Source organism: Erpetoichthys calabaricus, chromosome 3 (assembly GCF_900747795.2).
Source record: "Erpetoichthys calabaricus chromosome 3, fErpCal1.3, whole genome shotgun sequence".
NCBI lineage: Eukaryota > Metazoa > Chordata > Cladistia > Polypteriformes > Polypteridae > Erpetoichthys > Erpetoichthys calabaricus.
Genome location: NC_041396.2, coordinates 205,355,995 through 205,428,083, shown reverse-complemented (window position 1 = coordinate 205,428,083; position 72,089 = coordinate 205,355,995). Strand labels below are relative to the sequence as shown.

General features: G+C 38.7%; 1 protein-coding gene across 1 annotated transcript; it reads right to left on the bottom strand.

Moving 5' to 3' along the window:
• Positions 1-19,852: 19,852 nt before the first annotated feature.
• myct1a (myc target 1a) lies at positions 19,853-51,707 on the bottom strand. The gene is made up of 2 exons (XM_028797707.2): positions 51,188-51,707; positions 19,853-23,230 (listed from the first exon to the last, which is right to left on the bottom strand). The coding sequence occupies exons 1-2, from the start codon at positions 51,243-51,245 to the stop codon at positions 22,701-22,703; spliced, it is 588 nt and encodes a 195-aa protein (XP_028653540.1). The 5' UTR covers positions 51,246-51,707; the 3' UTR covers positions 19,853-22,700.
• Positions 51,708-72,089: the final 20,382 nt, after the last annotated feature.

The following is a 72,089-nucleotide window of genomic DNA, read 5'->3' as shown; positions in this document are numbered from 1 at the left end:
TCCTAAAAACAGTTCAGACAGTGTTATTGGTACTATTAACGTTATAAGACCTAATTCATACAAGGGTCTACAAAGACCAGAGCCATCATGGCAGCTGAGGACACAGAGCAGGAAACAGCCCTGGTAAAACAATCGATGAATCACACTCATTATTGCTCTACTGACATCACTGATGTACATATCCACACTGAGACGATTTTAGAAATACCAGTTAATCTAATCTGCACATCTTTAGGAATTTGGGAAGAAACTCTAGACACCATGAGAATGTGCCTATGCCACACAGACGATCAACCTCAACAGCACTTCACCCCCTGTCGATCTGGCGTAGAGGCTCATACAATACATTTACCCAAGTCAAAAGTTGAATTTCTCTTTCCACCTCTCACTTGACCATGATCTCATCCATCCACTGATTTACTTTCACCTGAAAGTAAATCCTGACTCTAAATTCCAAATGAGGCAAGTTCAAACCTCAAGATGGATTGGTCACACCCCATTATCACTTTCGAGGTTGGGTAGCTCTACTTTTGTGGAGAATTTTACACCTCTCAGCTATCTTTCCCTTAACAGAGCGATGTTCACACATGGAAATATATGCCCTCTAGTGCACACTGTTAGACCATTGGGTAACACTTTAGTTTATGTACTGCAAAAATGCATCTATTACTCATTTACTATTATGTAACAAGACCTTAAAATACACTTCTATGTGTCTTGTGGGAGTTAAATGTGCCCTGTTGGTGTCCCAGCCCATAGCAGTCTTTTGTCAGCCAGGCATCTTCTCACAAAATCCAATGGTCAGTATTTTGAACATTGTAATTAGAGTGGTAATTAGAAGTGTACATTTCTGAAAAAGCATTTTAAAAGCCTAATCCTATAATGTGAAGTTACACATGTTTAAAATGACAACAGAGCCAGTGTTTTTTACGTAGTTTATTTTTCTTTTGTAAATTATCAGATGGCATAATTTTGAACCTAGGTAAGCTTGAACACATTCTAAATACCCAGTGTAATTTGACTGTTTTAAAATCTTAAGGCAGCAATGAAAATTCAACACCCATTTCTAGTTCAATCCATCCATTTATTTTTGAACCAGCTTTCAGTAGTGTAAAGATGTACTAAATGAAACACTTCCAGGTCAGGAGGCCAATTTAAAGTCATCAATTCACTTAATCTGTATGTTTTAAACATGTATGGTAAAATTGGAATAGTCAAAAACACAAAGTGGGGCTCATGCTGCAAGGTTGTGAGCCAACAGCATTAACCACTGAGCCACCTGTTTTACACAGATTTCTCTTAACTGCACCACCTTTACAAGCATGGATAAGGTTATGACTGGATTAAAATGATTTGATCTTTCATTTTAAATAGAGGAAAGCTAGTCTCATTTAGTAGAGTAAAAGCATTTATTCCCTAAATTCTGCAAGCATTACTATCAAGCACTATCTGCCTGAAGGTTATCGAAAAATTAATATCAGCTTTTCTTCCTAAAAATTCAGACATTCATCATGAAGATGAAGGAGTAATAGGCAGCAAATTGGTATCAGTATATGTAATATTCTGGAGTCTTCTACTTTGCTTTTATAAAACACAGAAAAGTGAAGATCAGAATTTAAATTTTTAGGTATAACTCTTGATGCTATAAATTAATTTCACTTGCGCAAGAATAACATGCAGACAAAAGAGTCCATTGACAAATGCACACTGGAAAAAATACATTTAGAAACAAATGTGTGCAGTTAGTAATTTTCCTTGCAATTAGTTTTATTTACTGGAAAGATATCTTTAATAAATCAATATCAATGAAATGTGTATGAAGCATAACAAAACATATAGTGTTTGTGGGCATGTGTCTGTGTGTGTGTATTTATTTATTTATTTACTAGCCGACCCACGCCGTATAATTATTTATTGATGGGTGAACACTTCCTGAAAGACACAGTTGTCCAAATGGGGTGGGTTTGAGGATACGACTGTGAGTGAATGTAAAGATGGAACTCTGGAGAGAGCAACATACAATTGTCCGTGACTGAAAACTGGTTTTGGCAGATACAGGCATATCTTTTTGAAAGTTTGGCCCTGTGTCTTATTAATTGTCATTGCAAAGGCTAATCTAACAGGAAATTGTCTGCGTGTAAAAGTAAAAGGCAAATTTGAATCTGATGGGGTCTGGGAAATCTGGTGCATAAGGACAGTTTGTGAGGTAGCAGCTGCGATAGTTTTACACTTCAGTACATTGTGGTGAATGCTGGTAACAGTCAGTCTAGTGCCATTACAGAGATTTCTTGCTGGTATGAGGTTTCTGAGAAGCATGACGACTGAACCAATTTTAATTTTGAGTTTATGCGGCGGCATGCCAGTGGGAGCAAGACTGCTAAGAAATTCTTCGGGGAATGAAGGACGTGAATGGTGATAGTAGCTGGAAGTATTTGGGACATCGCCACAATTTCTGCCTCGCCACCATAAACTCTGGAAGTATTCATGTAGTCAGCGTATTGTTGAGCAGACTGTATGACTATGCTTCCGTGACTCAGAACAACGGACAGCACGTCGCCGAAGTTATCGCAATGTTGGCAAACAAAGGTTACAGCCATGTTGCGAAGTTCGAAAGCAACAGTTTCGTCGATAACATTTTTCCAGAAATATCCGACTGATAGAAAGAAACAGTTACCTGATGCAGGAATTTGTATAACCTTGAAAGAAGAGTTGTTTCCATGAAATACATGTGAAGCGGTGGCCATGTTAGGAAAATGAACAGTCAACGTGGCTCAGAGGTGCATGTGGACTGTAGCACAGAGCAAAGCGACTCAGGATGTGTTTCGTGAGGAGTTGGGGGCGGGCACATAAGCAGGCAGTGTGCATGATCGAGAGCGATGGTGGACGCGGGAGGAGGGTTACAGTTGGCTGGCAGGGCCCTGTCGTGCGTATCCCATGATGCGGGAGGAGGGTTAGAGTTGGTGGGCTTTTATATATATAGATTTACCCATTTATGTACTTATTTATTTAAAAAACTCCTCCCGGGAACAAATAATGTCCTATCTATCTATCTATCTATCTATCTATCTATCTATCTATCTATCTATCTATCTATCTATCTATCTATCTATCTATGATGAAGTGCCTTTCATTTGGACATAGGAGTGGACGGTATGGTTAAAAATTCATACCAGGTTATATATTAGATACTGGTGTAATGTATTTATATATACTTTATTATATGAAATAACACATATATTAATATATAGTGCATCTGGAAAGTATTCACAGCGCATCACCTTTTCCACATTTTGTTATGTTACAGCCTTATTCCAAAATGGATTAAATTCATTTTTTCCTCAGAATTCTACACACAACACCCCATGATGACAACGTGAAAAAAGTTTACTTGAGGTTTTTGCAAATTTATTAAAAATAAAAAAACTGAGAAATCACATGTACATAAGTATTCACAACCTTTGCTCAATACTTTGTCGATGCACCTTTGGCAGCAATTACAGCCACAAGTCTTTTTGAATATAATGCCACAAGATTGGCACACATATCCTTGGCCAGTTTCGCCCATTCCTCTTTGCAGCACCTCTCAAGTTCCATCAGGTTGGATGGGAAGCGTCGGTGCACAGCCATTTTAAGATCTCTCCAGAGATGTTCAATCAGATTCAAGTCTGGGCTCTGGCTGGGCCACTCAAGGACATTAACAGAGTTGTCCTGAAGCCACTCCTTTGATATCTTGGCTGTGTGCTTAGGGTCGTTGTCCTGCTGAAAGATGAAACCGTCGCCCCAGTCTGAGGTCAAGAGCGCTCTGGAGCAGGTTTTCATCCAGGATGTCTCTGTACATTGCTGTAGTCATCTTTCCCTTTATCCTGACTTGTCTCCCAGTCCCTGCCGCGGAAAAACATCCCCACAGCATGATGCTGCCACCACCATGCTTCACTGTAGGGATGGTATTGGCCTGGTGATGAGCGGTGCCTGGTTTCCTCCAAACGTGACGCCTGGCATTCACACCAAAGAGTTCAATCTTTGCCTCATCAGACCAGAGAATTTTCTTTCTCATGGTCTGAGAGTCCTTCAGGTGGCTTGTGCCACCACCATCTACCCAAAGCACCATGATGTTCCAACAATGATGGATGGATTAAAAGCCAGAAGTCTGTATAACCATCAGCATCAAGTGACTCCGTGAGAACCCTAACTACAAAGAGGACTATTTCATTTATGTTAGGTAGAATGCCCAAAGGGGACTGGGCGGTCTCGTGGCCTGGAACCCCTACAGATTTTATTTTTTTCTCCAGCTTTCTGGAGTTTTTTTTTGTTTTTTCTGTCCACCCTGGCCATCGGACCTTACTTCTTATTATGTTAACTAAGGTTGTCTTATTTTAATTTCTTTTTTGTCTTTTATTCTTTTTTTTTTTTTCTTCATTATGTAAAGCACTTTGAGCTACTTTTTGTATGAAAATGTGCTATATAAATAAATGTTGTTGTTGTTGTTGTTTTGGCAAACTCCTGGCGGGCTGCCATGTGCCTTTTACTAAGGAGTGGCTTCCGTCTGGCCACTCTACCATACAGGCCTGATTGGTGGATTGCTGCAGAGATGGTTGCCCTTCTGGAAGGTTCTCCTCTCTCCACAGAGGACCTCTGGAGCTCTGACAGAGTGACCATCGAGTTCTTGGTCACCTCCCTGACTAAGGCCCTTCTCTCCCGATCACTCAGTTTAGATGGCCGGCCAGCTCTAGGAAGTGTCCTGGTGGTTTTGAACTTCTTCCACTTACGGATGATGGAGGCCACTGTGCTCATTGGGTACCTTCAAAGCAGCAGATATTTTTCTGTAACCTTCCCCAGATTTGTGCCTCGAGACAATTCCTTTGACTTCATGCTTGGTTTGTGCTCTGACATGAACTGACAACTGTGGGACCTTATATAGACAGGTGTGTGCCTTTCCAAATCATGTCCAATCAACTGAATTTACCACAGGTGGACTCCAATTAAGCTGCAGAAACATCTCAAGGATGATCAGGGGAAACAGGATGCACCTGAGCTCAATTTTGAGCTTCATGGCAAAGGCTGTGAATACTTATGTACATGTGCTTTCTCAATTTTTTTATTTTTAATAAATTTGCAAAAATCTCAAGTAAACTTTTTTCACGTTGTCATTATGGGGTGTTGTGTGTAGAATTCTGAGGAAAAAAATGAATTGAATCCATTTTGGAATAAGGCTGTAACATAACAAAATGTGGAAAAAGTTATGCGCTGTGAATACTTTCCGGATGCACTGTATATGTATATGATTAATATCCATTAATACTTTGTTACTCAAATTAATTCAGTATCAGGTATTTTTCTGATTTATCTTCCTGCTTTGCAATGCAGAATGGTGGGATCCAAAGCCACACAGAACACAAAGTAATATGCATTAACTTAGCAACATAAACTCACAATTCCCTGTTAATTTTTTGATATAATGCTTTATTTTTAAAAGTATTTACAGCAACAGTAAACTTTAAAAACAACAGTTATGTTATCACAATACATAAAACTTAGAGAAAATAACATTTTGACAAGCATAGTATTGTCCTTTTTTAAAAGAGCAGCCTTTAAATAAATTCAGTTGGATGTTTATCTGGACATTGTTAACATGTTAGATGAATGATCAAACTTTACACAAGATAAATATTTGGGTTATGCAAGGTGCATATTATCCATTGGCATTAGATGAAATTCCCTCCAGATCATTTTAGAGCAGGACATGGAAAGGATTGCAAAAATAAAGTATGCTGTGAAGAAGGGAAACATTGCATAACAAATTAGTGTTAATATGAACGTATGATGTTGCCAGAAGTTCTTTTTTTCTCTGCAAACATAGTTGCTTTTTATGTGATATACTGTTGTCAAAGGTTTTTTACTGCACCATTTTCTTTGCCTGACTGTTTACCCCTCAGAAAAACACATACCTCACAGAAGAATCTCACAAACATTTTGTATCCGTTTTGCATGAACAGCAATGAGTTTATGCTCCTTCCATTCTTTTCCCAATGCTGGCTATGAGCTGGTAAATCAGACTGTGCTCACAGTAACAGCCTGTTCCTCTGTGATACTAACATGGTGTACACTTATTCAGCTGGTCAACAGCCTTTAAAAATACTGAAACATACTGTACTGTGGTGAGAAAGACAAAGTAGTGGAATTAGCACCGTGACAGGACCATTGGTTCCTGTCTTTTTCTTCTGCTGCTCTTCAATACCACTCTGATCTTCTGCATCTCCATGTGCTCCTGCTGCCTCATCTTGTGCTTACATACAGAAACATATTAAAAAAAGATACCCTAATGAATATCTTGGGTGGCGTGGGCCTTTTCCAATGGACCAAAAAGCCAGTGACTAAGACTGACTTAAAGGTTTGCATGAATTTCACCCAAAAAATCCTGACAGCGTTTTCAATGTCTCGTATGCATTGCACATATGAAATAAAAATGTTGCTTTCAATGAAAATTCTGGGGCCAACTGGAAGCTAAATGAAGCAGCGCACCTGATTCACAGAAAACATGAAAAGGTTTACAAATGTTAATGCAAACTAAAGGCTAATGAAGCCATGTCCATGTTTTGTTGTCTAGGAAGAGCATAATGCATTCTACACCCACGCAACAACAAACTCTCCTGTGCAATTGTTTGCAGCTTTATATTATTCATCTTTTTATCTTTCTGTGGGTTGATGTTGGGAGTATCTAAATGAGTCCACTGGAGTATTTTGAGAGAAATTTCAGGATGTGTTTTGAAAATTTTTACTGACCAGTTAGCTGGCTTTTTCACAGACAATTGTAATTCTTCACTGACTCAATCTCTTTTTCCAGACTTCTTTAAAATTACAAATATTATCCCTTTGCCAAAGAAAATATAAAAAGTCTGTTTCAGTGACTATAGACCAGTGGCACTTCCTTCCATTGTGATGAAATACTTTCAGAGACCATACTTTCATATTGTATGGTGGTCTATTCTATTCATTGCATGTGATGGTATTGTACTGCTGCTACTAGCCTCTGGGAGTCATGCAAGTAAGAACTTCAATGTACTATATACATTCTGGTGGACAGCCGGCTGCTCAATCCGGCCGGGACGCCCAAAGAAGAGAAGGGTGGGGGAAGGCAGCTACAATGGGACTCTGCCTCCCCCAAGACGCTAGATGGCGAGTTCCCTGCAGCATAGCGGTGCCCCAGATTCCCACAGGGCATCATGGAATCTGTAGTTCAGCATCACAGCCCTGCTGGGTACCATGGGTGCTGCCAGAAGACGCTGCAGGAAGATCTGGGGATTTGTATTCCCAAGTACTCTCAAGTCACAGGGTTGGAAGCCCCAAAGTACTTCCGGGCTGAAGAAAAACCTCAAGTCCTCCATCTGACCCGGAAGTGCTGGCAAGTCACAGGGACAAAAGAACAGATGCACTTCCGGGTCAAGGACTATATAAAGGACTGATGGAGACCCAGCAAGCGAGCCAGAGTTGGGAGGTAGTGGACAAAGCTTGCTGAGAGGAGTAGAGGAGAGATATGTATTCATTATGGTTGTTTATTTACTTGTTTATGGTGGCGGTAGTACTTAAAAGGCACTTTGAAGAAGGAGAAATAATTAAAAGAGCTTCTTCGGTGCTTTTATCCTGTGTCTGCGTATCTGTCAGTTGGGTTTAACAGGGTGACACCGACCCCTGGTGTTCACAACATATGACAATAAAATCTGAATCATGACTTGAAATTTGTGATAAAAGTTGGCAGTTTAAAGTAGATTTTATTTTACAAGTAAGTTTATGAAAATATAACTATTGAAAATTGCAAATTTAAATAATAATTGACAACCTGACAAAATTTACAAATAGCATTTTCATGTGAGCTCATGACTTATTTGACGGGCTCACCATATTTCACACAATGGGATTATAAGTTACATACTTATGATGTCATTACAAGTGCATTATATGACATGACAGACTGACCTCATTACATAGCATACGTAAGTATGCAGCCTTATTTATAAAATGGAAGAACTACATTTATATCTTAAGAGGAACTAGCACCATCTCAATTACTGTCCACATTTAAAACAGAATGAATCATCCGGCTTGGACATTCTTCATTTAATCAGACATTCATAATTACTCTGCAAGGAGAGATTCTTATTGCAAATATTCAAGAAAATCAGTGACACCTTTCTACTTAAATAAGTATGGAATAACATTGATAAGGTTATTTTCATCTGGACAACCTGATTCTCTGTGAGACTTGCTTTTGATTTACCAGTGGAAGATAAAATTCTAATATTTGATTCTTTTGCATTGCACACTTATTTTTCCTGAATTACCAGGATTGGCAATATGAGGATTTATTAGTTTTTATATAGATGGATTGAAAGTGGTTTTAAATAACAGAGCATTTGCAGTGCTGTACGTTATGGAATTTAAAAAAAGCAGCTTCCAAAGGATTATTCAGTAGATTGTCTTTTCAGCTGAACTAATGGTACTTGTTTAATTCCTGGAGTGGGTATCTGAGATATCCTGCAAAATTAAAATCTGAAAATACACCTTCTAAACTAGAGTTAAATATGGAAATAAAACACATGGTATCTGGCTTGATAATGCATAATAACGGTGACTTTCCACAAAGGAATTATGGAGAAAGACATTGCAGACAAAATGGCAAAGTAGGCTTTACTTTAAGTGCCAGCTGGATATTGAAGGGCCTTGAGCTAGGAGTGAAATGAGAAGTGTACTGTAATTAAAAATAAGATTTTAAAAGCAGCCTGTATAAAAGGATTAAAGGCAGACATCTGTATCAAATAATTGGTTCATAATGTGCGTACAGAATTAATAATCGCTGTTCAAGAAGAGTTGAAGTAATTATAGGTAGACTCAGATTAGGTCACTGTGGTATAAACCAATGCTTGAATGAAAGTGGGAGATGTATAATAATTTAATGTCAATATGGTGCTTGTAATAAACCAGTAGAGCACTTTATTATGTATTGTTTAAAATTTGAAGTTCAAACTGAAAGTGGTTTTGAAATTTAGAAAAATAAATTCTCCCTTAAATATGTTACTCTATTTCAAAATTACAGTGGATAACAGTATTTTTCTATTTGAAATATATTTATTCAGTCATCTTTATCAAACCTTCCTAATTTAGTTCAAGGCTGTGTTGTCTGTACATAAGCAGAACAGAACTGGATGAAAGTTTGAGGTCTGGCTCACCCTGTTTAATTGTGGCAATAATGTCAATTCAAGAACCGAAAATATACAGTACAGAATGCAAAATGCTGAGCCCTTTAACAAAAAAGATTTTTTCCTATGAATGCTACTGTGGCTGTAATGGCACTGGCAATTAGAGGATTGACATTGATTGTTCTCTTCTGGTCAAAGTGCGGTTTATATACTGAGATGGCTGGAAGAAGCAGGGCTTCTCTGCCACTACTGAAGTGGTGTCAGGGTGAGTTTCTCATCTGCTCCTCCACTTGGGGACTGCAATAGAGGAAGAGGCTAGTATGTGTACAACGGCTGTCACAAGTGTGCGCATGGCAGGCAGCGGGATGGGGGGGTCTATCTAATGCTGAAACACAGGTACAGGGGGTAATTTAGGTGTGCTAATGCCTCTTCCCCCATTCTTACAGGAGCAGTAAGACCTAGTCCCTTTCCTCTTCTGGCTTCTGACCACACCCACAGATGACCTCAGTTTCCCTCCAGATGACCCACCTCTTTCTTTCCCTCAGCCATAAAAGCCTACCACCTTTGCTTTGCAGTCAGTCCTTGTTTGTGACTCATTCTCACAATATATGGGGTGAATCCCCCAAACGTTTTTCTTTGTATTTGTCTCTCCCACCAGTCTTTATCCTGCTGAGATAAGTATTGTTCCTGCTACTGCAAACTGAATAAACAGGGAAAATACAGAAGATTTGTTTTATGTTATTGTGGAAGACATTTTTTCTACTTTTATCATTTTCATATTTTTCTGAACTTGTGTTCCTTTTTAATGTATTCTACTTCTGTGCAACATGGTGGAGCAGTGGTAGTGCTGCTGCCTCGCAGTAAGGAGACCTGGGTTCGCTTCCCGGGTCCTCCCTGCGTGGAGTTTACATGTTTCCCCTGTGTCTGCGTGGGTTTCCTCTGGGTGCTCCGGTTTCCTCCCACAGTCCCAAAGACATACAGGTTAGGTGCATTGGCGATCCTAAATTGTCCCCGTGTGTGTGTGTGTGTGTGTGTGCCCTGCGGTGGGCTGGCACCCTGCCCAGGGTTTATTCCTGCCTTGCGCCCTGTGCTAGCTGGGACTGGCTCCAGCAGACCCCCGTGACCCTGTGTTAGGAAGTAACGGGTTGGACAATGACTGACTGACTGTGTCTGGAGACCCACTTCCTCATTTTCCTTTCAAGTAGAAAGGTATCTTTAGACAACATATTTCTGTACTACCTACAAAATATTATACAGTACATTACATTCCCAAATGTTTAATCCAATTCAGGGTCTTTGGGGACGCAGGAAACAGGAAACAGCCCTGCATAGGGTGCCAGTCTATCAGAGGACTCACTCAGCCATACACCCGCACAAGACAAATTCAGATTTGTCAACTTAAATCACAAATGACTGAATCATGTTGTGAAACATATTAACATCGCTCATGATCTGACTGTTTAGCAACAGTAGATGAGATTCTTAGATAACTTACCAGGAGCCCAGTGAAAAAAACACCCTTACAGCAAAAGGCTGGCATAAGACTAGGCAAGGAACAAGAAGAGCAGAGTCACTCTTTCAGCTTGTGGTGAAAATCGAAATATCTCATAGCCAACCAGGCGAACTTCTCAGCAATACTGGGAACACAATCAAATGATGAACTTAACATTAAACATAAGTTCCATCTGCTCACAACAAAAAACATTTATTTCTATAGCACATTTTCACACACAGGGTATGGCTTAAAATGCTTTATAAAATGTTGTGGACACTAGGGGGGCACCCAAGAGCCCCAAACACAAGACACAACTCAGACACAAATTCATTTGAAATAAAGAGATATTTATTACAGAAGTGTCTCTTGAGCAAGATCGATGCAGTACAGTACCATATATACAACTACTAAATGAATAAATAAGCAAATAAGCATCTGTCTCTTTTTTGTTCCTCTTCCCTCCCAAGCGTTATCCACTACCTCCTGACTCTGACCTCCTGCTGAACAGAGATATTCCCTTCGACAGGTCTACCCTTCCATACTACAAGTCCCAACCCTGTGAGCTGGGGTCCCATCAGTGAAATATTGCTACCTGCCATGTTTTGTGACCAGTTATTCCTGAAATCTGTCAGTCCCCCATCCATCCATTATTCAGTCATCCCACTGGGGCAGAATTCAAGGGCCATCCCTGCTCTGCATCATTTAGGGCCTCCCGTTAGGGTAGGAAGTTATCCTTAACCTCAGTTGGAATCCCAGTCCATCCAATTTGACACTACAATGTCGATGAAATAGAGGCAAGGAAACATTTGTTTCTAGTGTTGATTTTGCCACCCACTCTGGTGGTCATATATTGGATCTGATCTGCACTTCTGGACTATCTGTTGCCAACATTTATAGCACTGATTTGGGACTCTCTGACCATAAAGCAGTATTTTTCACTGTCTCACTGCCTTTCCCTCCTCTTACCTGTAAACGACAAATTTCTACAGAAACCTTAAAAATATCTGTCCCTCTGTCCTTTCTGGATCCATTTCTGATCTTTTACTGTCTTCACCTATTCCGTCAACACTGGATAGTCTTGTTGACCACTATAACTCAGCCCTTCATTCAGCATTAGATAAAACAGCTCCTTTAAAACATAAGGAGATTTCCTTTAAACGTTCAGCTGCTTGAGAGAATGTCACGTAAGACTGGCCTCACCGTGCATATCCAGGCTTTCTCTGACCACCAAAGAGCTTACAGAGAAGCACTAACTTCTGCCAAGAACACCCATTATGGCAGAATAATAGAAAATGGCCACGATAACCCAAGGGTTTTGTTGTCTGTAGTTAATAAACTACTCGAACCCGCATCTGGCCCAACTACCTCTTCTACTGAAGTCTGTGAGGAATTCCTCCCCTTTTTCTGTAACAAAATTAAAGATCTAAATAATTCAACTAACATAAATACATCATCTGTTTATATCTCTCCCTGTTTTCCTATTCCATCCAGCTCCTTCTCTAAGTTCTCACCAGTCACATCTGCGTTTGTTAATAACCTGTTTTGTAAGATGAGGCCGACTACTTGTGTACTGGACCCCATCCCCAGCACACTACTTAAATCCTGCCTTCATGCCATAATCCCGACTGTTACGACAATAATAAACTCATCCCTTCACACTGGCTCTGTGCCGATCACTTTTAAAATTGCTTCTGTAACCCCAATGTTAAAAAAGTCTGGTCTTGATGCTGACAATCTTAACAATTTCCGGCCTGTTTCCCACCTTTCCTGTCAAAAGTTCTCGAGCGTGTTGTAGCTTCCCAACTCACCAATTACTTAACCTCTAATAACTTGATGGAACCCTTTCAGTCTGGTTTCAGGGCGCAGCACAGCTGTGAAACTGCTCTGCTACGGGTAACCAATGATTTGCTTTATGGCAGCAGACTCTGGACAAACTAGCATATTAATTCTGTTAGACCTCAGTGCAGCATTTGACACTGTCAGACATGACATTCTACTGTCCAGAATGGAGAAGATGCTGGGTATCTCTGGCACTGCCCTCCAGTGGTTCAAGTCCTATCTGACCGATAGGCAAGAGTTTGTTAGTCTTGGCAACAGCAGATCTAGGTTAGCGCCAGTCACACAAGGAGTCCCTCAGGGCTCTGTCATCGGCCCTCTTCTCTTCTGTATTTATATGCTTCCCCTTGGCCATATTATCCGTAGCTATGGACTGGGTTATCATTTTTATGCAGGTGATACTCAACTCTACTTCAATGTTAATGTTGTTTCTCAGCTCACAACCTGCCTTAGTGAAATTAAAACCTGGATGGAGCAGAACTCTTTAAAATTAAATTGCAACAAAACTGAACTCCTGCAAATTGGGACTAAAATGCAACTTAATAAAATGAGCTCCTTCCCAGTCCATCTTGGCGGTGATCTCATCAGACCTGCCTCTACTGTAAAGAATCTTGGTGTCATTTTTGATTCCTCCCTCTCTTATTCCGCCCACATAAATCACGTTAAGAAACTTTCTTACTTTCACCTCCATAACATATCCTGTGTTTCTCTCCTTTTCTAATGCTGAGAAACTTGTCCATGCTTTTATCACATCCCGCATCGATTATTGTAATTCCCTACTGGCAGGTGCCCCTTCTAATCTTATATCACAGCTCCAGCTTATTCAAAACTCAGCTGCAAGAGTCCTTACTCGAACCAGCAGCAGCGAATACATAACACCCATCCTGCTCCGTCTTCACTGGCTCCCTGTGTCTTACAGAATCGAATATAAAATCCTACTAATAACCTACAAAGCCTTAAATAACCTTGCACCAAACTACATCAGTGACCTTCTCCATCACTATGTGCCTGCCCGCCCACTAAGGTCCTATGATTCTGGCAACCTTGTTGTGCCCCTCACTAATCTACACTCCATGGGTGACAGGGCCTTCAGCTGTATAGCGCCCAGACTCTGGAATGACCTACCAAAATTAATCAGGTCAGCTGACTCCATGAATTCTTTTAAAAAACAACTCAAAACTCATCTGTTCAGGAAGGCTTTTAGCTCTACTTGACTTTATTACCCTTCTCTCAGTTTACTTCTCTGTCAAGATGCTCATGTAACCTGTATGTGTTTGTGCAAGACCATCAATTATGTTGTCTGTTAGGCTTTTTTTTTTCTCTGAATTCACTGTCATAATCTTCTTTATTTATTTATCTGGTTTGTACAATGCTATATACTGTATACCCTGCCGTTCTTTCTTATATTCTAGAAGTGCCTTGAGCATGGCAAAGGCGCTACATAAATAAAATGTATTATTATTATTTATTATTATTAGTGTGTCCTGCAATATATATGGCTTAGGTATTCCTCCTTACAGTATAGATAGAGTAAGTGGAAAAAATACACGCTTTGCAGGTCTGCATTAAGAATCTGGTATTAATTAGGCAAACCAAAATTTGTGATTTTTTTGAGACAATTCACCCATTTCTTATCCAGTGTCAATGTTTCTTCAGAGTCCACTGTGGTCAGTGCATGGCTAAAACCAGCAGCACCAATTCAGCCAATTCACTGTTGATAACAGTGAGACAGTGGTCCGAGCAGTCAATATGTAGTCCCTTGTCACCTACGTCAACAATTTGGACCACATTTCTCTTGAGGCTGACATTTACAATGTACACATAATTGGCAATTCATTAGTCTCGAATGTTAGAATTCCAAACTACGCAAACCCACCAGTTAAAGTAACATGCCTCCCAGGTTCCAAGATTTTTAACATTGAGAATAGTTTGGACTTTCTTACCAAAAATGAAACATCCATCTTTGCTGCACATTGGCACAACAATAACATTTTGCAGCAATCCAAGGTATTAAACAGGAACTTCATTTCTTTTTGTACCAAAGATGCAAGGAAAGGTTGGAACTTATTTGTGTCTCTGTTATGATCTGGTCTTGTTTAAATTTTTTTAATGTCTTTTGTATTTTGCAGGGGCAATGCGGCTCCTATTTGGGGTTTTTAGCTATGTGGAAAAAAGTAGTAACATTTGTTTTAACTTTATACGTATACTTAAACATGTTGGGAATCATTTCTGTGATTTTGCAACGCCTTTATTATTTACTATGTGCACTTTGTGTATATTTTGTATTTTTGCATTTTGTGTACATTAAATCAACCTAGTGGGGCGTTCCTAGTAATCTGAGATTACAGATAGACTCTCAGAAATTTATTGTGTGTTTTTATTTAGTGATCCCTATTGGAAAAAAAAGCTTTAAGGCTTTGTAATTCTTACAATGAGTCCTAATTTCTGATTTTGGATTTAATGACAGATCAGTGTGACTTTTCGGTTTTGATCTTGACAAGGTTTTTCAGGTTATATATCATCCTATTGTCTCTTATTCTTTAAAATCTGCCTCTTTCTATCATAGTAGAATGATCAGATTAACAAAGATTATATTGAGATGTGATATGTAGCAGATTTTGCTCCCACCAGAGACACCTGTATCAGTAACTTAATTAAAATAAAATGGAAAGTATAAAACTGTCCCAAAAACTCTTTCACAGTTTAAAATGGAAATAAAGATACTTTAGTAAACAGCATTATACACAGTAAAAAAGTCTGGTTCTTCTTAGTGAAATTTGGTATAGGAAATCTGACGTTATGTCTTTAGTTGATGCAGCACCAAAAGGGTTTTACATTACATTTTACATTCAAAGGCCTTGGTATAATTCTGTGTGATTAACTGAATACCTCTTAAAACTTTTGGTGAATTTACATATTTTGTGGCATTCATATCAATATTAAAAGATAATCCAGCTCAACTGTAGTACTAATTTACAGACCAGGCAGCTGAGTTTAATTTCTATGTGCAGAGTTTATACACTCTCCCTGTGATTTCACTGAATTTTTCTCGGGATTATGGTTTTCTTCGATATCCTAAAACTACAAAAAATATGTTGTTTGCTCATTTTAACTTGCCCTGGCTGTGGAAGTGTGCCCAAGCCTCCCACTAATAATTGGTTCCTAGAAGGCACATGATGATTACAGGATAGACCCTGTCAATTCTGTTACAGGTTTAGGAAATAGATTGATTATGTCCATAAACTCAAATGCTGAGATTATTTATCCATTTATCATTAGTCAGATGACAAACATTGAGTTTATTAACTCTAGTTGCTTATATTATTGTCATCAGAGAATACACTGAGCCAGTTCAGCAGTATATTTGTCATGAGATTTAATATGTTGGTTGAATACTGTACTCAAACAGCTGTCTGACATGACATTCCCAAGGCTCATAAGGAAAGGGAAGGGAGGAAACACAGATGACCGCTACCTTGACTGCACCATTTTTGACTGTAATTGTGTGTTAGTAAGAGGAGACAGGAAGAATGCAAGGCAGCAGATGTACTGTGTTTGGTCTCATAGCCCTGTCATCAGGAACTAGGCTGTTAGAAACAGGAAAGCGCATGGTAATGGCACATACAACATTAAATCGGTTATTGCATTTGAACAATAACTAAGGCTATGCATTTTCCTGGAACTGTCAGAGTGGAAAGAATGCAATAATGAAGCTATTTCTCAAGCATGTTGGAAAGTGAACATCTCATTGATCACCACTGAGTCTTGGGCCACCCTTATGTCTCAGAATAGTGAACTACCTGAAAAGTATTTACAAATAAATTAAGAAATGTGACAAATTATGAAATTCTTAGAATTTTATAATTGTTCACTGTAACAGATCTTTCAGTCATTGAAGAAGATGGTGACATAAATTCTGTGAGCAACAAGTCACTGTACCTTACTAAAGGGCGTCAGGATACAACTTCTTGCAGAAGAGATCACCAACTGAATCTGCTTAAAATAAACTCTTTGTTTATTTATTTGTGTTGATAGGGTCATTCAAAATTATTTTCCCTGTTTGATTTCTTCATTTTCATATTTTTCATAGTGACTGTTATTATGTTTTAACCAAAACCTAATGTAAGACACACATGATCCTCTTTGAATTAATAAAATAATATATTCACAGTTGTGTCATTTATTTTTTGTGAAACTGAAACACAGTACCCAGTGCTCAATCAGAAAAATTAATTATGACAAAGTAATTACCTGTACCTGGATATTTCTAGTAGTTACTGATACATTTCTTATTGCACTATGGAGGAATTATGGCTGACTTATCCTTGCAGTACTGATAAACATAAACAGTCAAATTTACACATTTCAAATAGTGACACAACAGACCTGAATTTTGACAGCTCACATTAGTTCTTTGTTCAGTCATTCTGATGCATAATGTCTTGTAGGCTTTGGATGATTGCTTTCAATCTATAACCCTCCTGTGCCTAAGTTTCGTCTCATGGATGGATGACGTGTGTCCTGTTGAAGAACCCTCTGATACAAAGCAGAGTTAATGTTTCTTTTTTATTATGTTAAGTCTTCTAGGTCATGATGCAGTGAAGCTTTCCCTAACCCTTCATATTAGATTGCTGGCATGATGTACATACTATGGAATACAGTATTAGCTTCTGTCCAAAAGTAACATGGCCAATATTAGCCAGAAAGTTTTACTTTTCACCTATCTTGGGATATATTTTGGAAAACAAGAGACAAGTCCTGATAACTTCATGATTTTTACTATTCTCTTGTGGATTCCATTTTTGCTCAACCACATTAAGACTGTGTGGTCAATAAGAATAAGAATAAATTACATTTATATAGAGCTTTTCAAAACTGCTAAACCTACTTTACATAGACAGTGGGGAACCACTTCAACCACCACCCATGTATAGCATCCACCTGGATGATGCGATCTTGCACCAGTATGCTCACCACACACTAGCTATTAGGTGAATAAGGGGTGAGAGAGGTAGTTAGCCAATAGGGAACTGGGTATTATTAGGGGCTAGAATAGATACGGCCATGATTGGCAATTTATCCAGGAAATTACCAGGGATTTGACACTGCCAACTTTTACAGTACAGTGTCCCATCACTGTACTGGGGAACTGGCATCCACATACAGCCCACATGAGCCCTGATGGCCTCATTAACACCTCTTCTAGCAGCAACCCAAGCTTTTCCTAGATGGTCTCCCATCCAAGTACTGGCTGGACTTCAGCATGCTCAGCTTCAGGTGGATTAACTATTCTGAGGGGCTGGTGGAATTGCAGCTCTCTACTTAGAGTAGTTGACCTTAGCCAAGGTGAGGAAAGAATGCAGATCTTAAGATGGTGTTTTAAAATTAATTGTGAATTAATGGAAAGTTGCTTTTGAAGAGATTTTGCTGGGACCATCATCCCTGAGAATATTGACGATACTCTCTGTATACTGACTTTGCAGGAGAAGCAGTATTTAAGTAATGACGATTAGGAGACATAGTAGTGGTCAAAAACCACAAAAGGCTTAGAGCTAAAAGTCAGGTCACCAAAACTGAAATGTAACCTAAACATTATAGCAACAATGTCAAGAACACCAAAGAGAATTGAAACAAAAATCGATTTTAGTTTTTTAAGACATATCTGCAAACTTTAATAAGATGTGAATGCCAGTGGCAATGTTTTAAAGGAATACTTCACCCAAAAATGATATTTTTGTTATATATTACATGTTGTTTGTAGGCGTGGCCAAGAAACAATTTTAATCTCATGTATTTGTGGAGAATATATATAGAAGATTGAAACTCAATGTGAGCCTGTAGTGACCAATTCTGGACAATGGAAAATGATGTAAAAAAGTCCATGGAAAAAAGGAAAACAAAAATCGCATGTAACTTGTGCTGCATAATCCACATGTCCATTATATATTCATATGGTAAAAACATACAAAATACATGTAGTTTTTGCAAAGATATTATTAAAAGTTACTTTGTGAAAACTCAGCTTTGAAGATCAACAGGAAAGATGTAATTCCCAGAATACTGTGCATAGTTGGAAACTTGTTAAGGGTAAATTTCGCACAAACATTAGGAAGTTTTTCTTTACACAAAGAACGATAGACACTTGGAATAAGCTCCCAAGTAGTGTGGTAGACAGTAAGACGTTGGGGACTTTCAAAACTCAACTTGATGTTTTTTTGGAAGAAATAAGTGGATAGGACTGGCGAGCTTTGTTGGGCTGAGTGGCTTGTTCTTGTCTAGAGTGTACTAATGTACTAATGTTTTGAATAACTGACAACATTCTTGACCAATTAATGAGGGGGAGAAGTGGATCTTCCAATTAAATGCACAATATTTTTGGAATTACACCTTTCTTGCTGATCTTCAATGTTTTCTGAAAGAAACTGATGTGTGGATTATGCAACACGAGTTATGTGAGAAATTTTTTCTCTTTTTTCCATAAATGTTTTCCATATCATTTACTGTTTTCCAGAATTGGACCAATTGAGTTTGAATCTTCATATCTAAATTCTCAACAAGAACATGACTTTAAAAATATTTCTATGGCCATCACTACAAACTACAGGGGGCAAGTGACATATAAAAAAATATTATTTTTGGGTGGAGTGTTATTTAAAGCCATCGTGTTAATGATGTTGGACAATCTGACTCACGTGACCTCACCCCATCGCCGATACACAAAACAAATTGCCAATGCAAACTGTGTAAAATATTTTCTGCAAATGTTTATAATACTGTAGTTCACAAATATTACATAGATGTTTGGAATCTCCATGTTCAAAAACACCTAATTAGATCGAAACTTATTTTGTTATTTTGCTAAGAAAAATTAAAAACTAAGCCATATCTAACACTTTACTTGAACACTATGACTGTTGTTCTGTGGAGAATTAAAAGCAGGTTCGGATCCTCTTCCAGACTGGCAGACATGTAGATTTTCTAGAACTTAAATGATTGTGTAATGGAGTGCCTCTAGAACCCGTATGTGGCAACTACACTCTGATGATATAAATTAATATTGGACAGACCCTGCCTAAAGTCAGACCTGCTTATTAATCAAAGTGTTTATAACAGCTGAGTCTAAGTATTGTTTAATGGGGATTGGGCAATAGCTTTTTCAAACCATATGATTGCATCTTTGATTATCCTGACAAATAATCAAATGAAAAATCATTAGATCTTGGTGTCGTAACTTTTGTCAGCCTTCTACTACAACCTATAAAAACATCTGACCAAATTCATAGTGGATAAACAAATATTAATATTGAAAACCACACAGGGATAAGTACAATTTCATGGCATTGAGTGTATGTATTTATTATTTTACATAGCACCATTCATACAGATTAACTGCAGCTCAAAGGGTTTTAATGAATAAAAAAACATTGTCAATAATGAAAATAATAATTAAAAAATAAAAGCAGTAAACAAGATTAAAGAAACACATAATAAAAAAATAGATTACAGAAAAAAAACAGGAGAAACAAATTGGACTGGATTGTATGCCAGTTTATCACAGCATGTACAGAAATGCAGACTCAGATCTTAATCCACAGGGCAAAGTAATTGACCTAATGCTAAGTCTTTGGATGTATAGGTGCTGCTCAGAGTAAAATGTTTTTTAACTCAAAAATTACTTGCTGTTCAGATGCTCTTTTGCAACAAAATCTAGAAGACATCATACCTAATCAGACTGTAATAAAATATTTGAATTTTGATTATCCTCTACTTGACTGGATCTTTTGTTCACATTACTTGTATTCAATTTTAGTGAAGGTTTATGGATTTATTTATTACTCTTAACTAAACAGATCTATATGCTGATGTATGACATTGTTGTGTGGTTATATAGTTCTGTGTGTTTATATCTCATCCCCTCTTAACTCATTGTCTTATCTGCTTTTCCTGGCTAGGGTCACGGTGGCAGTAGGCCAAGGAAGTCAACTCAGACTTCTCAGTCCCCATCTACAGATTCCAGCTCTTTCTGGGGAATTTGCCAAGCCAGATGGGAGATATAATCCCTCCAGTGTGTCCTGGTCTCTGCCCAGTGGGACATGCACAGAGCAGCTCTAGACTCTTAAAAATAAAGGTGCCATAGTGGCTCTTCAGAACGATGCCATAGGTGAAACATTTTTGGATCCCAAAAGAACCATCCACATGAAGGTTCCAGAAAGAACCTTTATTTATTTAGATCCATAACAAGCCCTATACAGTAAATAACCATGAGCAGATGGTAACAGATTTGTGAGATACCAAAGGGTCATGATTTTAAAAGAACTCTTGCTGCATACAATAACACAGACTAAGTTCAGATTTTCTTAACCTGTTAAGTGTTCTGCTAGGTAGCATAACATACATGAAAGATTTCAGTGTTTTCCCACACATTAGGAAGTCTATCAAAGCACAAGGAACCAACTTCACATGTAAAGAACACTTCTCAGAATGAAAGGGTGCTTTGTCAAGCAATAGTTCTACAAGGAACCACACAACCCAGTAAAGAATTATAAAGTGCTATTAAAGAACCATATTTTTTAAGAGTTTGTGGGGGGTGGGTTGTTTGTGGGGCCCAACCCAAACCACTTCACCACCTCAAATGGCTCTTCTCACGCTGTAATAGCAGCGACTCTACTCTGAGGCTCTCCAAAATCTCTGAGGTTCCTACCCTATCATGGAGTGTCAGCTCAGCCACCCTGCAAAGAAACCTCATTTCTATCACTTGTATTCACGATCTCATTCTTTTGGTCAATACCTACAGTGCATGACTATAAGTGAGGACAAGGATATGGAATAATTGGTAAACCGAGAGCTTTGTCTTTAGGCTCAGCTCCTGCTTTACCACCCCACACTGGAACAGCACCTGCAGAATAGCAGGTGTCGCTCCAATCCACTTGCCAATCTCAAAAATTAACAAGATTCCAAGATACTTGAACTCCTCCAGTGAATGCAGTTGTCCCCTGACACCTGGAGAGAACAATCTACTCTCTTCTGAAAGACAGCCGTAACCTCTACAGCCCAGCTGTTTTACACTCTGCAGCAAATCGCTCAAGTGCGTGCTGAAGGTCACAGTCAGATGAGGCAAAGAGGACAACATCAACTGCATGAAGCAATGATGATACGCCTAACCTCCCCAGCTCGACACTGCACATTGATATCCTGCCCATGAAAACATCAAATACGAGTGGTGACAAGACACAACCTTGACAGAGTCTGACAACCACAGTGAACAAATTCGACTTAATAGAAATTTTAATTAATGTATGGCATAAGAGCCTATTTCCAGTAAAATGTAAGAATAAACTAAAATGAATTGTATTGATTTAGGATACGTAAAGTAGACCATGGTTGAAGAGCCCCTTTAGCATATTTAGATTTTTTTGAAATACATGATTACAGGAATCTTTGCAAATCAGTTAATTTAAAAAAAAGTATGATCATACTTGCTTTATTTAGATGAACTACACAGGGGTATGGAGATCATTGCAATAAATGATACTTTTGAAAAGGCCCTTGACTTGGCCATAACCCAAAACAGTTATTTTTTAATAAAAAGTTTTACCTTAATTAGATGAGTATCAGCCTTTACAATATATGTATATCAAACATAAAAGCTTAAAATAAAAAGCACCCACAGCAGAGATGAAAAACAGCTGCCTAAACTCCTCAGAACAAGCAGAAAAAATTACCTTTATATGCAACTTTACAAAATGTAAGATACTGTATGAGTCACCTTTTGATTATTTTATTAAATTTAGCTGTTAAGACAATTGTTGTTATAAAGGCTTTCAGCCCACTATTTCGACAAACTAAAAACTGAGTGAGCAGTCTCTGTGCAGCAAAATCACAAGGTTTCCAAAATCGCTAACAGCTGATCAGTAGATAAGTTATAAAGATGCCTTAAAAAATCCCATAAACACAAGGCCTCTTCTGACAATCTTTGGAGGTTGATGTTCACCACATTTGCTTCACTATCATGTATTCTTCTTCTGCCTTTGAGGTTACCACTGGATCAGTAGATATCTCAGTCCTTAAGCTGTGTAGCCCTGCTACCTTACATTCCAAATTTATTAGAATATTTGGTTAAATAAAACATAAATTTCATTTTATTTACTCTCCCACACTTTATTTTGTCTCCAGTACACTCAGTTGCACGTTTCTTGAAATGCTCGTATAACAGTTTCATATGCAGGAGGAGGTGTGTGTGTGGCATGAAAACCCCGAAGACTGCTGTTCGACCAGAAGGACTCCGGACGGGCCATATTGCTGGTATTTATTGACGAGCCTGTGTTACTTCTGGGAAGTGCTGATTGATTGCTTTCTTCTGCTTCCCGGGCAATCTGACTGCACTGCAGCAAAGGGTGAAATGTGGAGGCTCTGAAGCTAGGCTTCCTGGCAAATGGGTCTGGCTGCTCCAGAGAAGCTTGTCGCTGGAATGTGAGAGCAGCGGCACTTGCCAGACTGTTGTTACTTCGCCGGTCATAACTGCTGTTGCGGTACATACCCGACCGACAGTGTATTAAGTTGTGGGAGGAAGGTCGGGCTTGACGAGTGTTTCGCCCAGAGATGCGAGCTGAGGCCTTACGTCGAGATAGCCATGTCAAGAAGAGCCATATCAAGGCACCAATGATCAGGCCTACCAGCATAGATAGGCTGAAAGAAAGTATAAGGTTCTCTGTGGAGAGATAAAAAATGCAAAAGTTTTGTTATTTACAACAGTAAATACTAGATACGAGCACAACACCAGCTTCAATTATATGTTAAATATACAAAGGATAATACATACATTCCAAGTATTTCTACATGGTTTTCCTTTCTTTACTAGCTGACATATACAATCAAAAATTGGATTGAGTGGGTTGAAAATGTCATGATTTGTGTCACAAATGGCCCAGGCCATAATATCAACACCTGAACAACTGTGAGAGAAAGAGTGAGTGAGAGAGAGAAAGAGAAAGAGAGAAGAACATTCAAATAGGACCACAGGGAACTACTGTACTTGCTTCACTGGGTCTGCTGCTTTGAATAGGAGATCCCTTTGAAAGGATGGTCAGTGAAAACTGTTACTTCATACTAAAATATATGAAAAAAGAGAGAATCACAATTCTTCATTATGTATTTACCTCAGGTGGACTAGGCAGAGAAGATATAACAACAACAAAGGGCAAGGATGAATGGAAACAAAGATGAAAAAATGGGTAGAAACTGTGTGATATAAGGGTGTGAAAGGCAGTCATGGTAAGACTAAGATATTAAATGGCTTTTCAGTTCTGAGGAATAAATGAACACTGTGGAATTACTGTAAATACCAACAATTTCTGTTGCAAAAGGAGTCACCACATCATATGTAACTGTGTCACCCATAATATGATTTATTCTGGTTCTTCTAGTCAGTAACCTGTATGCCTGTCCAATAGCCTTATTTAACATGTTTTATGGAAAATATGTTATTCATGTCAAATAAACAGGGACACCATGCAAATTGTTTCACACTGCCTTTCTTCTGGCTCTAAACTCAATATTGTCTCTGGCACGAGACTGCTCTAATCCACTCTTGGAATCACTTTCCAGAATTAAATGTGGCCTTTCTTTGGCTACGCGGTAACTAGGCTTGAACTCTTTTGAGTGACTCTTTGAGTTCTTTGCAACCTTAAGCTATAGGCAGCCCTTAATTAACTAAATTTTTCAGACATGGCTGCATGACCCATTGTTTTTGTTGGAGGCTAGACAGTTATAAATGCTTCTACTAGTCTTCAGGCTTTACCTCTGACCTAAATTCTTCTGAAACAATACCAATGTTTGTGGATTTCAAGTAGGGGATATTGTCCTATCTTGTCAATCTTTTATGGCCTTTCCTTCATTTTGTGTGCGGGACCAGGTATCCATAAAAGCTGAGGAGTCATCCACTTACATTGAGAACTCTGCAACTTTCCTACTAGGTCACAACTCTCTTTCACTCTCTCTTAGTCCTGCACCGGTCTCCCTGGTTGCTTAGGGATCTCCCAGTATATTAACCAGTCCTAATGCTGCCAGGTAGCGCCTTTCTTTCTGATTTGCATGCTCAATGGCAATGCTGGTATTTCCATCTCTGTCTTCACTTAGCCCTGTCCTGCTCTGCTTATTTTTCCTTGATAAACCATCACTAGGAAGATGGGAAAAATTGTAAGGGGACTCTGGAAGGAGCAGCAACTAACTTTATTTGCTTATATCCCAGCTCAAGGAAATCAATATCTTTTCTAAATTACAAAAGACAATTAAAACCAATGCTGTCATACATTTCCAACAGTACAAAAGAAGCCAGAATGTTCATTAATTAGAGGTTCAATGATGAGCAAGGATTGGCCTCTAATTGAGGAAGTGATTGGGATGAAGGCTAAAATGATCCCCCAAAACCCAAGAACAGCAAACTCCAACACAGAGTATTTTATATTTAATATACTGTACTTTTCACACTAGATATATGCAAAATACTAATTGTGGTAGGATGCTAGACTCACAGAGAAACATCACCTTCTGTATTAATAAACTTCAATCCTTTATGACGTAGGGCTTGAAAAATTAAGTTTTCCCAAATGCTTTAAGGAAAATGCACATCTTGAATAAATCAATACTGTGTAGCAAGTGTTTGATAATGATATAAATCCAGATATAAATCCTCAGTCAACTGAGACTTTTAAATTTGATGGAATTCTTTACAGCATACTCTGTTTTGAGAAACATAGACAGCAACAAGATGAACGTTTGTTGAAGCAATTATCAAATGCTTGATATGTCCAAAGCTTTTAGAAGAAGATGCTTTAATTTAACTTCAATATCAATTACAAGTTAGTTTAATTTCAGAAGAACTGAGCATTTGACAAAGAGAAGCCTGAATTTCACAGTTTATATTGATTTTCTTGTAAGAACACAAGGATCTGAAACAGAATAAAAACATGTTTCACTGCTGCAAATACAAATTAGTGTCTCTTCTTTTTTGTTTTAACTCAAAATGATTTATGGCGTAATTTATAACTTTGCAATTCATCTTCAAACAAATTACTGATTTTGCAATGTGTTTTTAGGCATAGTAAGTTGATTTTCCCTCACTGTATCTAAGAATGTTGAGCCCTTAACCTTTTTAAGTTTAAAAGGCAAATTAGCAGCCTCCTTCAATTGTTAATGTACTGTGTACCTCTCTTAAGAAAACATACTTTCAGATGACATTCCTTAAAAAAAATTAATTTCTAGTGTTTATTCAAGTTGTAAGAGAAGCCATAATGCTGTATGAGACTTATAACATAATATAAAGGTGCCAAATGACAATTTTTGTGTGACTGGTAACACTAAATTTATCCAGATTGAGTGTCCTTGAGATGACAAAACATAAAGACTGGTGTCTCATTTATGGATGATTCTGGTCTAGTGTCCCTTGATCCTTCTTACTCTCACCATGAAAAAAGCAGGTTTTTAAAATGGATGAATGAAAATGTAATCAGCTTGAATGCATTCCATTATACTGGATTTTGAATTTGTTTGAGTAGCAGTCTGAAATCTCTTGACTATTTACATTATACCAAATGGTAATAGTTGTTAACATGAGACTCACATCAGTCAAAAATGCCATTTACCAAAACAAAATGTAAAGCAAACTTCTTACTCAAAATTCATATCACATCTGTAAACTTTCAAAGCCTATTAAAATTTAGTTTTTCAGTGCCTCTAGCACCACACTATTGTTGGTCTTTGCTTTGACAATCCAAAGTATGGATGTTGTTACATGCATGCCACTGTATTTTAAAGAGGTGGTACACTGAAGTTACCGTTCTTGTGGCAAGCAATTACTGCATTTACCATAAACAAAATGAAGCTTACACTTGTGTTAAGCTTCGGTTTCTCAATAACCATGAATATGGACATAGCAGGTAAACGTGGGGGCTGAATGAAACCAGAAATATATTCTATAATGGCTGAATGAAACCAGAAATATATTCTATAATGGCTGAAGTCTGCAGTTTAGATCTAGTTTTACTTTAAATCTTTCTGTTAAAATATGAAAGTTGTAGAATATATGGGATGCCTTTTACTTAAATATTAATCACTATATGGTAGACTGGGGTGGGCAGCATTGGTCCTGAAGGGCCGCAGTGGCTGCAGGTTTTTGTTCCAACTCACATTCTAAATGAGAATTCAATTATTGCTGATGAAGCACTTATCGCTCAAGTGACATTTTCTCCATCCTTAATTGCTTATTTCAATCTTAAACAGCTGCATTCACTGTATTTAACGGCTCCTTATTAGAAATAAGATGCAAATGACAAAGAAGTCAGCAGTTCTCTGTCTAACTTCTTTCCATTTATACCTGTGTGGATTCATCATGCACTATTTGTTTTAAAACACTTAAGAGAAAAATGTTGCAGATGGAAAATGATCTGTTTTAGGCTTCAAATCATTTGGATGATATCCTTGGAAAGGAAAAAAATCTATGATATAAGAACATACTCTAACATTGCAGACTAACATGCCATCAAATTAAATAAGGTCTGAGACTTCCAAAGATTGGTTTCTAATTAAGCAATTGAGTATGAACAAAAACCTTCTGCCACCGTGGCCCTCCAGGACCAACATTGTCTACCCCTGTGGCAGACAGAACAAAAAGATATCAAATTCATACTTACAAAATGCATAATGCTAGGAAAATCATTCTTTTTGTTTTCTAGTAGTAACTGTGTTGGAAATATTGTTTATACCCTGTGACCCTCTGGATAAGTAGCTTTACAAAATGGATGGTATTTTATAAAGTTCACTACCGAAACATCACATTAATTTTGAGGCATACCTTTTATTATAATAACATAATTAAACTGTAAGAACAAAATATACCATGCAACTTAAAAAAATCATTAAAAATGTTAAAAAAAATAAAATCAGATAATTATATTGGCATTACTATTAGCCTTGAAGGATGGTGACAATTATCACAACGTAACATGTAATCCTATAGTTGGATTAAGTAGGTTCCATAAGTGGATGAATTGATGGGTGGACTGTTAACACAGGCAATCCAATATTAATTTTATTGTGTACAAAACATTTAAAATGGGATTAACTTACAGTGAAATATGTCATGTTTTACTTACATCAATTTGTAATAAACAGAAAATAATTATCCTGATGTGAAAGGCAATTAAGATGATTTGCTGATGACTGTTTGGAGCAATTGCATTTTCATAAGTGAGTGCATTTGCAATGCTTTGTTCAGGATTTTGTTATGGATATATTCATGGAACCATAAGGCAAGAGAAGGGTTTAGAATTACAGCATAGTAGAATTCCAAAGAGCAGATAAGACCATTGAGATCTTTCATTAAGCCAAACACATCTTAAATCAGCTTCCTAAAGGTATTGTGACTTGGCCGTTGAATTACCGTTAATCTATAACACAGTAATGCTACAGTTTCATAATCATTTGACAAACTTGTTTATGCCACTAAAGTATGCTACATTTTTGGACCTTAAATGTTGAAGTGGAAATCTTTTAACTATTTTTCATTATCTGTTTGAAAAATGTGCATGTAAAACAAACTGTAATATTCTGTTGGATGGTTATTCACTTTTATCTGTTTACTTTGTATTTTTTTTTTACAATATGAAGCAGGACTGAAAATATTATGTTCTGTTATTATTTAGTTAAAAGCATCCTTTGTTTGTTCCTGCATCTAGTCATTCTCTGTGTGAAGTCCGCATATTCTCAATGAGGTTGAATGGATTTTTCTCCAATTTACATCCAACATCCTAAAGCTGTGTTTGTTGATTAATTAGATACTCGGAAAACCATCCTGTTTGAATAAGCCGTGTGATGGCCTCACGTCTGGTGTTAGTTCTTGCTTTGTGTCTGTTGTCGATAGGATAGTCTCTGGCCCACCACAACCCTGATTAAACAGGTTTGAGAATGGTATGTTATAAGCTGTGACATAGCGTACAGAAGTAGCTGATAGACAAATTGAAGATCAACTTCTCAGATTTTTAATTTGGTGTACTCTTCAGAACCTTATCCCCTCTAATATTATTTTTACCATCTTCATTGACCCATTCTTATATTTTTACTTATCATAAAGATTTTTAACTCTTCATTTCTTCTTCTTCTCTGTAGGTTGGTTTTACTGCAATTCTTTGCAGAGTTTCCACTAGGCAGTAGCGTGAACTGCTGTTCCTCAACAGTAATCAAACTTCATTTTATCTTCTTTGAAGTGCCAACCATGTTTGACCTCGTCCCTCTGCTGAATAATAAGGTACTTTGCCATCCTTCATCAATCCTCCCTCATTTAGTTCTCTCTTGAAATTGTCCTTGTTCACAAAGTCAACTACCTGTAACATGTTAAGAATGCTACTATTACAGTGGGATTTAATATTGTGGTCAGATAACCCTTCATAGCTGTCAATTACCACATAACTAGGCCAACTTTTACTGAATTTTTTTCTAGCATTTTGGGAACCCTTTTGTAAATTTCATGACTGAATAACATTCAATATGTGCTTCTTTATCAAGCCAGACATCCACGAATATTTCATGACAGTTGGTCAGAAGTGTGGGGAACTGGTGCCCAGCCTAGCAGAAGCAGGTTCAGCACAGCTACCTTGGCACAATCGCTAATCAAGAGATTAGCTTGTATGTTACTGCACTGTGGAGAAAGAGCAATCAATGTATACAAAAATGCAAATATAGAGAACAAGGGGGCTCCACCCCCTGCTCGCTTTGCTCGCCTACCCCCGACGTTTTGAACCCATGCCCGCTGGGCAACCGTAGTTTCAGACGCGCGTTGTAGGAGCTTGCGTTGTTTTGAACCCGTGCTTGCCCTGCTTCTGCGGTTTGAGACGCGCGTTGTAGGCGTATATCCGTCAGTTGAGCTCGTTCGGTTTGAACCCGTGCCTGCTTTGCCTCCGCAGTTTCAGACGGTGGATAGGAAGTAAAGAACACATTGTATGGTAAATCACAAAGATTTATTGGACTATCTCTTTATATACAGTATTTGTAGTAAAGATGGTTTGTTGTCCTTGAATGAGTTTTCCTTGGTATTGGACTATTTATAACTTTAACTTTAATGTCAGATGAACGCCTAACTCATGAGACGGCTACATAAAGTTGTCCATGTCCAAATACGCGCTCAGAGAGGTATATGCCAACTTTGTCCAAGGTCTGTGCTTGGGATTTGTTGATTGTCATGGCAAATGCAGGTTTACTGGGAAATTGGCGTCGCCCAAGTGTAAATGGCAATTCAAGGGCAGAACTTGTAAGGTCAATTCTAGGAATTAAAACAGTATTGTCAGTATGTGATCCTGTAAGTATTTTTGCTTCAATAACATTGTTTGTCATGGTGTTGATGACTAAACGTGTACCGTTGCATAAACCCTGTTTAGTATTAAGGTTTCTTAATAGCATGACAATTGTTCCGATTTTAAGGTTAAGATTGTGTTGTGGTAATCCGGCTGGGTTAATAGTGTTCAAATATTGTAAAGGGAAATTAAGATGTTCAATGTCGTCTTCAGAATCAATTTTGTCAGTACTTAGAAACAGGCGGCTTTCTCCAGGAAGCAATGCAATGACTTGGTTGGATGGAAGGATGGATGGATGGATGGATGGATGGATGGATGGATAGATAGATAGATAGATAGATACTTTATTAATCCCAATGGGAAATTCACATTCTTCAGCAGCAGCATACTGATACAATAAATAATATTAAATTAAAGAATGATAATAATGCAGGTGAAAAACAGACAATAACTATGTATAATGTTAAATGTTAACGTTTACCCCCCCCGGGTGGAATTAAAGAGTCGCATAGTTTGGGGGAGGAACGATCTCCTCAGTCTGTCAGTGGAGCAGGACAGTGACAGCAGTCTGTCGCTGACGCTGCTCTTCTGTCTGGAGATGATACTATTAAGGGAATGCAGTGGATTCTCCATAATTGATAGGAGCCTGCTGAGTGCCCTTCGCTCTGCCACAGATGTTAAACTGTCCAGCTCCATGCCAACAATAGAGCCTGCCTTCCTCACCAGTTTGTCCAGGCGTGAGGCGTCTTTCCTCTTAATGCTGCCTCCCCAGCACACCACTGCGTAGAAGAGGGCGCTCGCCACAACTGTCTGATAGAACATCTGCAGCATCTTATTGCAGATGTTGAAGGACGCCAGCCTTCTAAGGTAGTATAACCGGCTCTGTCCTTTCTTGCACAGCGCATCAGTATTGGCAGTCCAGTCTAATTTATTATCCAGCTGCACTCCCAGATATTTATAGGTCTGCACTATCTGCACACAGTCACCTTTGATGATCACTGGGTCTATGAGGGGTCTGGGCCTCCTAAAATCCACCACCAGCTCCTTGGTTTTGCTGGTGTTCAGGTGTAGGTGGTTTGAGTCGCACCATTTAACAAAGTCATTGATTAGGTCCCTATACTCCTCCTCCAGCCCATTCCTGACGCAGCCCACGATAGCAGTGTCATCAGCGAACTTTTGCACATGGCAGGACTCCGAGTTGTATTGGAAGTCCGATGTATATAGGCTGAACAGGACCGGAGAAAGTACAGTCCCCTGTGGCACTCCTGTGTTGCTGACCACAATGTCAGACGTGCAGTTCCCAAGACGCACATACTGAGGTCTGTCTTTAAGATAGTCCACGATCCATGCCACTAGGTATGAATCTAATCCCATCTCTGTCAGCTTGTCCCTAAGGAGCAGAGGTTTGTGTTGAAGGCGCTAGAGAAGTCTAGAAACATAATTCTTACAGCACCACTGCCTCTGTCCAAGTGAGAGAGGGATCGGTGTAGCATATAGATGATGGCATCCTCCGCTCCCACCTTCTCCTGATATGCAAACTGCAGAGGGTCAAGGGCGTGTTGAACCTGTGGCCTAAGGTGGTGAAGCAGCAACCTCTCCATGGTCTTCATCACATGTGATGTTAGAGCAACAGGCCGAAAGTCATTCAGCTCACTAGGACGTGATACCTTTGGGACTGGGGTGATACAAGATGTTTTCCAAAGCCTCGGGACTCTCCCCTGTTCCAGGCTCAGGTTGAAGATGCACTGTAGAGGACCCCCCAGCTCCGATGCACAGACCTTCAGCAGTCGTGGCGATACTCCATCTGGACCCGCTGCTTTGCTGGCACAAAGTCTCCTCAGCTCTCTGCTCACTTGCGCTGTTGTAATTATGGGTGGGGATGTCTTTCCTATGCTGGTATCAGCAGAAGGATAAGTGGAGGGTGCAATACTCCGAGGTGAGAGTGAGAGTGGGTTAGGGTGGTCAAACCTGTTAAAGAAGTTGTTCATTTGGATTGCTCTCTTCACGTCTCTCTCGATAGTGGTACCCCGCTTCGAGCTGCAGCCAGTAATGATCTTCATCCCATCCCACACTTCCTTCATGCTGTTATTCTGCAACTTCTGCTCCAGCTTTCTCCTGTACTGCTCCTTCGCTGCCTTGAGCTGGACTTGGAGTTCCTTCTGCACGCGCTTGAGCTCATGCTGATCACTGTCTTTAAAAGCCCTTTTCTTCTGGTTCAAAAGGCCCTTGATATCACTTGTAATCCATGGCTTGTTGTTAGCATAGCAGCGTACTGTTCTTACTGGAACTACAATGTCCATACAGAAGTTGATGTAGTCAGTAGTGCAGTCAACAACTTCCTCAATGTTCTCACTATGAGATCCCTGCAGGATATCCCAGTCTGTAGTTCCAAAACATTCTCTCAGAGCCTTCTCAGCCTCCAGGGTCCACTTCCTGAATGATCGTGTGGTTACAGGTAGGACTCTAACTTTTGGTTTATAGTGAGGCTATAGTGATAGTGATCAACATCAATATTCTTTGGACATAATATAGCCCGTCGCGTTAACAGTGGTATCTGGTCTATTGTTTTGGAGGCGTGAGCGCAACTCCAGTAGTTCTTCCTTGTTTAGCGTTAGTAATATGGATAATGGATTGCACTTACTGTTAATACATAGCGTTTTCTGTGGTTGAATTGTTAATAATGTATGACTGTAATGTGATGATTCACTTATGCTGTATAGTCTTCACATGTGAGGATGACGAACCTTTAATACGGAGTGTTCGTTTATTCTTATTACCCATCAGGTGTTGTGCCTGTGTCTTGTGTGGTTGCACTGTTAATATTGTATCACTGTAATGTGATTCAAATATGTTGTGTAGTCCGTATTTGTGGGGTTTCTGTACTATATCGTGTTTTTGCTTGCGGGTTATTAGAGGTGCGTGGATAATGCATGTGTAGTGTGTTTGCGTACTATCATGTCGGGTTTGATTTGTGAACCTTTCTCGACTCCGTATTCTGTCCCGTTCTACTCTGGGGTGGGGCGCTGACTCCTGTTGTTTGTGTGATTGTATCACTGTAATGTGATTCAAATATGTTGTGGAGTCCGTATTTGTTGGGTTTCTGTACTATATCGTGATTTTGCTTGCGGGTCATTAGAGGTGCGTGGATCAAGCTGTGTAGTGTGTTTGCGTACTCTCTTTCGCTTTCCGTACTCCAATTGATTTGTGACCCTTTCTGGACTCCGTAGTCTGTCCCGTTTTACTCTGCGATGGCGTATTATGTCGGGTTTGATTTGTGAACCTTTCTCGACTCCGTATTCTGTCCGGTTTTACACTGGGGTTGGGCGGTGACTCCTGTTGTTTGTGTGGTTATGTCGTTCGTAGTCTCCATGGACTCCGTAGTCTGTGGGGGGGTTTGTGTGGCACACCAAGCAGCACATTATTCCTAACTTCACTCAGCAGTAGTGCCACGCACAATATGGCGGTGACGCCTGTGCCTTCACTACGCATTAGTGCCACTCACAATATGGTAGCAACGCCTGCGCCTTCCGTATTATGTCGGGTTTCACCATGCTGTGTAGGCGCCTTTGCCTTTCGTACTTTCCCGCGCCTTCCGACGCGCGATGTAGGCGAATTGCACCTTCTGGGTCTGCCTCCGCTGTGTGGTGTGGACGTTTAACTGTCGTTGTTTCCGCCTTTATATTCTGTCCCTCGCTATGCATGTGTTTCATGCCTAGGTTTTTTTGAAGCTGTTGCATTCCAGTTTTCATCATCTGTAACCTGCTCTCCATGTGTTTGGCCCCGTTCTTTAACCTCTTTATGACGTTTTACTTTGTTTCCTACTCTGTCTTTTATTTCTGACCTCACTTTATCCTGCTTGCGGCATGTCAGACGGTTCGTAGTCTCTCCCGTTTTGCTCTGGGGCGGGGGGGCTTTGTGTGGCGCCTGCGCACGTTCATAGTCTCTCCCGTTTCACTCTGGGGAGGGGGGCTTTGTGTGGCGCCTGCGCACTATGTCTCCTGCGTCCACGGGCAGGTCCCTGCGTCCATATCCAGTTTACCATTCTTGTTTAGTAATATGGATATGGATAAGAAGGTTCTCAGCTGAGAGGCTACCCTGCCTTCTGTAAAACCTCATTATTATGTGGATGAAAGGAATATACTGTACTTAACGGTTAGTCAAAACGAGATAAACAATAATGTATTTACTTTTTTCAATATTTTTAAACATAGAACTACAGTACATCACAGTACATCAATGCCTTTACATTTAATTCCTTATTGTGTTTATGGTGCACTGACAACTCTAAAGAGAGGGCTAGTCTGAGAGACAGAGATAGAGTTAGTGGTTTCAGCCATTAGCTTGTTGGTATGAGTTATGCAGTTGGGATCCAGTGGCATAATTTTCCTGGGAATTTGTATCTTTTTTTTTTTTTTTTTTTGTGGGTGGGTGGCCAGCCTTATTACGTTGTGGTATAATGTTTACATGGTAGGCAAAAATTTTGCTAATATGGGAAAGAAACCCTGTACTATGCTGTCTTTAATCAAGAGTCAAGCAATATACAGTCAATTTACTGTTCAGAATGTACAGTACTTTGTTTTATCTTTGCTTAAAGCCTAAAAAGTAAGTCCTATTTTTAGTCCCAAACATTACTGTGATGGTGTTATAATTAATTTATATTATTTTACTTAATTTCTGCATTTATTATTTAATTTATTACTACTATTATCCATCCATCCATTACCCAACCCGCTTAATCCTAACTACTATTAATATAATGTAATATTGTGACGATTATATCGAATCTTGGTGCTTCCGGTGAAAGACGTTGTATGGATTCTAAAATAAAATTTTCTCTTCCATACAGTATGAATATGAAAACGTTTAGTTTAAAGGAGAATCTTGTCTGACAATTAGGTGTGCTCTGTCTCAGTGGTGTTGTTGTGCTGCAGCTGCAGGTTTGCCTTAAGGCCACTGCCTTCTTTGACTTTGACAGAATTCACAATTATTTACCCCATCTCAGCACGCTCTATCTGGATCACATTACTCACACAAAAATGTGGACAATGTGAGGCAAGTTTATGAGATTTCATTACCATGCCTTATACCATTTTGAATGTTTACAGCTATCATTTCAGATCTGTAATTTATTAATACTGGATTACTCCTGCAGTACAGGTCGCACCATAAATCAGTTAGTATTGCAGAGAAGCAGCCAATTAACTGCAGGATCAGCTTTGCTTTCTCATTGCTAATCACCCACTTTCTTAGAAAGCCTGTTCATAAAATTGATATATATTGATATTAAACAAGCTGGCTATATGGAAATTTACTTTTGTGAGCCCAAAGATAAGACAATAATGAGCATAATGCATCTACTCACTGTGTACAGACCCATGACAAGTTGTATAATTAAGTAAAAGGATTAGTTGTAAGCACAAAGTAATTTCTGCAAACCTCCAGACGGAGACCGAGTACGTACTTCTGCCTTAAAAATGGATTTTTTTATTTCAAAATATGCATGTTTGGTGTGGCCAGATACATTTACATGTAACACATATATTCATATGCTGTTCATCAAACAGCAACATTAGTCACATCTTTAGTTTAGCCAATTAGGACATCGAGAAAGAGGAACAGGCTCAGGGTACTTTGGGACAAGTTAAAGTCAAAGACTTTCCAAAAAGAAAGATAGATAGATAGATAGATAGATAGATAGATAGATAGATAGATAGATAGATAGATAGATAGATAGATAGATAGATAGATAGATAGATAGATAGATAGATAGATAGATAGATAGATAGATACTTTATTAATCCCGATGGGAAATTCACATTCTTCAGCAGCAGCATACTGATACAATAAATAATATTAAATTAAAGAATGATAATAATACAGGTGAAAAAAACAGACAATAACTATGTATAATGTTAAATATTAACGTTTACCCCCCCTGGTGGAATTAAAGAGTCGCATAGTTTGGGGGAGGAACGATCTCCTCAATCTGTCTGTGGAGCAGGACAGTGACAGCAGTCTGTCGCTGAAGCTGCTCTTCTGTCTGGAGATGACATTATTTAGTGGATGCAGTGGATTCTCCATAATTGATAGGAGCCTGCTGAGCGCCCTTCGCTCTGCCACAGATGTTAAACTGTCCAGCTCCATGCCAACAATAGAGCCTGCCTTCCTCACCAGTTTGTCCAGGCGTGAGGCGTCTTTCCTCTTAATGCTGCCTCCCCAGCACACCACTGCGTAGAAGAGGGCGCTCGCCACAACTGTTTGATAGAACATCTGCAGCATCTTATTGCAGATGTTGAAGGAAGCCAGCCTTCTAAGGAAGTATAACCGGCTTTGTCCTTTCTTGCACAGCGCATCAGTATTGGCAGTCCAGTCTAATTTATCATCCAGCTGCACTCCCAGATATTTATAGGTCTGCACCATCTGCACACAGTCACCTTTGATGATCACTGGGTCTATGAGGGGTCTGGGCCTCCTAAAATCCACCACCAGCTCCTTGGTTTTGCTGGTGTTCAGGTGTAGGTGGTTTGAGTCGGACCATTTAACAAAGTCATTGATTAGGTCCCTATACTCCTCCTCCAGCCCATTCCTGATACAGCCCACGATAGCAGTGTCATCAGCGAACTTTTGCACATGGCAGGACTCCGAGTTGTATTGGAAGTCCGATGTATATAGGCTGAACAGGACCGGAGAAAGTACAGTCCCTTGTGGCGCTCCTGTGTTGCTGACCACAATGTCAGTCGTGCAGTTCCCAAGATGCACATACTGAGGTCTGTCTTTAAGATAGTCCACGATCCATGCCACTAGGTATGAATCTAATCCCATCTCTGTCAGCTTGTCCCTAAGGAGCAGAGGTTGGATTGTGTTGAAGGCGCTAGAGAAGTCTAGAAACATAATTCTTACAGCACTTAAAGAACTTATTATAAAGGGTACTTAGCTGTAGATCAGCAGAAACAGGCAGCCCAGTAAAGTGGAAGGGGACTGGGGACCACTGGTGTGATGTCACTATAGGTGAAGGTCAGGCATCCCCTCCAGGAGGCGCTCTCTTGGAGCACTTTTAGCCACAGGCTCATTCTTCAGTGGTGTGATAAGAAGTGCCTCGGGGCATATTTTCTGCTTGCTGCTCGCAGCTTGCAGACTAAATACTTATAGTCTTTAATTTGCTATTTCTGCACAAATATTTAATTATATATTTATTTATATATTGATTGACTGTGGTATTTGTCATGTAAGACGGTATCTTTGTTTTTTATGCCTCTGCTGCTGTATGCAACTAAATTTCCCCTTGGGATTAATAAAATTTATTTAATCTAATATAAACTAATCTAGATGACACTGGGGCTACCCAGATCCAGCACCCTAGATTCAAATCCTAAAATTGTTCAGAATTTGTGTGAAGACTACACACGTATCTCATATCTGCATGAATTTTCATTCCACATTTCAAAAATGTGTCTGATATTTTTATTGAATGTGTGCATGTGTGTGTAGTTGAGCCTTAAACTTGACTGGCACCCTGACCATGTTGGTTCCTGCCTTATGCCCAATGTTGTTGATACAGGCTCTGGCCCTCTGTGACCCTGAAATGGAGTAAGTGAATCTGACTATATTATGTTATTTTAAAATATTAGAGATACAGTCAATTTCCTTTGGTTCATCCATAAAATTAATTAACCCTTTTTACACACATTAAGCACACAAATTCAAATGAATGCCATTTATTTATTATTTCGGGAAGTAACAGGAAGACTCCTTTGAACAAGAAACTGGTCACAATGAAAGCCAGCAGCCATAAATATGACATCTAAATGTGTAACTATGTGTATTTAAAAGTAAAACATCAGTGAAGATTAATACCATAACCATTCTTTGAAAATGAAAAGTAAAAGGCTACAGTGCTTTTATCTAGTATGTGCTTTTAACTTTTTTTTTGTAATTTGCTGGGGAATTAATTTTTATAATTTTTTACTAAAATTTGTTTTTACTAAAACATGCCTAAATGACAAAAATGTTTCTTTTTGTAACTAATATTGCTCAATTTATTTTTCGCTGAAAGTCAGGCCCAGTCCTTTTTTGTCTGACTGCATAACCTTAAACAAACATTTGTGATTCATTTATTAATGCAGAGGCTTTTGGATGCTCATTATAAGTAAGTCGTACACCACAAATGCCACGAAGACTCAACAGGAAAGTGTGATGCGGCTTAAATGCTGAATTTTCCACTGTTGTTTGGATTTTCCACAGACAGCGAAGGTTATTCACTGAGCTATTACTACAAACGCAAATTCTCAGCAGCCCACAGTTCAGCCTTTACCAATTGCAGTAAATCTAGTTTTTAATGAGACGGTCTTAAGTGAGTGGTTTTAGGTCTCCAAGGGAATGATGCACCCCTTAAAGGCAGTTGCAGTTAAATTATTATTTCTAGTGAGACAGATTGGGTGTCTCAATCAGCAGACAGCAGACTGTTTTGCCCCGTTGTTAAGTCAGTGAGTTCTAAGCCAACATCTTGTTGGTTTTACTTTAAACATGAGTGTGGTGCCAGTAGTAAGGAGACAAATCAGCAGCAACTGCCTTGCTTTCCAGACCACAGGGATACTTTATGTTCAAGCATGATACACTGCAACAGTAAACTGCCAAATCTTTTACAGCCAGTATGGATATCTCTAAAATAAAATATTTTAAAATATACTTCATCGCTACCTTGTGGAAGCAGCCAAAGCCTTTATACTCTCTATGACAAAATTATTGCAATTATTAATTATTTCTATTTAATTTTCATCTTATATTTTTGCTGGAAAAAAAACAGTTTTACTTTAGCCCCTGCAGTGTTACCTGAACCTTTAATGATTCATAGGCTGATAAACTTTCATAGACACCCAAGGCCAACAGAGAGCTCTATAAGCAATTCCAAAGGTGTTTTGGAGGGACAAATTCATTAGTATCTCCCAAGTTAACTCAGAAATGCTTCAGTAGTTTAGAGTGAGTGTGGAATCGAAAAGGGCTTAATTTGCAGGGAGGAACAGAAGCTAGTGTGGTTTAAGAGAAAGGTATGCAAGTTAAGAAAGAGTATAATGTAGTGTTGTATTTAGTGGTGTGGGTAAGTGGACTAGACACCATTTGGAAAATTTGGGCCCTTAACTGTACTAGGTAGTTTTACCTAGCATAAGCTTTTATTGTTTTTTTTATACTTTGCACTAACTCCTTCTGTGTCACTTATCACATTTCAATTTATTTTTAAGTTAATAAATTATCATTTTTGTTACTTTAGCCTTGGTAATGTCATCATGGGTTTGTGGTATGCAAAGAAGTATTTGATGATAAAGGAAATGTGTTTGCCCGAGTTTTTGGCCAGTTGGTACCTGTCAACTAAAGTTATACTCTGCAGTCCTGTCAGTTAACCAAGCTTGAAAGGCCTCCTATTTCAGTCTGACATCTCCCTTCACCACTGGGATCTGCCATCATGTTTGGGGATTACTTATATTGGGGAAAAGGATTCTTTCCCCTCTTTTCTACTCTTAAAGTTTTACTCTAGCTGTTGGCCTTCCTCTCTTTCTCGTGAGTGGGAGTTGAATTGAATTTAGTTTTGTTAAGTTTGACTTGTTTGTATGGAGTGTTACTTGCTTTTAATACATTCAATAAAGTATTAAAAAAATGTTTGGGGATTAACAACACAACAGACACCAACAGGCACCAATGACCTTACATCTGCAGATCTATGCAGATGCCTCAACAATGGAGTCACAGAACATGGCCCATTCGAGTTCAATGTTGCATCTCTGCTTTTTGTGGATGATGTGGTCCTGTTGGCTTCATCGGGGCACTTTGCAACCAAGTGTGAAGTGGCCAGGATGAGGATCAGCATCTCCAAGTCCGAGGCAATGGTTTTCAGCCAGAAAAGAGTAGATACACTCCTCCACTTGAGGCAACACCTCATCCCTAACCTGGAGAGGGCAAGTATCTTGGGATCTTGTTCACGAGTGAGGGCAGAAATGAGCAGGAGATTGACAAGTTGATTGGAGCAGGCTTTGCAGACATGAAAACAATCCAGATGAGAAAAGGCCATTCAGCCCAACAAAGCTTGCCAGCCCTGTCCATTAATTCTTCTAAAAACTCATCAAGTCTTGCTTGGAAGGCCCCCAAAGTTCTACTGTCTACTACAATACTTGGTAACTTATTCCATGTGTCTATGGTTCTCTACGTGATGAAAAATGCCCTAATGTTTGTGCAAAATTTACCCATAACAAGTTTCCAACTGTCCCTTGTTCTTGATGAACTCATTTTAAAGTAACATTTTCGATCCACTGTACGAATTCCCTTCGTAATTTGAAACACTTTTCATCATGTCTCCTCTTAATCTTATTTTGCCTATATTGAAAAGTCTTGGTTCTTTAAATCATTTCTCACAACTCATCCTCTGTAGTTCTGGAATCAGTGACAAAAGTAAATGTAAAAAAGTAAAAGTAAACGTGATCCAGCTTTAGAGATAGGGTCAGAAGAATAGACATTGGGGAGAAGTTCAAGGTAGAGCTGCTGCTCCTCTGCATGGAAATGAGCCAACTGAGATGATTTGGGCATCTGATAAGGATGCATCCTGAACGTTTCCCTGGGGAGGTGTTTAGGGCGTGTCTAACTGGGAGGAGGCCTCTGGGTGGACCCAGGACACATCAGAGACATTATACCTCTTGGCTGCACTGGGAATGCCTCCATATCCCCCCCAGAGGAGTTGGAGGAGGTGGCAGGGAAAAGGGATGTCTGGGCATCATTTACTTATACTGCTCCCCTCTCAATCTGGATCTGGACAAGCAGTAAAAAATGGATGGATGGATGGAAATGTGCTTGTCTAATAAATTGACCACCAGATGTTTTAAACCAACCTATACTATCTCTGGATAGCCTGATGACATAATGGTTTGTACTTTTACTTTCCAGCTTGGTTACACTCCATTGTGATTTTTAGGCTTGTGTTATCAGTAGCTTTGTGCTGTTGTAAGGGTTACCCGTGACAAAACTAGCCTATGGAAAGGGGCCACACAATAAGGAATTCAACATTTGACTATCATGGTGTATCTCAGTAAATCTAACTGGACTCTGTCCAGAACATAAATACAGAGATTGACTCCTTGTGGTAACACTGGTGGTGGTGTTCACTGGAAAATGCCTAGAAAACCAGTCAGGCTCAAACAGAGGAATCCATCAGGTATATTGCCAATTTAGTAACTGGTTTTGCATTGAAATAATATCTTAGTTCTTTCCAAATTAATATTACTCATGTGGGACGATGAGCACATAGACGTGAAAGGATCTGAATTAGCAGTTAATATTTATTGTAAAGAGTGTGACACCCCATAGCTCTCTTCCTCTTCCATATGGGCTATGCTATTTCCTTCCATATGCAGGCATGTTAGTTTAATTGCCAACTCATAAATGCTTCCTGCATTAGACTGGTATCCTTTCCTGATTTTATCTTCCTGTTGTCACCAATGCTGTAGTAATAGGCTTTGGCTCTCTGCAACACGTTCATAAAAAATAATGTGGGTAAAAATTAGAAAATAGATAATATATGTGGGATAGTGCATTTAGTGTTGGTTAATTGTTGTACTTTAAACAAAAATATTTTGAAGCAATTAAGTGAGCAAAATGTCAACAAGAAAAGTATTTCTACAAATTTGAAAATAAATGAATAAAGTTCACAAGATGAACTGTGCATGACAGCTCTTTTCCCATATCTACTCAAGGAATAAAGCTGCTGATTAACAACAAAGCTTTGTGCTACAAAATGAGAACAGAAATGAAGCCAAAAAAGAGACATTAACTAAAAGTAAAAGCTGGCTTCTGAATAAACAACTAGTAAAAGCCAGAAGCAATGGGTGTCTCCCTTCTCACACCCATTCTTTTGTAAAACCATCCATGACAGATGTAAATTAGGATTTCTAAAGTTAAAGTCCTTTTGTGTCTTAACTGATAACGGACAATTGTGTGCACAGCAAGTGCACAAAAGAGTCCAATATATTTTTAATCAGTTGCATCTTGGTAGATTGATAGACCAGACAAAATGGGAAACATTTACGTATAGGTGGTGTTAAATGAAGCACATTTAATCAAAAGCACATATACCAACAAATGAAATATTCATTAGCCCCTACATACTGTTAAAGAACAAGTTGTATTTCAGTATCTTGTGGGGCTGCATCCTGGTTGTGTCACAAACTACAGTGCTGCTATCTAATTTCTGCCTCCACACTTCAGCCACTCTTCATACCTCCTTGAAAGCCCCATACCACAGCAAGATACAGGGGTCACAGTATACATGAACACATAAATGTCTTTTAAGCTTGGATTCCTTGCCAATTTAACTCACTCATTTAACGTTGTCTACTGTTGTCTTACATTATTTTTAACACCCAGTCTTTAACAGGCTGTTTGGCGGAGTCTGGTGTACTCTGTATACTACTGTATTCATGACAGAACAGAATGGATATAGTCACGGAGCAAGTGGGCATAAACAAATTTGTTTTTCAAGATATGGTAAAATATAAATTGCTCCAAAAGGTGAGTCTACCTGCAATGTCATTACCAGCTACCCCTGCAGCCAATAAAGTTATATTCTATGTTTTAAAAAAGGTTTACTAAAAGATATTTTGTAATCTGAATGGGCGGCTACAATATCTTGACTCTTAACAAGTTCAGGTTGCTTAAATTGTAAATCTCTGGAAATCCGAGCTTATAACTCGGAGACCACACTGATGAGGTGCTAAATAAGCAACATTTAGTTCATCCTTGGTTTACTGGGTTATAGTGTTTTATACTGAAATATATTATATGTAACTCTTCATTGTTTAGGTCTCTGACTTGTAAGATCATTACATATTTTGCACTACTGGTGCTTTTTTCATTCCCACTTTTATTCAAGAATTATATATGTGAAAGGAGTGAAATGAATATGAATTCCACTGTGCCTGTAACATTAACATATTCTTGTTTATTATGGCACTAGAGCAGGGGTACTCAAAGTTTTTGAATGCCGGTCCACATTCAATTCGCCACCAACCATCGGGGTCCGCTATAGCCAGGTTTACCGTGTAGGTCTGTAGGACTGTAGGTGTAGGTCTGTAGGAGGCTAGTAATAGATTCAACGCAAATGATAAAATTTTTACAGAAGACCAAGACATGCACAAAACATGGAAAACAATTCAAAAAAGTCACATGACTACTTGCAATTAACACACCAATTACAACAGTTGGTACGTAAATGATTGTCACTCAGTGTGAAGTGTGAAACTGTTGTTTCGATTTCATAATGGCAGCATAGTTCGGTGAGTAACCAGTCAGTGCAATTCTCATTGCATTCCTGAGGTTCTGGTCGGTAATTACACTTCAATGTTTCATCTTGATAGTGTTCATAGTGGAGAATGCATACTCACAAGAATATGTTGAACCAAACATAGTGAGCACGGAAATCGCCAGTTTCTTTGCAGCAGGATACTGAGAATCTGGAACAAACTTTGAACAAAAAATTGTTATGCCGACTTCGTTCAATTTTGCTTTCAAAACGTGAGAAGCTTGCAAATCAGCTGCTTCCATTTGCAACAGTGACGGGTTTGAGTTCGGAAAAATTGATGCAGCCACCGATGTCCATTCACCGTCAGGCTGGACAATGAAAGGATCAGCAACAAACAAAAACACAAGCTTCAGTTTTCTGAAATCCTTAAAACGTTCATCAAACTCGACCTTCAAATGATGTAGAAATGTGGAAATCAACTGAAAACATGCCTGTTGATCAGCTGTCATGCAGCTCTTCAGGTTTGGGAAATGCAGCATCTTGCTACCTTCCAAGTCATTGATGAACATGCTCAGTTTTGTTTCAAAGGCACAACATTTTTCTTGCAATTCGACAACTGTTTTGTCTGCACCCTGAAGTGACAAATTCAGTGTATTTATATGTCCCATAATATCAACAAGAAATGCCAGCAGTGCGACCTTGTCACTGTCTTGAATAAATGTTAAAAATTCTGCAGCTTTCTTTGTATTCAAGGACTGCAGGAAGTCAGCTACATCTTCACGGAGATTCCAGAACCTTTCCAACACACGGCCCTTGCTTAACCATCTGACGTCATTGTGAAGCAGCAAATCTCCAAATTCTGCAGACATCTCTTCAAGAAAAGAACGAAACAGACGATGCTGCAGAGACGAATTACATTGTAAAAAATTCACTAATTTCACAAGAGTAGACATCACTTCTGCCAGTTCGTTACAAAGTTTTGAACAGAGGACCGACTGATGAATGATGCAGTGATAAGCAACAAGGTTGGGCTGAAGTGCCTTCATACGAGTGACAAGTCCTCTATCTTTACCAGTCATTGCTGGTGCCCTGTCTGTTGTAAGGGAAACCATTTTTGTTACATCCAATCCAGCTGCGTGCATAAACTGCGATAATGCTGAAAACACGTCCTCACCGCGGGTCTGTTTTGTCAGCGGTAGTAATGTCAGAAACTCTTCAACAAAATTATGGCCATCAAAAAATCTTGTGAACACACAGAGTTGAGACATGTCAGTTTTATCAGTGGATTCATCGTACGCGAGAGCAAACAATTCAGCCTGTTTAAGATCTGATATTAACTGACCACCGACATTGTCAAAAAGGTCATCTGCACGATGACTAGCAGTACTGTCTGATAATGGTATCTGCTGAATCAGTTCAACACACTTTTTGTCGCTAAACAGAACCGAAGAAGCAGACATCATGCATTCTTTAACAACCTCTGCATCAGTAAATGCTTTCTTATGTCTGCCAAGAACCCAAACAATACGTAGCGAAGCTTCTGTAACATTTGATTGTGTGGTGGTCGCTTTCGTCATCAGCGATGAACTCGCTACCAACGACGACTTAAGGGCGTCGATCTTATGTGAACAGAGCTCTGACTTTGATGGATAATTCACATTGTAGTACTCGGCATGTTTCGTCTCAAAATGTCGTTTTACATTGCCGCTTTTAATCACGCTTACCGATTCCTGGCAAATAATTCACATGGGCTGTGCATTAGGCCGGTCTGGCAAAATAAAGAAAAAGTCCTCAGTCCACGACTTCTGAAACAATCGATTTTCTTGATCTATCTTTCTGCGCTTGCAACTTGTTGCCATAAATTACGATTATTATCAATTCAAATTCAAAATTCGTGTAAATAATACAAGTCATACAGTTGTACGTCGTACACCGGAAATGAAAATCAACGGAGTGGACGACACAACACTGCGTATACTACAGCAACCGGAAATAATTCAAATAAACAGAAAACAGGTCCGCCTAATCACCGATTAATACCAAAAACACGCGAAGGCCGAATCTACTGATACATGTTACATTAGCTTTCCAGTAGCAGCTCAGACAAAAAGTGAACAGACCAACTGAAAAATTTATAGACCAAACGGCTTGTAAAAAAGACCAAAAAAATGCCAGTAGACCAAACGCAAATTGTATATGCCAAACAGCTTTCAAAAATGCCAGATTTCAGTTATTTGGCATAAAAAATGCCAGTTGGCAACCCTGCTACAGAGTAAATAATAAAACAACAATAATTTTGGTGCTTTTATATTCAGACTTTTGACTTACGCAGAAGACAGTCGCGGTCCGCCAAAAACGTCTTGGCGGTCCGGATTGTGGACCGTGGTCCGCCGTTTGAGTACCCCTACACTAGAGAATGGCTATGTGCTTCATGTTGGTTGATCATGCAGGTAAGAATTTCACTGTACTCTGTAGATGCTACCACTACTACTATACTGTATATACTGTGGTAAATACAGTATAACTAACCCTAAACCTGCATCTACATTTACCTACTTAAAGTATATTTCCTAGCACTTCTGGCCCAGGCATTTGTGTTAAATGTTGGAGTAAAACATTAATCTGGCATGTGCATTGCATAGAGAGCATGTCCACCCTGTCTCAGGGTTAAGTGCTATCCTCTGGTCAATAAAAATGTAAATATTCAGGGTTAGGGGAATGAGCTGGCTCAATTACTGGAGCCAGGCAACCTCCAGAATCTAAGATATCATGTTATAACATAACATTCTCAAGCTGGCTTAATTATGTTCAGATAAATGGGCAGTCCAGTGTCTATCCCAATGGTGTCTCCTGAGCACATAGCAGGAAACAGCCTCGGATATGGCATTAGTCATTTTAGAGCCTGTATCTAAGATGCTGTTATAAAACACACTTTCCAGGCTGCATGAATGGCTAAGAAGTTTAAGGCCTGCTTTGCTCAAACTCAAGTTTTCATAATCTCTTTGCTTAGGGCTGAAATCATGCCCTTTGAACTAAAAGCATAAAACAAGACGGAATAAGAAAAAAGGAACACAAATGAGAGAAAATAAACTAGTAAAACAAGTATTAGCCATAATTATGGATTAAATTATGGAAACTTGTGCTCTGTATTATATAAAGTTGTCTATAACAAATAACAAACATTACAAAATGCGTGAATTAGAAATTAAGAAAGGTTTGAATATGTTTAGGGCTGTCACTAAACAAAAATGAAAAAACATTTTAAGAACAAGACTAATCTAAATATCATACTCTACCAGGGTACTTTCTTCCCAAATTCAGAATAAAGCAGAAACATTTGACACTGGGCAACATGTAAAATAACAAAAAACATGAGCACACAGCGAATAGAAGTGAGGTGCTGGAGGTGCTAAGATGAACCAGCATGCAAAGAAACAAAAGATCCTTTTTTTTTTTTTTTTTTTTCTTTATTTCACCTTATACAATTTCTTGTATTAGGAATTTGTTAGTTTTCACATGCCCCTTGAGGTCAGAGCGCAGGGTCAGCCATTGTACAGCACCCCTGGAGCAATTACAGGTTAAGGGTCTTGCATAAGGGCCCAGCAGAGTAGGCTCTCTTTTGGCAGTGACGGGGATTCGAACCGGCAACCTTCTGGATACCAGCACAGATCCTTAGCCACCACTCCGCCCTATCATAATAAGAGAGATACATCCATTGGTCCACTATATCTGTGAATGTAACTTTTTAGCTTAAGCTCATATTCATTCTACCAATTATTACTTAAGATTTTCTGTCAGATGAGTTGGGTTGGGGAAGTCTAACGGAATTTTTGGGAAAATGATGTTTCTAGGGCGGCACGGTGGAGCAGTGGGTAGCACTGCTGCCTCACAGTTGGGAGACCTGGGGACCCGGGTTTGCGTCCCGGGTCCTCCCTGCGTGGAGTTTGCATGTTCTCCCCGTGTCTGCGTGGGTTTCCTCCCACTGTCCAAAGACATGCTGGTTAGGTGGATTGGCGATTCTAAATTGGCCCTAATGTATGCATGGTGTGTGGGTGTGTTTGTGTGTGTCCTGCGGTGGGTTGGCACCCTGCCCGGGACTGGTTCCTGCCTTGTGTCCTGTGTTGGCTGGGATTGGCTCCAGCAGACCCCCGTGACCCTGTGTTCGGATTCAGCGGGTTGGAAAATGGATGGATGGATGATGTTTGTATTACAGTACTGTTTGAATCTTTGACTAAGCTGTGCTTTACTGTTTGTGTTTTGCTATGTCTTGACAATAATAAGTACCCCAAAGCCTTGCTAATTGTATCAAAATAATTTTTTAATACACATTGTTTCTGTCACTTGAGCACACCAGTTCAACTTTACCCCTAGGCGTACAATGCCAGCACTTTCTATATAATGTAATACTTTGCATTTTTTGTACACTTCCTGCCCTGGTGAGCCCTAATCAGCAAGTGACCTCACAAAACAAATACTTTCAAAGATTAATTCATTTTTATCTAATTCAAAACACTTTCCACCCTGTGAGTGCAGCAACCTGTGTAAAATAAATACACCTTTATTCTTACATCATGAAAGGTCTTTCCTATACTAGTTATTAGTTCAGAAATGGAATGTAGTAAAGGGAATTAGACACTCTGTAAGGTGGGATAAAAAAACAATGGGTAGTGCTGCTGCTTCATACACTGAGTGTCCTGAGTTCAAATCCTACACCTAGACATTATCCACTAAAGTTTCTTTCAAAAGACAAGGGGTCATCTAATAGTGCCTTATCTTATTGGCACTTGATTGCAACAAGGAGAGTGGGGTTTACGACCCTGTGTAGCGTCTGCATGTTCTTCTCGCATGGGTTTTCTATGAGTGCTCCAGTTTCTTCCTACAGTCCAAAGACATGCAGGTTTTGTGAACTGCCATTGCTAAATTGGCCCTTTTGTGTGTCTGTGTGTTCACCCTGCGTTGGACTGGCACCCAGTCCAGGGATCGTTCTTCCCTTGCACCTGATGCTTGCTGGGATAGGCTCCAGCTTCCCCACAGCACTACCCTGGAAAAATGGGTTTGGAAGGTTGATGGATTGATGTTATGTTATAAATGTTCCAGAATTCCAGAATGCTCTAGCCTGCCCTCCTCATTCAACAGCACTCCTTCAATGGAATGTATTTATTATGATGAAAGGTGTAGAAACATGACAGATATGAACACCACTAAGCAGGGCTACTGCAATGATATCCTCATATATGGAACAATCACAAATGAGAGCTATGACTACGCTTTGCAGGTCTAACTTTGGTGACTTCCGTGATTCTTGTTGCTCCCTTCGCTAAGTGTCAGTCCATTGCTAAATCAAGTATGAAAGATCACTTTACTCTTATTTGTGTCATACAAGGGCCGGTGTGCCCTCTCTTGTTTCTCTCTGTCTCATAGATGTTTACAAGGTTCTTCTTGTAAAATCTGATATGAAACTACAGGTATTCTACATAACAGCCTCAATTCTAAAGGATTGCAATCAGTCATATAATGTATGTGTAATACATATTGGGAAAGACTATGTGCCTAATTTACAGGCTTTAGGTGCAAAGCCTTGAGTCTCATCTTTTCAACCAGTTTACTATACAATGGTACTTACTGAAGACACTGAAAGTGTTAAAGGCTTTAAATTCACTGTTTGATGAGGATGAGAATGTAATAAATGTGCAGCTAATTAGAGGCAGCACTTTGACATGAGTGGTAGAATACTGGAAAAAGCTAATAAATCTAATAAGTCAACACATTCTGGAGAATGAAATACCCCCACAAAAGAAAAGTCACACGGTGTGAGATCTGCTAATCTTGGGGGCCAGAAGTGGAATGTCAAAGCGTGGGCTCCTTTATGGCCAATCCAGCGATGAGGGTGCTTGTTGCTGAGAAATGCCAGTGACAGTCAGGAAGTCTATGACCCCCCTCTTTCAATTGGTCTGTGATTGGTTCCTAGGCACCTTACAATCGTAAAAATATGGTACTTTGAAATCGGATGAATCTTTTTGAATCACTCTGTATTTTAACTGTAGGCCTGATTGCCACCCTTAAATTACACGCAGAACATTTGGAAAATTGTGGGTTTGCAGTTGTGAAATCAGTGAAGAACACATTGCCATGGGTAACTCCTATGACTATTCACTTATCTGTACATTTACTAAATCCACGTAATCCATGTGTAGGGTCAAGGACTTCTAAACAGTTTTGGACAAAAAGGAGAAACCAAACACGAATGGGATGCCAGCTCATCACAGGGCACAGTCATGCCCATATCCACAATCATTTAAAAAGGTCAGTTTAGCGATGGCCATTATTCACATACACCTTTGGGGTTTAGGAGGAAATTCCTAGTTCTGAAATGAAAAGCACAAGGAGAACATACAGACTCTGCAAAGTCAGTCTCCTAAATGTATGGGTTAGCAGCAGTAGACACTATGCAACCCCATCTTTATTCAGCATATACTGCTTAGTACACTGACCAGCAGAGGACACACACCTAACAATGGATTACACACTTGAAAGAAGACAAACATGTGGCCTTGCAATCTCTGTTTATGACAACACAATTTAAATTTAGTTTATAATGTGACATTTTAACTCTGGAGATTGCTGTGAGAGTTTGTGAAAAAGGCTTGCATTATACTACAGCATGTATCAAAGGTAGTGCTACATTTAGTCAAATCAGTATAAATTGAAAATACGATTATCAGCTATTTAGAGTACGACAACAAAAATGTGTTTTTAATAGATTTGTTAGGGAATACATAAGAAAGAAAGAAAGAAAGAAAGATTTGATTTTGATCTTTAATAAACACTTTATTACTCAGTAACAATCATTACAAAAACAAACAAAATCCTTACAGTAATAAGCTCTCCAAAAGGTAAATTCAAAAACCACAAATACCAAAACTCTGTATTAGAATTACAAAGAAAAAAGGAGTTTCTCATTCCTGATTGTACAAACTGCCTCATTTATATGGTTAATAAAAGTTTTGAAGTTAAAATTAATTTTATGAAATTTAGAAAGAAAGAAGATAACAAACCATAGATTTATTGCTATGCAATAGCATTTATTTAAAAAAATGACCTATATTTGTGAATGTAAAAGTAAAAAAGTTATATAGTCACTCATACAGTGAACAGATTGCTGCATTAACCATTTACTCTACATGAAATCAATACAAAATTAAACAATATTTGTGACTAATAAGAAAGATCTTTAAACACATTTGCTTCATTTTATAAAACTATGAATGTAATAGTCTATAAGAAAATGTAAAAAATGTAATAGAAAGAAAGAAGATTATAACCAAACATTTATTGTAATGATATGGTATTTATTAAGAGAAAATGGCATATGTTTAAGAATGTAAGCTTCAAAAATAAAGAAAAATCATAGAGTGACACCTACAATGAATTGACTGATTTGTTACCCACTAACTTTAAATTAAAACACCACAAAATTAAGCAATAATTACGACTAATAAGATCTTTAAACGGAACTTGCTTCAGTTTATAAAATTATTTATGTAACTGTCTATGCGAAAATGTATAAATCTAACAGAAAGAAAGAAAGAAAGAAAGAAAGAAAGAAAGAAAGAAAGAAAGAAAGAAAGAAAAGGTCTCTTTACTTTTGATTTTGCCCTTCTGTCCATTTATTGTTCGCTGACGTCTACGTCGCGGGTTACATTTACGCACACTTTTGTGTTCACTCATTTCGGCCAACAAGGATTCGCTAAAAAATTTGAGCAGGGCATCGTTAGGATGTGGAAGGAAATCACGGTAACTGGAGAAAACGCGACGAACACGGGAGAACTAGAGAACGCCACCACGGAAAACCAAGGGTTACGAATCGGACCTTTGAGCTGTGGAGAAGCCGCGCTAAGCATCGTGACACCGCATGGTCCCCGTCGTAATTTTACTATATAATTAGATAATATAAGTTACACCTAAATGGCAATAAGAAAGAAAAGGTAAGGTAACATAAATCAACATCTTAACAGTCAAAACTGCATTATATAGATAGCTTGCTTACCAAAAAATTTTTCGGGCAACTTTACGTTCGAGTTGACTTCAGTGTCATTATTAGCCATGACACCCTGGCAAGTGTCCCCAAAGCAGAAGAGCAAAGAAAATCACATGCAGCTCGTTATACGCTTAGTTCGCACAGCTCCACGATACAACTGCCTTCCTCCAACGTCGCTGTCTTTTTTCTTTTTTGTTTGTGAAAAAGGAAACTTCACTATCCCGTTTCCTGCTTTTCAACCTAAATTAGCAACGGAGTGTTTTTATCAGCGAAACGCAGAATTCCGGATAAATGGAATAGTTTCCTTTCCCGTCATTTCCTCGTGTTTAATTAACGAAGAACAATGCAAGGACCAGCTTCGTCACTTTAAACTGGCCGGCTGCTGGAGATTCCATCTGCGAAAGCCAAGAGGCTTAATCTCTCTCTTTTTACACCAAAAAAGAAAAGCGAGCGAGCGAGAGAGAGAGAGAGAGAGAGAGCGAGAGAGAGAAACAGCGGCGCAGTACTCGCTACAGTTGTGCTGGAGCTCAGATGTCTTTATGAAGTCCTTGCATTTCGGATTAAGAGAACACTAAGGATGAAAACGGGAACTATAAATATTTTACTGCAGCTTAACATTTTAAGATTTTGACAGTTCAAAGGAAGCCACGGGCGGCGTTATTCTATCCTCTGCCGTGGCCTGAACATTATCTTTCCTTTGACTGTATATAGTGAAGTCAATCAAGATTAATCTCTTTTTCAAATTTTCTATTTACTACAGAAAACTTGACATTATCCACTGTGTGAGGTTGCATGGGTCTTATCAAAGCGGGTAAAGGAAGAAAGGGACAATTAGGAGCTCACCATGGCGCAAACAGGGTGCTGATATGATGTATATAAACTATTTATGTAGAAATTTTTCATTCACAGTATGTAAAATTTCCTTTCACTGCTGCCTATGCAGTTCATAACAGTGGCAATGCACAGCTCCTCTGTCTGTCCTCCCTGAAAAACTGATCAAGCAAAGTGATTTTGTCCTGCATGCTATATTGTTCACACACAGACCTATTACAGTACAATAGATTATAATTTTGTGTTTTGTAGATTTTTTAAAAGATAACTGTTCATTACCTAAACTGATTACTATGGAATCCTTCCATCTTTTTTAAGTGTTAAGTATTTTTAAACGTACAATGGAAGGTCACAGAAAAGGAGAATAGAAAGTTCAGAACAATGAGAAAATTTCTCTGGATCTAAACAAAGAGGTATAAATCAGTGCCTGCCTCTTTGGATGTCCTATCCAAATGCCTACCTCTCAAGTACCTCATGAAGAAGTCCCCCTTTTACCTTCCATCTCTGTTTCCAATCCAACAGTTGATTCCCCCTGCCAGTGAGTCTTGGCTTCAGACATTTATTCCAAGTTTAGACTCAGTCTTCAGGTGTGGTGTGAGGTTAATCTCCATCCATGATTCACTTCCATCTGAGTCCTAACATCACTTCTGGGGTTAGGTTGATCATTTTTTGGCTGTAATGAAACAAAGCTAAAATTCCTTTCAGTTGTCTTGCATTCCTCAGCCCTGTGTGACCAGTGCAATCATACTCTACTAGGTCAGTGACTGTTTGTTAGCTGGGAGTACTGGTCTCCTGACAGTCTTCGCTTAAAGTTTGTCATTAGTGTACAGTCAGGCCTCAAGTTCCACAGTTCGGGACCATCTGATGACCAGCAGGTGTTGGGGCCTCTTGCCAGCCCTCCATGACCTCTTTGTCTCTTAGCAAACATCCTTGGCATTTGCTGAGCAACCTGCTTATCTGCATCCTTGATTCCCTGTGCCCTTTACCACCTTGGCAGCACACTTATCCTTGGCAAGTCAGGTTGCCTCTGTGTAGTCTGCTAACTGTGTTTTTCAGGTGTGAGTCATGTTTTCTTTTTCTAGCGCTGTTCTGAAACTTGGCAGGCTGCTTAAAGAAGTTGTCATCACATGAATTTTCTGTTGTTAACCCAGATATGTTCAGATAGCTGAGGAGAAATAACTGAAAGCTAGTAGATTAGGAGTCATTAAAACCATTTAAAACAAATTGTAGGTGGTTCAGGTATCTTTGAACTTTTTTTATCATCATCGTAATGAATAGCCTTGCTTGTATCTTCGATAGAGACATGGATACCGCACAGGTTCAGGGACTGACATTCTAACAGCCTGAAGTTTCGCTGGTACAGTACTGGAGAAGGTAGAATCTAACTCAATGGGACAGAATGCAGATTTTTAATTAATCAATTCAGCATAAGTAGTATATATTGTACGTTGCATGACTTTGTGAATCAAAACAACATGAAAGATTAATCAGAGAAGACCATTAACTGTGTGGAGTACGAAATTGCATTCTACTAATTAATTTTGATAAATAAAAACATGGACTAAAATAAATAAATATTAGCTCAGTACATCATAATCAGATACAATTCTGAGACTTTACATACCAGATAAACTATTTCCAATAACCATGCATTTAAGAAATAACTAATTTCTAGTATTACATGCCTCACAGCTCCACTGACATGGGTTTGAATCCCAGGTAGGGAATTTCTCTGGGTACTCTGTTTTCTTCCGACATTCTAAAGAAGTGTAGTTTAAGTTAAGTGACATGAGTTTGCTTGACTTGTAAGAGCTTCTACCTTGTGTCTGATGTTAATGGAAAAGGCTCTGGTATGTAACTGAATAAGCAGGTTTAGGAGATAGGTAAGTTGGATACGTAACATTAGATGTTGTGATGTATGCAGTCACATTTTACAGTTTGTTAAATTCAACTTTGCCTAAGCAGTATGTTGAGTAACCTAAAGGATTCATGTAAAGATAACTTTCCATGCATTTTGATATATCTCAAATTAATTTCAAGGTATCTCAGAATGATTTTCTTTGAAATTTGTTGTATATTTAATAAGGCTTCCTGGCATTTTAAGATGTTTTAAAATGCATTTAAGAGATGGTGATTTGTCCAGAAAGCAATTCTAATATATTTCGTACTTCATTTTTGATATCTTGAAATGTGTGACAAGTTATCTAAAGATATCTTGATATACAGTGTATTTCATATATCTTGAAGTTCACAGAAAATTATTGTAAGATATGTCGAAATACTTTTGTGATATTTTGAATTGCACAGGAAGGTATTTTAAGATACCTGAAAATGCGTCTCTAAGTAGCCTCCTTGTTTTTCTAAGATCTTGTGAAATGTAATCAAGGTATCTTAAAATACATTTCTGGTATCTTCACATTCACATTTAGGATCTAAAATAAATTCAGTCCTAATTCCATCCTGATATCTTAAAATGCATTTCTCCTTCAATTGAGATATCGTAAAATGTATTTCAAGATATGGTAGCTCATATTTGATTTCAAGATATCTGAACTATATTTAAGATATCATTAAAAAAGGCAGAAAGTTATTTTAAGATATCTGTATGTCATTTCGGGATACCTAAAATACAATTTTTCTTTTTCTGATAACTTAAAATAGCTTCCAGTCCATTCTGGGATGAGATATACGAGAGGGTACCAAAAAATAACCGGAATTGAAAACAAAAATTGTTTTAATAATTTTTACTTACTGAAACTTTAGTCTCCTTCAAAGTACTACTCCATGTGAATGAATGCATTTGTCCCAATGGTTTTCCCACTGGTGGAAACATTCTTGGAATTGCTGAAGAGAAACATTGTCCAAGACCTGCAGTGATTTTTCTTTGGCTTCCTCCAAGGTACAAAAATGCTTTCCTTTGAATTATTTTTTCATATGCAAGAAAAAGAAATTTCCCCTCGTTTGAAACGCAAAGATCACTTGTAGACCTGTGTTTTAATTACAGTTTCCTCTTTAAAAGCAGTTCGAAGCATCACTACAGTTTCAGCAGCTGTTTTCCCTAAGAGAAAACAAAATTTAACGCAGACTCGCTGTTCTTTATGATCACCCAACCCAAAAATCGTAACGCATGTTTAATAAGTATCAAGAAAAACCAACACGTTATGCCATACGAAAAATACAGAGCAACGCTACTTGGCAAACTGCCACAAAATACTGTAAGTATGCTACACCTAGCGGTGAATTTTGTAACTTTGCGCACCAGGAACAGATTCTGGTTATTTTTGGGTACCCCCTGGTATTAAACACAATTCAAGAAATATCAAAATGTCTTCTTTGTTATTGTAAGATTTCTTGAAACTATCTCAAAATATATTGATATATTATTGAGAAAAATTAAATAGATACTATGATTGGAGAAGGAAGCAAAGCACAACAAAAAATTAGGGTGTCACCTGGGCCACCCCGATTATAGAGTCTAAAAAACTGAACAGAAATGTGCACGTGGTGGTACAACAGAAAAGAGGCCTGACAAAAGCCTTTTAAGCCTTCTGGGTTTGTTAACATAATCAGCTCTCATGCAAGTCAAGTTCAAGGAGCTCCAACATGCAGGGGTTGCTTTACTGAAGTGAAATGCTGTCTTCTGGGAGCTCTTGGTTTTATATAATCCTGTCCGGAAGAGGCGGGGCTTCCAAGGTAGTGGGTGGGTTTAGCTGCCCTCAGGAGGTATCTTCTTAGCACTACAGGGAAGAAAAGCCACAACAGAGTTAGTGATCATGCTCCCTCATGGTCTGGCAAGGTATTGTATACAGTACCTGGTTTAAGCCTGGAAAGTGACCCTCAGTCGCTTATGTGTGACAATAGGAAGTCCTCCTGAAAAAACATGTAACTTATTTTGAAATATCTTCAAGTATCTATCAGACTTCTGAAAAGTTGAACAGTATTTCAAGATATCTGAAATTTATTTTGAGATATCTCTAATTGATAAATTCACCTGCCAGACTGTTAAATTACAGTATTTATCTTTTTTCTATAGACCTTGTTATTGTTTCTTGTTTTTTTCCAGTTACAAGTACACAGGCTTATTTATCCGTTCTGCAGAAATTCAATCAGACATGTGAGGAGGCTGTTGCTAATCAAATAGAGGTGCATTAAGATCAGAATCTGTCAACAAATATGAGGGTCAGCTCCCAGAACACTAAGGACAAATAATATATATTAAATTTATGCACAATCACACACTTGTCTCCTTGTCTCTGTCATGTGCAACACTAGGTTTTTGTAGCTTATGTTGAACTTTACGTAGTTCATTGATCAAGTTACTCTTCATTGCTTTAGCAGCTTCATTAATTTCCTTCTGGACAGTTTTCCTTGACATTGATCACTAGAGAGTAAGGCTGTATACCATGAACTCTTCAGACTCCACCGCAGTAAATGAGTGAAGACTTTTACCACTAAAGGTGATAAGCAATTTGTCAAGTATGGCCTTTAAAACACATTTTGAATTAAAAAGAGACAGCTCTGGTTGTTTAGTTTTAGCTTAAGGAATCTCTGAATGCTTTCAACCTAACAGTCTTTATATTTGGAAATATGTGGAAAATGCTAAAAGCAAGGGAAAAATAGTATTGAAGTAAATTGCAAATATAACTGTAAATGATATACCAAACTCAATAAGTATTACCTAGTTTCTCTCAGTAATAATCTGGTAATTTCATTTTTTAAGTTAACAAATCAAAGATGGTTAGACTGTCATAATCTAGCAATACTAAACTGCTTCATGTTGTTAAATTGCAATACCAACCCTAACCTTATCTAACCAAGAATGTGCTAATGTTAAGCATCCTATATTTAATAAATATAACCATAGCTAACCAAATCTAATACATATTGCAAACTTCTCTAAAAAATGTCAGACGGAAACAAATATACATTTGTGTCACTTTGTATATATAGTGTGACTAATTTTTTTAGACATAGCCACCTTTTTTGAATAACATTCTAGTGACAGCTGTATGTGGTGTACCATCAAATCATATGTTGTGAAAAGACAACATGAATGCAACAGAAATCTCTCTTACTAAACCACAGTTAATATATGCACGGCGGATGCACCGAGGCGCATGCACACTGCGGCCTTGGCGCCCGCCCCAGAGTCCAGAGTCAAACACAGCGGCTTCCCAGAGTCAGTAGGTAGCGCCCGAACAACACAACCTCTGAGCGCCCAAACAACACAACCTGTACAGTCAAACGCAGTGGCTTCCCAAAACGAGGCGGATTCCCAGAGTCAGTAGGTGGCGCCCAAACAACACAACCTGTAAGCGCCCAAACAACACCACCTGTAGACTAGACTCACGGTGGCACCTGCCCCAGAGTCAAACGCAGCAACTTCCCAAGACGCGGCGGCTTCCCAGGGTCAGTAGGTGGCACCCAAATAACACAACGTAATGCGCCGTGGCGCCCGCTCCAGAGTCAAACGCAGCGGCTTCCCAAAACGCAGCGGCTTCCCAGAGTCAGTAGGTGGCGCCCAAACAACACAACCTGTGAGCTACACTTGCTCTAATCCACTGTGCCAGTAATATAGATCACATAATGGTCACAGACTTTAACCCAGCGGCTTCCCAGACTCAGTGCCTGGCACACGGACACCACAACCTGTAAACTAAACTTGCTGTGCTCCACTCTGCCAGCAGTCGGTGTCAGCAAAGGCAACGGAATCACGTCTCCACAAAACGAAACCGCTTTAGTACAGATATGCTTATTTAATTAAATGACATTTCCCCAGACGCACACACCCTCCATGATATGTCATCCATCCAGATATCGGATGGAACAGAAACTGATTGCCATTCTTGGATTTCCGATTCCCTAGCAAATTGCGGGCTTACTTGTATTTTTGATGACTGGCAGTTTATCACTGTGTCTGGAATGGGCCACCACCAAAAACCATTTGGATAGCAGTGGTTCATGATCACAAGCAATTTTCTGACAAAGGATTTAAGGAAGCTCACACAGTTTATATAGAGAAACAAGCTAAAATCATCTAATTAACTGCAATGTACAATAATGGTGCTGAAAATTTTCTATCAGAACATCCAACTCATTGTACCTTTATTGATGTCCAAGAGTGTGCTAAAGAACAGAAAGACTGGACTCTGGAGTACTGAACATCACTGTTTGGTCTGACAAATCCTAGTTCCTGCCTTTACATTGCGATGGTACAACTACTATCTAGGAAAAGAAAACAAAAAATCTGTACATCCATGATGCCAGTGAGGACATTTTATTATGGTGGTAGTGGTGTAATGGTAAGAAGTGTGTTATTCTGGCACACGTGTAGAATGAGAACTATTTTAATGCCAGAAGATATTTGAATATTGTCAGGCCTGAGATGAAATCTTTTGACTGCACACATTACATCCAACCTCTATTTTGGTCAAAATGAAATTCCTTGGAAAACTAAAGGGCAAGTTTCTCTTTGGAATGTCTATAATGGGCCTCATAGCCGAAAGAAAATCTGCTTAGCTCATCTGATGTTTTTAAGTGTCTGGTCTTTCTCAGTTTTATCCACCAGTCAACAAGGAGAGTATCAGTAGCTCACCTTAGGCATATAAAACTTAAGTTCAGCAGTATATTTTCTACTGTCAAGATAAAGTGAGCCTAGGTTCAGCTTCTGATTTCTGTAGCAGATTCTCTAATGCCAGGCTATCTTCCATAAGAAAGGAATGAGCTCTTCTCTACTTCAAATTCAGAATTTGAATCCCTGGACTTCTGTAGCAGAACACAGCCTCGCTGTTTGGCATAGGTACTGCATACTGTCCAGCCTTGCTAAAAGAAAAGCAAGGTGCAAAAGCAAGAGTGAATATCCATAAAAGTAAAGTGATTGTCTTACTGAAACAAGAGTTAATTGATCAGTAATTCATGCAGAAATATTTCATGCCAGTAAGAGAGGATCACCATTGAAGACCTCAAAAGACTTGCAGCACCATTAAGCAAGATATGCTGAAAACCCAAAGGCCTGCACATTGGACTACAAAGCCCACTCTTTCTCTATGGGGCCCAGTGAAATATCTCTGTTGGCTTTGAAAACCTCAGGATAATGTGTAGCCTGCAGTCTTGACATGACAGAAGTCAGACAAAGAAAAAATATCATAATTCCACTATACTTAAGGTTCTAAGGCTGATACTGCATATGACCATTTAGTGATGGTATAAGCCAGTGCACACTGTATATCAGTACATTTTTGAGTTACCAGTGTTGTTAAGCTGAAAATAATAATGTGTATGTTAATTAAATCTTTCACTTTAAAATTTTTTTTCTTAGCATTTAAAAGAAAACAAAAGCTCCTTACATTTAACTCACAACTGCTGTTTTCTACTGTAATACCACACAGTGGCTTCAGAATGTCTGTGTGTCATCACATGCATGCAAACTCACAGAGAAATTCTGGGAAAAACAAAATGCTACAGGCACTCTGCGCCTGAAAAAATCAAGAGAACACATTTAATTGGCTAGCAGGACAGAAAAAAAAATCATTTATAGAGCACTTACAAAGGAATTTAAAAGCCAGATCACTGAGAAATAAAAGGAAATATAATAAGACCGTACTCACTTTACTGGGGAAAGACATGAAGAAAGTCATCCAGCTTAGGTTTATGCTTTGTGTAGTTTGTTTATCATCTGTTGTGTTTACCTTTAATCCTTGCCTCATCAATAATTCAAATTCATTTATTTTTAAAGAAATCCAGTGGTTCTATTGTCTGTCTAGCCCATAAAAGAAAAGAAGTTAAAGTAGTTTATGTGACCCTTTGCTGTTAGAATTCTTGTTTTTTATAGGGCATGGTTGGGTTTTTTTGACAGCAACTGTGTTACTCCTATCCATGAGGGCTGATCACTGAACAAAGTGTGATGTGTGGAAGAATAATTTTAGGGTAACATAGCATTAATCTTAAAGAAATATCATAAAGGGTTAATAAATGTCAGAAATGATCAAGTGAAAAACAAAATGTACACTGAAATATAAGATTTGGTTTAGAAAAAATACTGAGATGGTCAAGTAAATAAAGAATGTACCAGAAGAAAGGCTGATGTAATATACAAAATGTACTGAAGGATGACTAAGAAATCATTAGATGTACTATAAGCAACAAGAATGGACAGCTGTTATATGCACAGAAATTTCAAGGGTGGTGTCTCATCTCAAAAGGCATAATAATAATAATAATAATTCATTACATTTATATAGCGCTTTTCATAAGAAGAACCAGAATATAATATAATAGACTTTTATTTTATATAAATCATTTGAGTGTAACCAACGAACCAACCAGAGTAAAATGTATGCATTGATTGACACTGTATGTAAATTCAGTAGTTTATAAATGAACCTCTGTCCTTTGTTTCAATGACCATTCTGATCATTCTGGCCATTCTGTAACAGACTGCTTTTGAAGAATTCTCCCTCTAAGGCATTTTGCCGAGGAGTAATTAAAAGATACAATGAACAGCTTTTCTCTTGCCTGATTTCTTAATTGTCCTGTTAGAGGATATTTCTTTAATAAGATGTTAAATTTCGACCACAGATGTCAGTGCCCCACTGCTATAAGAGGTGGCGACACGCATATATTGGCATATAAGTTTTGGACCTTCAAATCAAGACAAAGATGATAGCTTAATGCAAAAGCATCCCAAAAGAAAGCTAAAAAAACAAAGATAGATAGATAGATAGATAGATAGATAGATAGATAGATAGATAGATAGATAGATAGATAGATAGATAGATAGATAGATAGATAGATAGATAGATAGATAGATACTTTATTAATCCCCAAGGGGAAATTCACATACTCCAGCAGCAGCATACTGATAAAAACAATATTAATTAAAGAGTGATAAAATAACACAGTGCAAGTTAAACAGACAATAACATTGTATAAAGTTACCATTTACCCCGCCACCCCAAGGTGGAATTGAAGAGTCGCATAGTGGGGGGGCGGAACAATCTCCTCAGTTTGTCGCTGAAGCTGCTTCTCTGTCTGGAGATGACACTGTTTAGTGGATGCAGTGGATTCTCCATAATTGATAGGAGCCTGCTCAGCGCCCGTTGCTCTGCCACAGATGTCAAACTGTCCAGCTCCGTGCCTACAATAGAGTCTGCCTTCCTCACCAGTTTGTCCAGGCGTGAGGCATCCCTCTTCTTTATGCTGCCTCCCCAGCACACCACTGCGTAGAAGAGGGCATTCGCCACAACCGTCTGATAGAACATCTGGAGCATCTTATTGCCGATGTTGAAGGACGCCAGTCTTCTAAGGAAGTATAGCCGGCTCTGTCCTCTCTTGCACAGAGAATCAGTATTGACAGTCCAATCCAATTTACAGTGCATCCCGAAAGTATTCACAGCGCATCACTTTTTCCACATTTTGTTATGTTACAGCCTTATTCCAAAATGGATTAAATTCATTTTTTTCCTCAGAATTCTACACACAACACCCCATAATGACAACATGAAAAAAGTTTACTTGAGGTTTTTGCAAATTTATTAAAAATAAAAAAACTGAGAAATCACATGTACATAAGTATTCACAGCCTTTGCTCAATACTTTGTCGATGCGTCTTTGGCAGCAATTACAGCCTCAAGTCTTTTTGAATATGATGCCACAAGCTTGGCACACCTATCCTTGGCCAGTTTCGCCCATTCCTCTTTGCAGCACCTCTCAAGCTCCATCAGGTTGGATGGGAAGCGTTGGTGCACAGCCATTTTAAGATCTCTCCAGAGATGTTCAATCGGATTCAAGTCTGGGCTGTGGCTGGGCCACTCAAGGACGTTCACAGAGTTGTCCTGAAGCCACTCCTTTGATATCTTGGCTGTGTACTTAGGGTCGTTGTCCTGCTGAAAGATGAACCGTCACCCCAGTCTAAGGTCAAGAGCACTCTGGAGCAGGTTTTCATCCAGGATGTCTCTGTACATTGCTGCAGTCATCTTTCCCTTTATCCTGACTAGTCTCCCAGTCCCTGCCACTGAAAAACATCCACACAGCATGATGCTGCCACCACCATGCTTCACTGTAGGGATAGTATTGGCATGGTGATGAGCGGTGTCTGGTTTCCTCCAAACGTGACGCCTGGCATTCACACCAAAGAGTTCAATCTTTGTCTCATCAGACCAGAGAATTTTCTTTCTCATGGTCTGAGAGTCCTTCAGGTGCCTTTTGGCAAACTCCAGGCGGGCTGCCATGTGCCTTTTACTAAGGAGTGGCTTCCGTCTGGCCACTCTACCATATAGGCCTGATTGGTGGATTGCTGCAGAGATGATTGTCCTTCTGGAAGGTTCTCCTCTCTCCACAGAGGATCTCTGGAGCTCTGACAGAGTGACCATCGGGTTCTTGGTCACCTCCCTGACTAAGGCCATTCTCCCCCGATCGCTCAGTTTAGATGGCCGGCCAGCTCTAGGAAGAGTCCTGATGGTTTCGAACTTCTTCCACTTACGGATGATGGAGGCCACTGTGCTCATTGGGACCTTCAAAGCAGCAGAAATTTTTCTGTAACCTTCTCCAGATTATTGCCTCAAGACAATCCTGTCTTGAAGGTCTACAGACAATTCCTTTGACTTCATGCTTGGTTTGTGCTCTGACAAGGGACCTTATATAGGTAGGTGTGTGCCTTTCCAAATCATGTCCAATCAACTGAATTTACCACAGGTGGACTCCAATTAAGCTGCAGAAACATCTCAAGGATGATCAGGGGAAACAGGATGCACCTGAGCTCAATTTTGAGCTTCATGGCAAAGGCTGTGAATACTTATGTACATGTGCTTTCACAATTTTTTTATTTTTAATAAATTTGCAAAAACCTCAAGTAAACTTTTTTCACATTGTCATTATGGGGTGTTGTGTGTAGAATTCTGAGGAAAAAAATGAATTTAATCCATTTTGGAATAAGGCTGTAACATAACAAAATGTGGAAAAAGTGATGCGCTGTGAATACTTTCCGGATGCACTGTATCATCCAGCTGCACTCCCAGGTACTTATAGGTCTGTACCCTCTGCATACAGTCACCTCTGATGATCACGGGGTCCATGAGGGGTCTGGGCCTCCTAAAATCCACCACCAGCTCCTTAGTTTTGCTTGTGTTCAGGTGTAAGTGGTTTGAGTCACACCATTTAACAAAGTCCTTGATGAGGTTCCTATACTCCTCCTCCTGCCCACTCCTGATGCAGCCCACGATCGCAGTGTCGTCAGCGAACTTTTGCACGTGGCAGGACTCCGAGTTATATTGGAAGTCCGATGTATATAGTCTGAACAGGACCGGAGAAAGTACAGTCCCCTGTGGCGCTCCTGTGTTGCTGACAACAATGTCAGACCTGCAGTTCCAGAGATGCACATACTGAGGTCTGTTTGTAAGATAGTCCACGATCCATGCCACCAGGTACGAATCTACTCCCATCTCTGTCAGCTTGTCCCTAATAAGCTAAAATAACAAAATTTAGGTTTAGCATGGTAATGGCTTTTAATAGGCATTTTGGCGTAACATTTATAATAACCTTTTTGTTTAAAAAGAAAACAGTGGATTTAGTAACAAATTACAAAAGACTTTGGTCTGTGAATTTTGGACAATATTTTCGTGTTGATGAAACATTGTTAATATGTATCAGATCTCCATCTTTTTAAAGACTATCTGTGATGAAGCAAAGTTTTTTGGAATTTCTACAGTATTTTATATTTACTGATTTGACCCTTATTCAGTTGATGCTGATTTATTTTTATGGTCACTACCATTCTGTGTTGTTCACTGCATGATTGTAGCCATGTTGTTTACCCTTCCTTTACCTGTTCCGATTACCGATCATGTAACATGGGCGTCACGTGACGCAATATGTCCTCACTCTCTGCCTATTTACAATGGTGGCATCCAGCAGTTTGTTATTCTAGTATTGGATCAAAGACAAAAGCACAGATGACAATTAGCTTGAATTAAGGGCAAATATCCAAAATAGTGTTAAGACCTTTTACAATTTCACTTTGACTGTGATTTTGGTTTAATATAAATGTTTATGATTGTCCTTTAGTTTTGATTTTGGAAGTCACAGCTCTGTTAGTTCTTTTAAGCTCTTTACATCTCCTAGGTATTCCTCTGCAGGAGAGGAACAAAGCGCCTCTTCAGGAGATCACTACATTATGTTTTTGACTTATCACAAGAAGACACATACTTCCTTTCTGCCATTCTGAAAAATTCAAGAGATATTAATAAAAAAAAAAATAACATAATGTTTGTGGGTTTACAAAATTATAAAAAAAAAAATCAATAAATCTACATATTTTATTGCATTCAAATTATAGTGCTATTGTTAATAGTTGGCACAATTAATAACAAGCAGAGCAGACACTCAGGTAATCAACACTGAATGCTGAAAGATTGCAACTGCTTCAGTGTCAGACCCACTGAGGTCCTCATCAGTAAATAAGCACCGAAATAAGCAGAAGACCTCGAACCGCAGAATGAAAACAAAAAAAAAAAAGAAACACCAAATTATGTCCATGTCAAATATGAAAATCCTTGGTACATTCTAACTCAGATTTATTAAACATAGTTTTGTAAGTTCTACATTGACCCCAAAACATGGGAAATAGCAACTTGCTTAATTAGGGTAGATCTGGAGGACACCCTCAAAGCCAGAAGTTCTAATGTGTGTTAGGGAGGTTGTTGTTGTTTTTTTTATAGCATTTATGTTTTTCCTGAGCTTCTGTAACTACAAGTTTCACTTTAATTTGCACTATGACTATAACTGTAAGTGACAAATAAAATTTGATTTGAATTGATGCCACCATGACACTCCAAAAGAATAAAGTATGGAAGAAACTGGTAGCATTTTTCAATTTGCACTTCTCAAACTTGTGGCTGAGTGATTTCTTAATTAAGGACATCTATTCTGCATCTTTTTACTGAAGAATAACAGGTAACTCTTATGAATGAGAGACACAAAACACCAAAAAAGAATTGGTGATACCAACGTGGTAGAGCCATATACTTGGTTTAGGCAAGAAATAAATGACAATCCTTACAGACAGGAGCTCAAAACAAAACTCAAGGACAATGCAGACTGGAGGATTTAAATGCCACGTAGACCGGAAGGGGTGGGTCCAGTAGAGCGGAAACCGGAAATGTCAGTGGTGGAGTCAGTCAGCTGGTCTACAGAAGAAGAAAGGATTAGAGCACAGCCACAACCACTGGCTCGGCTGGTAATCACATTTATTTGAGCCTGTCAGCTGTCTCCCATGCACATGTGCGTGACACTGTAAGTTGATCGGTATTTTTGTATTTCATATGTTCCATAATACAATCATTTCCATTAATTTTCTGTGGCACTGTTTGATTTAGTATATTGCTGTACTTTAGCCCAAATATAAATATAAATATGAGATATATTTTTGATAACTTTTAATGGCACATTTGTGCTTTTATATGCTGTAATAGTCTGTTTGATGTGCACAGAATTCATTTTAAGTCCATTAAACCTGCTCATGAGGTGGTCTAAGTTGGTAAAAACTTATTTTTTGTGTTTTTAATGTAGGCAATAATATATTTGGTTGACTTTTTATTTAGTTTTGTTTAATAAAAATGATCACAATCACTTCTAGGGTAAAAACTTCCAATGAACTATGTTCATTTTCATTCAGCTATATAACTTTACTTTCATGAACACAAAACAACAACACTTACTGTACTTCTATAGCACATCTTCATACATACAATGTGTATAAATAACAAAAAATAAATGAATATGGGCTAACATAAAATAGATATATATTGTAATGTTTACAGTTTTTCATAAACGTTTTAACACATTTCTAGAAACAATGACTAAGTTTTTCAAAACTCCAAACACAAACTGAAATGAGTTAACTACTTTGTCAAAACTCCACAAATCTCTTGCATAGTGAAACACAGCACTCAAACACAGCACTCAAAACCATGTTGTCCCTTCTCAAAACTGATTCATTCCACAGCTAATATATATAATAGCTTACAGAGCATCAAATAAACACTGATGTGATAAATTCAAAACACTACCATCAAAAGTGTTCTTATATGTTTTGGGTTCATGAGGCCATGTTACATATTCAAATTCATACATGTGTGTGGAAATAAGCTTTCCTTTTTTTATTTTGGTGAAGTATAGGGTTTTTTGTCCTGAAGTAGCATTTATAGTACAAATGTATTACCTATTTTACAGTTTTTTCAGATTGCTTATATGTAAAAATTAGAACCTGAGGCACAATCAAAGAAACAATCACCTCATGTACCAAATCCCTTTATCAAGACAGCAAAATAATTTCAAAACACACATTTTGCAAAACATTACACACGGATCTCTACATTACACACAGTTTACAAAACAGAACCATGTTGCTTGTTCATTGGAAAACATAGCCAATCAAAATGCAGCAGTCATTGGTTAATTGGCTCCACCCGTTTCTCCGGTGTGAGAACACTCACAACTAATTTCTCCACTTAGATAGTACAGCATGAGCAACAGGTTCGTTATCTTGCTTTGGGCAACAATGGAGACAAATATTGATCAGAGAAGAAGAGGTGTGAGGGTAAGAGGAGTACATGGCCAAGGAAGAAGAGTAAGAAGGTCCATAACCAATGAAATGTTCGCCACCTTTGTTGATCATGTGGCTAACTATGGTTTGAGTATGAGGGAGGCTGGGCAAAGAGTGCAGCCAAACCTTAGCCACTTCACAGTAGCTGGTATCATCTGAACATTCAGAAATGAAAACAGGTAAGTAATCTACTGGGTTAATGGTGCTATGATACTTTTTTACATCACTACATAGAGTAGTACTACCACATCTATGGTAGATCTATAATATATATTGTCTATACATAAACATTGCAGTAAATGTACAACATTTCATTTCGTGCTCTAAAACATCTTACACCCTAATCATTCACGTCATGGTTATGCAGAATTGAAAGATGGCCAGTTTCTGGTGGAAGAAACCGGCTCTTTACCCCACAACAGGAGGAGAATATTGTGAATATGGGCTTGACAAAGTACAGTATTCAATTGAGAGAACTTCAAAATCATATTCTATCAGACACTACCACCTTCAGTAATATCAGAGAGGTAAATTTGTCAGCATTGTTCCATCTGCTTCAACGGCATCAAATCAGAATGAAGCAGCTCTACACAATGCCATTTGAGAGGAACTCTGGCTGAGTGAGTACTGCACTATGAATTTGTGTAGGTGAGCCTTTCCTAGCATTTCTTTTATCATTGTTGTTATAGTTACTGTTTACATTAACAGTGCATCATTACACCATACAATATTGATTGCTCCACATCTGTTTAGAGTCTTCTGTAATGCTCTTGCCTTGTTTGTTTCAGAGAATCATGAAGCTAGAGGCTGCCGGAGTGCATCAAGTACATCTGTGTTGACAAGGTTGGTTTCAACTTGAACAAAACAAGGCGCAGGGGAAGAAATGTCATAGGACAACATGCCATTATCAGTGTTCCAGGACGGCAAGGGAGCAACATTGCTATGTGTGCTGTCATGGGACAATATGGGGTCTTATATCAATGTCATTCTTGGCCCATATAATACCGACCACATCATAACATTTCTCGACACCCTACACAACATCCTGATTTTTGATGACCATCAGAAGGGACCAGAGCAGTCTAGGTTTGTCATCATCTGGGATAATGTGAGTTTCCACAGGTCTGCTATGGCTCAAAACTGGTTTATCAACCATCCAAAATTCCTCTGCTGTATCTCCCACCATACTTTCCATTTTTAATCCCAATTGAAGAATTTTTCTCATCATGGAGGTGGAAGGTGTATGATCACCAGCCATATAGACGTGTGCCACTTCTCCAGGCAATGGAGGAGGCCTGTGGACATATAGATGCAGGGGCATATCGGGGTGGATACGTTACTCCAGAAGATGCTTTCCCTGCTGTCTTTCCAGGGAGAACATTTCTTGTTAAGTAAATGAGCTGTTGTGCCCAGACCCAAACAGGAGACTGGATGCTGCCTAACTGCATCATCTTCTGTATTTTTTGCCTAGAAGCATACAACACATTATGTTCCTGCCCAAACATGGGGTTAAATTAGATGTATTTGTTTTGGGAAAAAAAAACAACTTTATTTTTCTCTTGTATGTTTTCTTGACCTCTTCTTCTTCTTTCAGCTGCTCCTTTTAGGGGTTGCCACAGTGGATCATCTGTTTCCATATTTTCCTGTCCTCTGCATCTTGTTCTGTTATACACATCACCTGCATGTCCTGTCTCACCACATCCAAAAACCTTCTCTCAGGCCTTCCTCTTTTCCTCTTGCCTGGCAGCTCTATCTTTAACATCCTTCTACCAATATACTTAGCATCTCTCCTCTGCACATGTCCAAACCAACGCAATCTCGCCTCTCTGACTTTGTTTCCCAACCATCCAACTTGAGCTGACCCTCTAATGTACTCATTTCTAATCCTGTCCATCCTCGTCACACTGACCTTTCTGGTCAGTGCCACCGTCTCCAACCCATATAACATAGCTGGTCTCACTACCGTCCTGTAGACCTTCCCTTTCACTCTTGCTGATACCCATCTGTCACACATCACTCCTGACACTCTTCACCACCCATTCCACCCTGCCTGCACTCTCTTTTTCACTTCTCTTCCACAATCCCTGTGACTCTGTAATGTATATTTTATTGACTACATATATTTCGAAGAAATGCCTAAATACTTTTCAAAACATTTACTGAAGACTGACGTGTGTTGCAAATTGAAAATGCAACATGGGATGCAGTGTTTTGCATTTATCCCATCAGTGTGTAATTCATTATTAGGATGGTGTACTCATTTGATAGTTTTGATGCAGTTGTATCCTTTTGATAATGGTTTATTTGATTTTGAATGAAGTGTATGCTTTCTTAAAAGTTTTGTTGTCTTTTTCACTTTGTGCTAGTGTTTTCAAGGTGTAGTTTCTCAATAATGTGCTAGTTGCAGAAATTGTGTGTAATCAATCAGATAAAAAACTGTACATAACATGTAGCAAAACTCAGTAATTTCACCTATGTAATGTAAGTATAATGAGAAACACTGCAAAGAAAATCAGCACACAGATACAGTACAAATAAGTATCAAAAGAAATATTTATTTGTTACTGCAGGACAAAGTGTCCAGCTGAACTGACAAAAACAGTTGTAAAATGCAATGAAATAGATCACTCTGCTTCCCGCCTCTGATCATGGTCAAGCCAGAGAACCTCATCCACATCTTTTGCAATGTTCTCCCTGGCCAAGCAGTGGAAGAAAAAAATGCCTGGCAGGGTGGATCCATCCCAGTCATTCGTCTGTGTAGGTGTCATCATATGCTTCCTCCATTGCCTGGAGTAGTGCCACCCATTCGCAGGGTCTTCATTTGTACACTTTCCACTGTCATGCTGAAAAGAATTCCTCTATTGGATTTAGAAATGGGGAATATTGTGGAAGGTACAGCACCTCATGCCTAACACTTGTATAAATCACTTGAGGCCTCTTTTATACACTAACACATGACTGAATTATTCTTCCAGTTGAGTGTGCACAAATGCGACATGAGTGACACTAATTGGTAATCAGGCTGTTGCATTTTGAAGGACAGTGTTTCTAGGTGAACAAAGTGTGATAGATGATGCAATTTGTGTTCTGAGATTTGCAAAACTGTGATTTAGAATAATATTTGAGTGAGACCAAAGTAATTGTGCTTAGAGATTAGCAGTTTGGAGTCATGTTGTTAATACATGAGATTCGTGTTTTCAGCACTGTGTGCATAGTTCCATTTTTTGTGTGTAAAAAATAGGGAAAGACTGTAAAGCCTTTTACATTCATTGGGATGCTATAAGCAACCTTTCCCAATCACAGAGTAGGAAAAGCACTATTCAAGAAGTTCAGCATAATAGCCAGTACTGTGGGTAAAAGTATATAACTTTGGGGACCATTTGATCACCAGGCACTCAAAGTGAACATCACATGAAGTCCTGGCTCCAGGATTTGGGTCTGGTTGATGTTCTCTTGGATTTTATAGAACCCCCTTTTGAGTCAATTTTGACTGTTCTCTGCCTGGCCCCTCTTTTTAGATCAATTTGACCAGACTAAACCTACTAGGAGCGCAAGACTTTTGAAAATGCTGTATATATGTAAGGATCACTGGTTCATGCTAGCTTTTCTCCCACAGCACATTCACCTGAGTTGATACTGTTTTTCCAAAAATATGACCCAGCGCAGATATCAGAAAAGGTTTGTGTATCATGCAATGGTAATGAACAGTATATATATGCATGAGAGATCTCTTTTGAATAAAAAAGGAAAGTCACATTCTTTCCACTGGAAGGCGATCAGTTAGGCTGGGACTTCCTTTAATTGTTCCCCTATACCGTGAATTCACTCGAGTTCTGCTGCTGATTCCAGCTTCCATGCAAATACAAAGCTTTTTTTGCCAAGAGGTGAAATTCCTGAAGGTGTTTATTTGTAGGACCAATTATTTTCTGGGCAAGCATACTATAAATAAAAAGGTTTTAGTAACTTGCTGTATTGTTTACTGAGTGCTGCCTTGCATTTCAGGCTTTGACTAATAGTAAGAGCTTTTATTCAGAAAACAATGCATGTTCTATTCCTTATTGATGTTATTTCATGCAAGCTGTTTCTAAAACTTTTGTTCACATTGAAGCATTGGTCATGAGCATGATAAAAACAAACTTCAAGTAGCAGAAATTGTATTCTTTTTCTTTTATCATTACTATTTGAAAGACAAACAGTATTATCATAAACTGCTGAAGGTGCTGATTGACAGACTTCCACAGAAAGAAATACAACTGTGACTGTAACTCGAAATTTATATGAGTCCAGCAATATGAGAAAATAAATGTGAAATGTAGAAATAAATAAATAAAATCTGAAAAAGCTCTTTACACTTGCAGCAAACAAACCCATTCAATTATGACAAAGTGCATTTAACTTCAGCAGTGTGCCTCTGATGAATAAAATCGTTAGGAACACAATCAGTGCCTACATGGAGTAGTTGAGAAAAAAGGTTTAAATCCCTAAATTAATCAAAGCAAATTATTATACAAACATTGGATATGGCCTCCTTTTGCTCTGAAAACAGCCTCAGTTTCTTTGTGGCATGTATTCCACAGTATGTTGGAAACATTCCTTTGAGATTCTGGTCCATGTAAACATCAAGCAGGTCAAGTCACGTTAAACTTTATTGTCATTCTGCAACTACACATAGATAGTGGGATGAAGTGCTTCTCCATGACCACAGTACAATATACAGTGACATACAAAGTGCAGAGATTAATATGTAATGAAGACATACATTCAGTATAGTGCAAGAGAAAAGACATGAAATAAAAACAAAAAAAAAGAATCCACCTCAATAAAATGATGTGTCTGTATGTCTGTATATGTGTCTGTCATTCCAAAAAATGTTGATATAAACATGATCTAAACAGTTCTCTGAGGCAGAAACAGAAAAACTAATACTGTATGAAATGACACAAAGTTTTTGTTTTTCTTTCACAAATCCAAATCTTGGGTGATTAAGGTATAAATGATGCCAGTGACATCATGATGTGTGTTTTATCATGTTTCTAGTTAACCTGTGACATGTACCTAACATGGAATATATCAACTAACCTCTTAGGTTCTTTTTTTAATAGGGGAAGAAATTTCAAAACCAGCTATGTAATTGTTATCTGTAACCTCATTCGTCTTATTGTACCCTGCACATTCAACCCTAGGGCCCTCTATCAGCAGGCTGCTTGCCGACTGGGACTGTCTTTTATTTTCACTACTTTACAAGTTCACTGATAGTGGACTTTAGAAAGTGTTCTTGATGCCCTTATGGGACTGCAGTTAGATAAGAAATGAAAAATCTTCTGCGCTTCACTAGTAATTGAATATTGTATAAAGACATTTAGTTTATGCTTTTGCTTAAAATTACATTTATTTCCATGATAACCAATAGCAGCAAATATCAGCAATACAAATTATATAACCTGCGTGATTTCACGCAGTCTCCATTCAGCCCCAGATGGC

Excerpts from the sequence above, each read along its gene's own strand:
- myct1a (XM_028797707.2), bottom strand. The coding sequence starts at position 51,245 with ATGGCTAATAATGACACTGAAGTCAACTCGAACGTAAAGTTGCCCGAA. Across the intron at positions 23,231-51,187 it reads GTTGCCCGAAAAATTTTTTG|AGAACCTTATACTTTCTTTC; the intron begins GTAAGCAAGCTA and ends ATCTCTCCACAG.